Source organism: Cibotium barometz, chromosome 16 (genome assembly GCF_041138505.1).
Source record: "Cibotium barometz isolate CiBa-2024 chromosome 16, ASM4113850v1, whole genome shotgun sequence".
In the NCBI taxonomy this organism is placed as follows: domain Eukaryota; kingdom Viridiplantae; phylum Streptophyta; class Polypodiopsida; order Cyatheales; family Cibotiaceae; genus Cibotium; species Cibotium barometz.
Genome location: NC_141061.1, coordinates 22,573,136 through 22,645,224, shown reverse-complemented (window position 1 = coordinate 22,645,224; position 72,089 = coordinate 22,573,136). Strand labels below are relative to the sequence as shown.

The window sequence follows — 72,089 nt, the reverse complement described above, 5'->3', positions numbered from 1 at the left end:
AACATCAAGACCTTTGATATTTCCATCAAATGGTTTTTTAAAAGAGAAAAAGTAGTAGTATCTTTGTAGAAAGCTAGTAATATTTTGGGGTGTAGCATTATAGATGACATGCAAGGGTGACATACCACATAAAACACTACAAACATAATTTCTTACTGGAGATTTGTAGATGATAGTCCCATTGGCTACTATAGTTTGAAGACCTCCAAAAAAAAACTCTTGCCAAGCAAGAGGGAAACTCTCATGAGACATGAAAAATAGGAAAGAAAATCCTTAGCATTAACAAACAAGAGGGAAATTGTTATGAGACATGAAACCTAGGAGGGGGAATCCTTTAGCATTGACAAGCAAGAGGGAAACTGTCAAAAATGAGACATGAAACCTAGGAGGGAAAATCCTTAGCATTGACCTTAGTGACATGGGTTCCACTTTTGCCAAGCAAGAGGCAAAGACCATAGAGATCCATAAACAATAGCAAAAAAAACTTTAGAAACCTCATGAGTTAGTATACATGAATATCCTTGTCAAGTATAAGCTTAGAATGACCATATTATATTATAAGTATCTTTTAGTTGAAATAAAACATATGTTTGAATATTATAAATGCTCTCAAACATTAAAAAACTAACTTCAAGACTTGAGAAAAACACAAACTTAAATAGTCATGATAGTTTGATGTCTAGTGTGTACCTTCTAGATGAAGAAGATACATGTTGGAACATCATTTGCTATCAAGACCCAAGACACCCGAGCTTTGAAGTGTGATTAGACAATGATGCACATTTCTCATAATTGAAAGATCCATGTCTCCTCCACACAACAAATTCTGGGGTGCTAGCAATGGAAGTAGCACTTCTGGCACGGGGCAGGGTCCCTCACTTGGGGCCTCGCCCACGTATATCCGGACAAGAGACTAATCCCTCGGTTCTTCCAAAACCGAACCCAGAAAAACTTCCCTCGCCCGAAAAGCACGAGCAATCCCTCCAGGATATTTTTACTCTAACGTAGTCAAGAGCCTTAACTAACTGAAATGATCTGACCGAACCCGTAAGTCCCATAGTCAGATCAAGGAAAAGACTTGCACTTGGATCATAGAGACCAATGCTTTTTTCCTCATTGAGAGGCACAATCGTTGATTCTTTTCCATAGAACAATTTTTATCCGGGATTTACTTCATCTATCGTACCATAACAGAATTGAGTCTCATTTTAGGGATCCATCAATCCAGCCGAACCCCATCTAATCCCGTGGGTTAACCGCCCAACCACTGTAGTGATGGGATCCATCTAAGAATTTGGTTAGGTTTTGTCCCGGGTACCAGGGAAAAGAGTTCTTAGGCTCCCTAGCCGAATATTCATGCAAACTTAAAACTAGTCACACCACTTACACACCCAATATGAAATTGCCTTTTTCACAGATTCAACTGACTTTAAAATAATCTTTTAATGAAATTATAGTATCATTGATCATAATCCTCCAAAATATCCGATTGAATCCTAATTTCTAATTTTTCCTTTATCGGTGTACCTATGGCATCTTTGGCAACCAAAACGCTCATCACCATCTATACACTCAGGGGCCTTTTCGATAGTTCCTACCTCATAGTACCCGGCAATATATTCACTTATAAAAATCAAAATGGAATCTTCGTTGAAGATCAGCAAGATCAACCAACAGATCCATATAAAAGAGCCATGGACTCATCCGTTGTTGTTGAGGACCAGCAAGGTCAATCAACCAGATCCATGCCCGAATTCAGAAAACAACTCTTACTCCTTGCTCCAATATCTTCCACAACGTACGTGTGGGTATCTTCGGTAACCCAGATCCCAAGCACCTCTAGGATCCTTCGTAGGTCACCTAGCGCTTCACTCATAGGCCGCTTCCTTAGTCCCTCATCTACCATACCGAAAGCTCACCATTTAAATCGAACCAAGTCTAGTCAAGACCTCGGTCGACCTTGCTACGCAAGACGTCCTTTGTTGACTCTCCATTAATAACAGATAGGTCTCCACGACCTCATTCAGAAGACGGTCAAAATGCTTCCCCAGCATTATTGACATTAAACAATCATTTAAAAAAAACAGGTCATAAATATAGTTTCTATAACGAACTCTCGTCTTTCCACATTGTTCCACATCAATCCACATCCAATTCATATGTATTCCCATTCTCATCCAATCACATCATTTTCCATCTCATCACATCTCATCCACTCGCATCTACCCATATTCACATCTCATCACACCTCATCCATTGACATCACATCTCATTCATTCACATCTATCCTATTTCACATCATATCACATTCAATCACATCACATATCATCCATTCACATCCCATATCGTTCATTTACATCGTGATTCACATGACATCACATCTCATTCATTCACATCCCGTTTCACATCACATTACATCTCATCCATTAATTCACGTCTATCCGATTGACATCACATCTCATCACGTCTATTCACATCACATCCCATCCATCCATTCATTTACATCTATCTGATTCACATGACATCTCATCACATCTATTCACATAACATCCCATCCATCCATTCATTCACATCTATCTGATTCACATGTCATCACATCTCATTCATTCACAACACATTACGTCTCATCCATTCATTCACATCACATCTCATTCATTCACATCCCGATTCACATCACATTACATCTCATCCATTCATTCACATCTATCTAATTCACATCACATCCCATCCATCCATTCATTCACATCTATCTGATTCACATCACATCTCATCACATCTGTTCATATCAAATCTATTCACATCACATCCCATCCATCCATTCATTCACATCTATTTGATTCACATCACATCTCATCACATCTATTCACATCACATCTCATCACATTTATTCACATCACATCCCATCCATCCATTCACTCATGGACCGCTTCGTCGGCCCTCACCCATCGTACCGGAAGCTCACCATTTTTCAACCATACCGAGGCTGGTCAGGACCTGGGCAAGCTTTTCCGCGTGAGCCGTCCTTTAAACACTCCCTGCTAGCTGATTGCAACCGAACTTCCCTTAGAAAAATATATACCAATCTTTTGAATATAAGGATTATTTCTTGAATTAGTATCCCCAAAACTTCTTGATCGAAATTCTGAATTTCATACCAGAATTCCTTGAATTCTATAACCTGATCCACAGAGATCAATTCGAAGGGTCTCAAAGTTAGTTTCAGATTTGGCGAGAGTTTTTAGTGTATTTTTCTAAACTGGTCACACCTTCTTTCCTCAAAACTGACGAAAGAGTTTGGTCTTGGTCATAGTCTGATTCAAGGTTCGAGTTGGATAAGATTTTTCTTGAACTATCTTTCTCAAAAAGATTTGATAATTCAGTTACTATTTTACTGAATTTCTTTCTTTGAATATTCACTTCACTGATTTCTAAATTAGTTACGAATTCCAATGAGGAATAAATTAATCATTTATCTGAATATTTTGATCTCGATAGATTTCTTGAATTTTCTTTTTACAATCTGTGTGAATATAAAATGATAGAAATTTCTCTCTTAGAGTATTTAATTATTCATTTATCAAATACTTATAAAATTTAAACATAGAATTTAAGAGAATTCTAATTTTGATATAAAAATTCTTTATGCATAAAAATCAACTTCAATGAGAATAACACTTTTTTAAAAAATTCTTTTATGCATAAAATCAAATTTAATAGGAATAACACTTTTAAAATAAAAAGAATTTCTTTATGCATCTATTTATGCATAAAAATTAAATTTAATAAGAATAACACTTTTGTAATTTAAAAAAATTTCCATTATGCATCTTTCTATGCATAGAAATCAAATTTAATAAGAACAACACTTTTATAATTAAAAAATTTTCTTTATGCATCTTTCTATGCATAAAAATCAAATTTAATAAGAATAACACTTTTGTAATAAAAAATTCCATTATGCATCTTTCTATGCATAGAAATCAAATTTAATAAGAATAACACTTTTATAATTAAAAAAAATTTCTTTATGCATCTTTCTATGCATAAAAATCAAATTTAATAAGAATAACACTTTTATAATAAAAAAATTTCCTTTATGCATCTTTCTATGTATAGAAATCAAATTTAATAAGAATAACACTTTTGTAATAAAAAAAATTCCTTTATGCATCTTTCTATGCATAAAAATCAAATTTAATAAGAATAACACTTTTGTAATAAAAAAATTTCTTTTATGCATCTTTCTATGCGTAAAAATCAAATTCAATAAGAATAACACTTCTGTAATAAAAAAAATCCTTTATGGATCTTTCTATGCATAGAAATCAAATTCAATAAGAATAACACTTTTGTAATAAAAAGATTTCCTTTATGCATCTTTCTATGCATAAAAATCAAATTTAATAAGAATAACACTTTTGTAATAAAAAATTTTCATTATGCATCTTTTTACGCATAAAAATCAAATTTAATAAGAATAATACTTTTATAGAAAAAAACTTCCATTATGCATCTTTCTATGCATAGAAATCAAATTTAATAAGAATAACACTTTTATAATTAAAAAATTTCCTTTATGCATCTTTCTATGCATAAAAATCAAATTTAATAAAAATAACACTTTTGTAATAAAAAATTCCATGATGCATCTTTCTATGCATAGAAATCAAATTTAATAAGAATAACACTTTTATAATTAAAAAAATTCCATTATACACCTTTCTATGCATAGAAATCAAATTTAATAATTAATATCAGTGATATCCATGCATATTCATAGGTGAATATGTACATGGCGTAATTAGAATATTTCTTTTAGATGCAAAAATAGTGAGAATTACTCTTTTGGAATAACATAAAAACAAACCTTCTTTTTCACAAAATTCTGAAAAAATTTACCATAACCTCCTTTGTATGGCTGACCATTTCTCATTTTTATCTTTCTTTAGTTAACTTAATTAACCTAATTTAGAATTATAGAACTCTAATCTATACAATTTTCTAAATTCAAGAGAGTAAATAATAAGAAGAGTTTAATTAATCACTTAGTTAATCTTTCTAGGATTAAGAAAGGTTGGAATGTAAAGAAGAGAAGGGAGTGGCCTTTTCATCAAAGGCATAGCATTTGAATTTGATTCAATCATTTGCAAAACCAATTAATTTTGGAGAGGATTAGGCCAAAAACAATTGAATTATTAAAACAATTCAATGTAGATGGCTCAGGACAAGAGTAGAGTAACAGTGCATAAACAGCATTAATCTTTTACAAAGGGGGAGGCTTCTATTTATAGGAAAAAGTGAGCCTCTAACCAAGCAAACTGATTCTAGAATTTTTCAGATCAGTTTGGTCAATTTTTGACCATTTTTGGATCAGTTCAGCTTACTTTTTGAATCTAGTTTTGAAATAGGAGAGAGGAGAGATGAAAATATCTCATTTTATTGATTAAAAATTAGGAGTAATGATGAGAAAAAGGCACCTACTTCATGAGGGGAGATCCCCACACTGAGGAGAGATCCCCACACTGAGGTGTCAAAATTCAGTTTTTTTATTCTTTTCTTTGGTCCTTAGTCCACTCTTCATCTTATGTGAGCATTTACTCATTCTTGGGGGGGGGGGGGGGGGGTTCTTTTATTCTTCAATTTATCTCCTCCCTATACTTGGATTGATCCTATTGGCCCATAGGAACCTTAATTGGACCATAATCCAAAAATTTCTAAAAATCTAACCCTTAGGCTAAGGTCCTTTATATCTATTTTCAATTAATTCCAATTGCACATTGGAAAGTTCTTTTTGAATTTCTGTTTCAAGGGAAACCATTTTATGCACTAGAAGGATTTTTATATCCAAAAATATCTCAATTTTGAATTACCTCTCTCTAGACATTTTCTCTCTCTAGGCCAAAACAGGATCTTTCTTTTATTTCAGAGAGGGAAAATAATTATAAGATCAGAAGGGAAGATTCTTACACCAGCATACCTTAAAAGCTGGAGAGAGGAATCTTACAATAATGGATGGCCACTAATGATGAGTATTATCAAGACCCAAGGCACCCGAACTTTGAAGTGTGATTAGATGTGTGCTAAGACATTGATACATATGTCTCGCACTATTGGCCATTGATGAACTTATTTTTCTTTCACATTGAAATAAACTTGTAGAATATTAGACTTCATTTGTTTTTTTCTTGATATCATACTGGTATGGTATGGGACAGTATAAATGGTCCGCGCATGAAAGATTGGATTCTTGGCCAACTATATGCTGCTCATGTTGTCAAAATGAATGACAACCTTGCCATCAATAGGCTCACCCAAATCGGCCAAGAGACTCTTTAACCATACTCCTTCACATGCAACTATGGATGCACCCCTGTATTCAGCCTCTATACTAGATAAAGCAATAGTAGGTTACTTCTTACTACTCCAACTCACCACTGCACTTCCAAATGTAAAGGCATAACCACTACTAGACCTCCTGTCATATGAGCTACCTACCCAATCTGCATCTGTGTAGCCGTGTACATCCAAGCCTTTACCATGCTCATAAAGAAGACCATAATGTGCACTGGTCTTTACATAGTGCATAATGCGTCTCACTGCATCCAAATGAGGTTTTCTGGGGCTTTACATAAATTGGCTTACTAGCCCCACAGCATAACTGAGATCCGGTTGTGTGATAGTCATGTAAATAAGACTACCATCTTTCTATACATAGATGGATCATCCAACTCTTCACCAAAATCAGCCCGCAGCTTCACATTCTGCTCCAAAGGTGTACTCATTGGCTTACACCCTTTCATCCCATATTTTGCCAACATATCCAATGCATATTGGCGTTGCACTAACCATGTCCCTGCATGGTCTTTGATCACTTCAATCCCAAGAAAATATCTCAATTCACCCAGGTCTTTCATATCCAATGCATATTGGCGTTGCACTAACCATGTCCCAGCATGGTCTTTGATCACTTCAAAAAATATCTCAATTCACCCAGGTCTTTCATATCAAACTGCCCACTCAATGCCTTCTACATGCATAACATTTGTAGCATGATCTCCTGTGATGATCAAGTCATCCACATAGATGAAAAGCAAGACAATCCCATGATCTGTTTTCTTCACATAGAGTGAAGAATCTATTGAAGAAACCTAAAATCCAAGGGACATAAGATATCGACTTATCTTATCACTCCAAGCACGAGGTGCTTGCTTCAAACCATATAATGCTTTCTTTAACCTGCATATATGAGTGGAGTACCTCAGATGTACATATTCTTTTGGCTATGCCATATAAACTTCCTTTTGTAAATCACCATTTAGAAATGCATTTTTCACATCCATTTGATGCATTTCCCAACCATTTGCTGCAGCCATAGCAATGACTGCTCTCACTGTTCCCATCTTTGCAACTAGACTAAATGTTTCATCATAGTCCAAGCCTTGGGTTTGTGCATAACCCTTAGCTACCAGCTGCGCTTTATGGCGCTCAATGGAACCATCTGATTTGCATTTCACCTTATAAACCCATTTGCAACCAATGACATTTTTACCTTGTGGTAAGGCAACCAAATCCCAAGTTTCACCAATGCGTCCATCTCAACATCCATTGCCTTCTCCCATACATGCTTCACCAAAGAGGTCATATATGCATAATGCATAGCAAAGTCACGATATGTCAACTTGTCAACTGGATACCTGACCCTTTGGGATCTCCGCAATGCATGTAGATCACTCTGAACACCTGTCACTCTAGCATGTGGAGGCACATATCTATCCTGCCTTGCACCTAGTGTGCGTAAAACTGGTATGCCAAGTTTCTCATCCAAACTTTCTGAACTTGACGACTCATAACCTGTAATTCCAATTCCTTCAACCTTCTTTTTTTCTTTATCCACAACACTACTCCCAGTGCTCACACTCTCATGTCTCAAGCGTCTTGACTATGGATGTATAGTGCTACTCTCAGACTCTGCTGGCCCCCAGACATAGAAATAGAACTTGTTTGTGGCAAGTTAACATGCACATCAGCATCAATGGAATCAATGACACTCTCGTCCTTTGCCTTGTACCAACCAGCAAGTCCATCAAACACCACATCTTGTGAGATAACCACTTGCCTAGCATGTGGATTATAACATTTATATGCCTTGCGATCTTGTGCATACCCAACAAAAATGCACTTTTTTGCCTTAGGATCTAGCTTCTTCCTTCTTTCATCTGGCACATGCACATAAGCTATGCTGCCAAACACTTTGAGGTGTCCAATGTCTGGCCTAAAACCTATAAGACACATCTCTGGCATACTTCCATGTATGGTAGTAGTGGGTGTCTTATTAAGTACATACACCATTGTGGCACACGCTTCTACCCAATAATAGTCTGGCATGCTCTTTTCATTGAGCATTGCCCTAGCCACATCACCAATGACTCTATTTTTCCTCTCAGCAGCAACACCATTTTGCTAAGGTATGTACCTGCAAGTTAGCTACCTTCTTATGCCATTCTTTCTCAAGAAGTTCTCAAAAGCATCTGAGGTGTATTCACCACCTCCATCTATCCTTAAACATTTTATCTAAGAGCCATACTGCTTCAATTGCTTCTCTGCAAAAGCTTTGAAGTCCATAAACTTTCCCAACACTTCACTGTTCTCTTTGAGAAAGTAAATCCAAGTCATTCTGCTGAAATCATCAATGAATGTCACATAATACATGCTGCCTTTAATGGATGGGTTTTGTGCAGGACCCCATGGCCTGCTACTCATGTTGCCTTCTTTAGGAAATGGCAAGCATCACATACATGCATATTCCCATCATACTTGAATCTAGGCAGCCCACCAACAATGCCTCTTGCCTGCATGTTCTTTAACTTTTGTATGTTCACATGTCTAATCCTTTTATGCCACATTTCAATGTCTTGTACCACATTTTGGCTTTTAGAGAACATAACCGATTTCAACTCAGGAATCCCAACATCCAATTTAAATAACCTGCCTTCTTTCTTTCCTTTTTGGCAATGACTCTACATCCATTTTTGAAATCCTTAACAAAGCAACCATGCTCATTGAATGAACCTGTAAACCTTGTTCAACCATTTGACCAACTGAGGCCAACAAACTCTTTGTAATAGAAGACACATATAAGACATCTGACATAGACTTCGTTTCACCATTGTGCATCACCAATGGTACACTCCCAACATGAGTGATAGCATGCTAAGAATCATCACCTGTCTCCACATAGCCTTTCACATCCATTGGCTTCATATGTTCAAACCATTCGCCATGACAAGTCATATGTTTTGATGCTCTAGAGTCCATATACCAAGTGTCATCTCACTGTCACCATGTGGGATCATAGACCTCACGAGACAGCCATTACCACAACCTCGTGATGCAAATCTCCCCTGCCTCTAAATCCCCTTTGTGAATAGAAATCCTGATTCCTGCCATGATCATCATGGCTAGTAGATGCATCATGAAAAGGGCACTGAGTTTGATTTCCTCAACAAGCAAGAGTGAAACCAACTCATCAAAATTTGGTAAACCTGTACTTCAAACAGAGATAGATGTATCAAAAGACTTGTATTCCTTGCCAAGACCATGCAAGGCAATGTCTACCAAATCATCATCAGGCATGGGGACATTGATAGTTGCCAATGCACCTACATACTTCTTAATCTCTTGTACATAATCATGAACACTCCTTCCTTTCCGCTTCACATTGTGAATCTGTTGTCTCACAACTGAGACTTACGAGACGAGCACTAGTATCTGTATCAAACAACTTTACCAAAGTATCCCATGCATCCTTGGGATTCTCAACATCATGTATATGTATGAGTATAGCATCGGAGATACATATAGACAAGTAATGTAAAACTTTGTATGCTCTCTCTAACCATTGTTTATGAGCTACAACTTGTTGTTGTGTAGGTTGTCGGGGTAGATCCGGCTCTGGCTCCGCACGTGTAACAAGATTCCAAAATCCTTTTCCTTTCAAAAAGCTTTTGATCCTGTACTTCCATGCCTGGAAGTTCTTTCTATTATCCAACTTCTCACCCACAATCTGTACTAGGTTGTCTGACATATTTGCTCAATGCAAATGCACCTTCTACACACATCCAATTCTATAAATGAACCTTCCTCAGTTCAACCACACTCTAATAAGTGTCCCAGATACTCCAAAGTACTCAACCAACTTCATTGTTGATGTAGAAAATCACACTGACTGCTTTCAAATTAAACTGGCGTATGCAGTCCAAAGTACCCTATTTTGGGGCACTTTCCAAAGCTTCTAAATGCTTCAAATTGCAACATAGTGGTTCAATCACGTGTGGATAACTTGCATTGACAATGGAACAAGCTAAATGTTGCATATTAACACCAACCAAGGTGCATACATACCAGAAATATCAAATCCCCTTCTCTATTTTGAGAAAAACCAATAAAAACCAGTAGGAAAAGTGCTCTAATTTCTTCAATTCTTGTCCAAATGGAGGGACCAAGCATTCATTAGCTTAGCAATGATGTCTACTAACTCCATGTAAAAGGAATTCGACCAATTGTAAAATTTGAGGGAGTAATTAATCGATTAACAACCCTCTGTTTCACTAATTGCAATTTACAACATTCTTAATCAGCTCGTAATTCGATCCTAAATGCATAATTTCTCCAACAAACCACATAGCATCCTTCTCCTCTGTGTGTATTAGACCTCAACTATGCAAAGTAAGGTAAATTCTGCCTTGTTTTAGCCTCCAGGCTGCGCCGCTTGCTATTAGGGGGATTTGGAGAGTTGTTTGTCGCTAATAATGCTATATGGGAGTTCCGAACACCCCTAGGCATGCACCCAAGCCACCAATCTATTGATTTTTGTTTAAAAACGGCTTTAATTGCATCAAAAATGAACCTCTATATATTCACTATTTTTGTGAGGGCTTCAAAATAGTATTTTTCCAATCACTTCAATGCATCACACTTGCTGCAAATTCACTTTAGGGCTTGCATATGAGTTGCCAACACATTCCCATTGCCAGATACATGAATCTTTGCCAGATTTGCAACCATTTGCATCATACATTCACCACTATCAAGCTTCAATGGAGAGCTTGCAAAACAGAAATTTTTCTTTGCTTTGGGCAACTCAAATCTGATATTGTTTGTGATTTTGCACCTACAATCCACTCAAGGATATTTAGTTTTCCTTACCCGGTAGACCAAGCTCTCATATTTGGTGAAAATCGATGTGCTCCAAGCTTCACAGCTCCAATGGCTAGCTCCACAGCTTCTTCTCCCTCTTCTCTCAACTCTATTTTTGTAAAAGAAGAACCAATGTTGCGCAGGGGAACAAATTAAAATCTAAATAATAAAAATTTTACCAAATAATAATTTACAAGAAAATAAAGCATAGAGACATAAACACCATATTGGGTTCGATTTGCCCCCCCCCCCCCCCATGTGTAAGACTCAACCTCACACATGAGTATTTCAATAATTTATTAAGATAAGAAGTAATTTGGTACAACCAATCTCGTTGGTTGATAGAGAGGAGACATCATCTTGTCAGAGGAGAAAAGATAATATAGAAAGAAAGGAGAACTTCATCCCAGAAACCTGCAATTCTTATAAATCATATTTAATAGAGTTCTCTCTCTCTCTCTCTCTCTCTCTCTCTCTCTCTCTCTCTCTCTCTCTCTCTCTCTCTCTCTCTCTCTCTCTCTCTCATGAAATAATTAAACCATACAAAAAAAATAGTAAAATAAACTGATGCTCTCTATAGATGTTTCAAGCAATGATCGGCATATAGTAATGATATAAGCAATCATGTTGCCTCAAGCGGTGAATCGATACGAAGTAGAAGTGTGTTATCTCAAGTGGTGGATCGGCATATACTAATTATATAAGCAATCATGTTTCCTCAAGTGGTGAATCAACATGAAATAAAAGTGTGATGATGCCTCAAGCGGTGATCTGTACAAATTGTTTAGGTGTTGCCTCAAGTGGCAAATCTACACCATATTGAGGATTGTATGTTGCCTCAAGCAGCGAATCTACACCATATTGAGGATTGTGTGTTGCCTCAAGTGGGGAATCTACACACAGTAATGAGAACTATGTGTTGCCTCATGCAGTGAATCTACACACAATCATGAGAATTGTGTATTGCCTCAAGCGGTGTATCTACACACCATGTAATGTCTCATGCAACAAATTAGTATACAACTAATGAGGTTGTGTGGGCAATTTCTTCAATTATGCTTGAAGTTTATAATGATTTTAAGTGTGTAATATAGAGAACACAAGTAGATGAAAAGAAATCAATAAAATATTTACATGAAAAAAAGAGACCATAACAAAATTGCATTTTAGAAAAAAAAAACTTCTCTGGTAGTTCCTGAAAGTATCTCACCATGCCACTTCTTTAGTCACCTTTGATATACATTATGTAAAAGCGATGCATCCTCTTTTTATACAAGAGTCCTATAAAATATTGATTAAAATATCAAGAAAAATTTAAAATTGAGTGTGCTAATGAAGATTGAATTACTGAGATAATTTTTGTAGTAGGTAATTTTGTATGAAATTCAAGAAGCTGTTTCTCTCTCATACGACGTTAGAAATCAACAAAAGAAGAGTCATTTCTTAGGATTTTCTGGTATGGGGAATCTAAATCTAGCATTAGATCTCTCTAATTATGATTAAAAACTTAATTTTCAAGTAAAAACATAAATCATGCATAAGAAAACTGTTGAAAATCAGTATCTCGTTTCTCCATTTGGGGGCGAGGAATTTAGATTTTGAGTCACACGGATTATATGCACATAACATTTCACTTTTTAAATAATCATTTAAATAATATTATCATCACACCCAAATTTTAATGAAGCAAGCTATTATTGCCTCCACATGTCTACTTTTTGAGTAAAAATATATGGGAGCCACCATCTAGAGGGGAGAGATGGTACCCAATGCTGTGTTTTGAGTTCTCCTTCTTTATTTTTTCTCATTGATTTCTATTGGGGCTGATTATGTTTGCAGGAAGAGATTCATTACAATTTTTATGTGAATGAAAATTAAGAAACAAGGAAGAAGGAGAGTTCTACATTATTAAATAAAGGGAGGTAAAAATAAAAGACACCCACATACACAAGGATTTATGGGGTATTGTGTGCCTGCTAACATGCTCTTGGGATGGTATTATTATGCAAGATAAAACAACCATTATTATTTCTTGCTAGATAACAAGCCTATTGTCTTGATATTTTTGCATCTTATCAAAGCCATAAAGTTTCCAATGGATGTGGAGGCTAAGTTGTATCTCTAAAGTGCATGCTGTAATATACTATGCCTATATATACTATATGTATATATATATACATATATGTCACTGTATGTGTGTGTCACTATCCACAACACAGCTATTTGTTTTCTATATAACATTTATACATTGGCATGCATGGCTAGTATATTACTATAGCCAAGCATAAGTCTATTATTTAATACAATTGCATGATATTTTAAAATTAGTATCTAGTTACTATATAACTACTATATAAAGAAAGTGTGAATACACACAATAGGTTTGAGTAAATAATTGAGTTTTGAAGATTAGTTACACAATTTTTATGATTAAAATTAATAAGCTAGCAAAATTACTTTATGGCCTATGTGTCCCTCCAACACAGAGTTTGGTCATATAAGGGGTTCCTTTAACACTAGTTTGGCAGCTCAGTAGGACATAAATATGTCTTTTTAGGGTTTTCCTAAAAAAATTCATATCTTGTGAATGGGAGTGGCATTTTAGAATTTTCTCTTCTAAGACATGTCTTCATGAATGTGAAAACCTTAGAAAAATATTAAAATGATAAAAATAATCTTAAATATAGTTGATAACAACATAATTAGGGGTATATCCAACATTATAATCCGAATAGGTTACGAATTTACAAAGTAGGTTCCTACATAAAAGGGAAAAAAAGATCTCGACTCATTATAAATTTCTCCTAAACCTTACATATTATTTAAGAGATAGATAGATTTTTCATGACAAAAAAATATTGCATTAATAAATAATTCAACTAAAATTTCTTCTTAGGATCTCTTTTTAGTTGTTAAGTCTTTGATACCCACAACGATAATAGTGTGAGCTTATATGGTGATTTACTTTATTTATACTAATAAATCAATGCCTCCACTAACTGGTCAAGAATTCATATCTAGACATTTTATTTTGGATAGAAAACAAGGTGATGATCTCAACTTCAAAACTGCATTGATAACAAAATAGCATATATGAACCCTTGCTTATATTTGGATCATCTAGTAAGAAACTTATGAAAATAGTGTTTGTTATTATATACAATCACTAGATATTCCACTTAAAGCCTTATGAGATGTTTAAAAATGTGTGAAGTAGTCTCTTATTCTATAGTAATGAATATGGTTCAAAATTTGTAAACTTTCATCTAAAACAAAGTTCCTAAAAGGATAGGTGTATATGTGATTGGCTCTCACAAAATGCACCAGCAAAGCATAACATTGTACAGAACATGTGTGCAAGATTTGATCCTAGTCTATGAGTGTTTGATTATAAAAACCCTCAAGGTTAAATTTCTAAAAGGCCACTAAATATCTTAGAATTTCCATTAAGACCTAAAATTTAAAGTTCTAATTGAGTTTTAGCCTAAGATGGAGTGTATTACACCAAATATATGTTTGTGAAGCAATGTAAATCCAAAAACTTGCATAACATTGTACAGAACATGTGTGTGAGATTTGGTCCTAGTCTATGATTGTTTGATTAGCTATAAAACACCTCAAAGTTTTTTTTTTGAGATAGCTAAATATCTTAGAATTTTCATTAAGATGTAAATTTTAAAGTTTTAATTAATTTTTGAGCCTAAGATGGATTGTATTACACCAAAGATATGTTCATGAAGCAATGCACATCCAAAAACTTTGGAAAGTTTTGGCCTATAAATTATTATGGAATGTAAAAGCCTAGGGGTAACTAATGTGATCCCAAAAAATCCCAATTTTCCTTCACACAAATTAATGATTTTAGCTCTATAACTCTAAAGAGAGCTAAAAATCAGAAAATTGCAATCCATTACATTGTTTGATGCAATGGATGCAAACTGAAACTAACATACTCTACGTGCACACTTAACAAACACTAAAAACTAGATTAAAACTAACAAAACAACACATTTAAGCCAAAAAATCATTCTTTCAAAAGATAAAAAAAGAGAGATATTTCTCACAAAATCACACACAAATCTCCATCAAAACCACATCTTTTTCATGGTAAACCATTAATCAAGACAATGGGCAGTGGGTTTACGCAATCCATTGCATTGTTTGATGTAATGGATGGATGATGCAAACCGAACACATGTTGGAATTAGGGTTAGGGTTGCAACAATGCACACACACAAGATAGAGAAGTTTGAGAGCACACAAACTCACTAGATTAGAATCAACAAATGTGTGCCAGATATAAAAGATAAGTACACACCCCAAAATGAGTAGATCAGAGGGTGTACATACACACAAGGGGAAAAATGTCCTAGTGAGGAAAAAAGTGCCCCGAAGGTCCTAAGTGTGTTCACGCACATCACTACCAGATAATGCTACAAATATCCCCTGGAGTGATGATGTGAACATGTACAGGGTATGGCCGATCAATCCTAAAAAGGAAGTAAGCCCAAAGCTTTACAAAAAGCTTTGAACTTTTCATGAGGAAGATCCTTCGTGAATAAATCTGTCATGTTGTCATGTGTAGGAACATAGACCAAGCTGATCTCTGCTCTGTAGAGAGTCTTTTCCCTGACATAGTGGTAATGCACCTCAATGTGCTTAGTGCGAGCATGAATTATTGGGTTCCTTGCAAACTGCTAATGTGCTCTAGCTGTCAGTGAAAATCATAGTGCTAGACAACTCCCAAATCAGCCATAAGACGTTTGAGCCATACACACAACTGTAGCTGTAAAAGTTGCCCTCATGTACTCAGCTTCACAGATGGAAGTGGATTGCTTCTTGTTACTGAGCCATTATATACATGAATCACCAAGGCGAAAGTAAAACCCACTAGTGGACACTCGTGTCTCATAACATGTAGCCCAATCTGAATCACTGAAAGCATGCAGCTGTGACTCACTCCCCTTTGGATAAAATAATCCAAAATACTGAGTACCTTGTAAATAGTGAAAAACCTGCTTAACAGCCTGTCAATGCTTCGTACCTAGGCTATGCATAAATCTGCTCAATTGTGAGACCACATACTGTATATCTGGCCTCGTGTTGCACACATAAAGAAGGGATCCAACAACCTGCTGATATAAACTAGCATCAAAAGAGTATCCTGCATCTTGAAGACTAAGTCGAGGACTTGTCTCCATAGGTGTAGCCACAAGTTTACAGTCCTCAAGATTAAACCTCTTTAATAGCTTATGTATATATTTAGACTATAGCATAACAATGCCATCATTATGCTGCATAAACTGAATCCCCAAATAGTAATGCAAGGGCCCCAAATCTGACATCTCAAAACGATGACTGCAAATCAGCCTTAAAGGCTGAAATCTAATCTATATTGGGTCCCGTGAAGCATGTTATCAATGTATAGAACGATGACCAAAAATGTGTCCTTACTCCTCTTCACATAGAGGGTACTCTCTGTTGGACTATTGCAAAAATCATTTGCAACCAAATATGCATGAATCTTCTCATACCATGCTCTAGGAGCCTACTTAAGGCCATAAAGAGTCTTTTTCAACCTGCATACTTTAGACTCTTCTCCTTTCATAGCAAAACCAAGAGGCGGCGATACATACACCTCCTCATGTAAATCACCATTCAAGAATGTAGTCTTAATGTCCAACTGATGTACATTCCACCTATGATGTTCTGCCAAAGCAATTAGACATCTAATGGTAGTCATACAAGATGTGGGTGCAAAGGCATATCCCTTTGCAACAAGTCTGGCCTTGTAGCAATCAATGCTACCATCTGCTTTGCGTTTCCACTTATAAACCCACTTAGTCATACAAGATGTGGGTGCAAAGGTCTCATCATAATAATCAATGCCCTTTTGCTAGGCATATCCCTTTGCAACAAGTCTGGCCTTGTAGCAATCAATGCTACCATCTGCTTTGCGTTTCCACTTATAAACCCACTTAGTACCAATGGCCTTCTTGCCATGAGGTAGATCTGTCAAATACCAGGTGTCATTCTTCTCTCTAGAGTTATACTCATCCTGCATAGCATGCATCCAATGATCAACATCCTATGCCTCCTCAAAGGAAACAAGTTCCTCATCATTGCATAAAGTAAAAATGAGAACATGATCCACATAAGAATAATCTGCATGATGAGAACCTGCACGAGTTTTGCTAGGTAAAGAAGCTGCCAACTTGCTATCCCTTAATGTCCGCACAAGCCATTTTGGAATACGCCTAGATTCTTCTATGGCTACTCTCTCCTCATCCACTACATCCTCAATAATTGCCTCATCAAAAGGCTAATATTATGTAGGCTGATTTTGCACATGCAGAGGCTAAATTTCAGCACTTCGTTGAGCATTCAATTGCTCTCCATATGGTTGCCATCCATCAAACAAAGGTAGGAGCGAATCAAACATGTCCTATGAGCATACATTTTGCTATTTTTTGCATGAAAGAATGGGCTAAACTGAGTTTTTGACAAAAACATCACAACTTACCCAAAATCCACTTTGAGGGTAGAGTCTATATCCCTTGCTTTCTGAACTGTACCCCCCCCCCACAAATATGCATTGAACTGCCTTATCATCAAGCTTACTGCATTGTTTCTCATGCACAAGAGCATAAGCAAGACAACCAAAAACACACAAATGAGCCATAGAAGGCTTCCTGCCATGCCAAGCTTCATAAGGAGTTTTAGACTGCAAGGCCTTGGTAGGGCATTTGTTCAACACATAGTTTGCACACATAGTTGCCTCTAACCAAAAACCATGAGGTAAATCTTGGGCTTTCACCATACATTGTGCCAGGTGTGTATGGCACTGTACATTTATGCCTCATGCCTTTTTCAACCATATATGCATGAAATTCCTTGGACATATACTCCCCTCCTCAATCTGAACGAAGGGTGCCAACTTTACATTCACATGCATTTTCAGCCATGGATACAAATTGCCTAAAGCACATAAAAACCTCTGACTTCTCTTTAATGGATACACCCAGCTATATCTTGAGTAATCATCAATAAAAGTGACAAAGTAGAGATATCCCCCAATAGATGGTGTCCTCATAGGACCACATACATCACTATGTATAAGCTATAATTTCTTAACAGCTCTCATAGATCTAGTCTTTGGAAATGATGCCCGATACATTTTACCAAGAATACACCCCTCACATACATGTCTAGCAGGGGTCTCAAGATTTGGCAACTTAGACACCATATCATGCCTTTGAAGGCATAACAAACTTCCATAAATCAGATGGCCAAATCGTGCAGCCATAATCGTGCATGCCATAATTCATAGCACGAGTCATAGAGACTGAGCAAGCATCATGTTGCAACTTCTCAAACACATCCATCTTGTATAGGCCATGAAACAAGATACTTGAGGTAATGATAGAATAACCATCATTTCTATCTTGAACTGTACATCTATCATCCACAAATTTCATCATTTCTATCCTGAATTGTACATCTGTCATTCATAAATTTCACCATCAAGCCTGACAAGGCTAAGGTTGAAACTGACAGCAAGTTCTTCTTAATGTTGCATGGCACATATAAAACTTTAGAAAGAGTAAATGCACCCCCATTTGCAGCAGTGAGCACAACTCTACCAACTCCTTTGACAGGATATAAGAAACCATTTGCACATGTGATGGTTCCCACACTTGGGGGATAGATTCCAAAGATGAGAACAAATTTTTTTATGAAGTAATGTGCTTACTAGCACCACTGTCAAAGTACTGCTGACATGCATACATCATGAACAGAAGGGTCATAACTACAATGTATAGTCCATGCCCAATCATCTTGAGCAAAACTTGCATATTCCTTCTTCTCTGCACTTGGTGCAGATGCATCAGTCTCACAGCCATGCCCGATTCTTTCTTTTTCTCTTTCTCTAGCCTTTTCTTGCACTTATTTATGTAGTGCCCTGGTTTCCTGCAATAGTGACACTTGCCCTTCTTTTTAGGCTTATCACCTTCTTTCTCTACATCCTTACCTAAGGATTCTTATTTTGGCTTATAGCCACCATGCGAAGAAGCTTTACCTTTGCCTTTCTGACTGTGGCAACAAAAGCTTGGTCACGAACTCGCATAACAGATCTGTTTTGCCTAAACTGCTCTTCTTGGAAGAGTACTGAAACCAGCTTATCAAATGTAAGGGCATTTGGATTTCCCTTCATCATGAGTCTAAGGGTAGAGGCAAAACTCTGATAAGAATCCAGCAATACATTGAGAACTATGGACACCAATGTACTATCAAGATATATCACACTAGCGAGCTGCTTCTTAAAATCTTTGATCTTGGTCAAGAAGCTGTCCATTGAGTCTCCTTTATTCATGTGCTCAGGCTCCAACTGTTTGTGCTGCAGATATGCAACACGTGCTTCATTGCGCACCTGGTATAATGCAGCAAGTGTATCCCATGCTTGTTTTGAAGTCTTACATGCCCGAATATGAGGAATAATGCAAGCAATGCATGTGCCTATGCATCTCTTCCATCCCATCTTGTTTGAGCAACAGTGGGAGGTACTAGTGGTGCATGTGGAGGAGCCACATCTGTATCAGATTCTACTTTAGATGTACTTGCAGCACCTGGTAGTTGTGAAACAGGACGCGTTTCACTACCACCGAAGGCCTTTAACAACTAATACAGGCCTCATCATATAGGGCCACAATGGATAGTTATCCCATCAAGTTTGTCCACAGCAGAGCAGACAACATGTTGAATACATCACTACTGCCAGCCACCATGACTATCTACGAAATGCAAAATCTTTCTCAACACACTGCAACAAGTACTAAGTATTCACTGAATGCAACCCCGGATGGCTGCTACCAAACTGACTGAATCACCTCTAAAGTGTATGAAAAATAACACAGAGTAGAGAATAGAGTATTATTAGCAAAAGTATTAAGAGACTAAGGTTAAGTAGAAGGGGAAGAGAAGGGTGTGAGTGTGAATGGACTTAAGGTCCACTAGCTCATCTATTTAAAGGTGGAGCTAGGAGGCATTTTGTATTGAGCAAGGCCTAGTTGTATTCATAAACAACTTAATAAGCAAGATAGTTTTCTTGTATTTTGTGAGTCTCTCACCTCCACACACTTGATCTAGCATGAGCACCACATTGTCTCAACATGGTATCAAAGCTTTGGTTGAGTAGGTCACATTTTTGGTATAAATAGGTCAAAAATCTTCATTTTCTCTTATCTTCTCCTTGTGGAGCTCAACCCTCTGCTGGTGGAGGAGCTCTAGCAGCTCGTGGAGCCCATAACTTGTCGAGATTTCTTCAAGGAACTTGTAGAGGAGGCGTGGGGGTTCACGGACGTACGGCCAATTGACAGAAATGATGCTGCGTTGCTCTGCAGCATTTCTTACTGAGGAGGCCGGTGCCGATTTCCTGCTACACTGCTGGCCATACAGTGATTCGCCGCTTGTAGGCCATCATAAGCCATGGGACTTGAGGGCTTTTGAAGCCCACTCTCTCCGCTATCTACATCCTGAATTTTAGCTTGAATGGTGCATCAACGCGGCTACTACAACAAAAAAAACCACGCGGCTCTCCTCAACTCCATGGAAGCTTTCCATTAAAGCTTCAAGTTATCTTTTGTTCTTGCTCTAATCCTCCCCTCTTTGCTCTAATCACCCAAGTGATAGTGTGTGAGCTTGATGCTGATCTTTCTTTTGATTTTGAAGCGGTGGCCAACCATATGAGGCATCATAAGTCTCATTCATCACGTCATCAAGCTTCCTCTTCATCTTCAAGCTCTCAAATCTCGTCAAAATGTGCTTATGAGCACTAATAGTGTTGATTAACACTAATAAAGCTTCTAATCCAGTAAAGGGGAGTTATTCTAAAGTGTTTTTAAACACTAAGTGTGTTCGTGAATGCCAATGGTGAATCTAATCACCAACACAAGTATCATTAGATAGTAATCATGTGCTTTTAAGCACTAATAGTGTGGCTAAACACTAAAGGTGATTTTAATCACCAAAGAACGTGTTCCTTAACACTAATTAAGCTCTCTAAATCAGTATTCATGGTTGGGCACAAACCCTAAATGCTAAACCATATATATACCATCTTAATCTTCTATTTATGCAACATCCTTGACTTGGTTAGGGTTGTTGCACTCTCATAAGCCTCTCTCTTTCTTATTAAGCCTAAATATTATAAATTTTTGGTTTTTTTCTTCTTCATAAATCAGCCCATTACTTTCTAATAACCTCCTTCAATACCCAATGTCAAAGGAAAACACCCAAATCAAAAAGTTCTCAGGAGAGGGCTTCCACACTTGGCAAGTCCTTGTCAAGTACAAGATGATGTCCAAAGGTTTTTGGCCATTCATCTCCGGCACTAAGGTTATTGCTGAGAAGATATTGAAGATGATGAGAGGGCACAAGCCATCATCATGCTTCATCTTGAGTGATGAGGCTCTCATTCACCATGTGGACCACCGACTGCAAAGGAGAAATGGGATGAGCTTGATAAGCTCTATGGAGCTCATGGTAAGAATTCCAAGATCTCACTTAAAATTGAATTTTTTAGCTTGGAACTCAAAGAGGGAGATGGAATTGAGCCTTCATCTCTCACTTGAAGGGCCTTATGGCTCAACTTGCATCAGTGAATGCGAGAATGGATGAAGATGATGTAGTGGGTGTTTTGCTAAAAGCAGTCAAGAAGGTGTACCCCACCTTGGTCACCACCCTGAAGAACATACCTAATCCCACCCTCAAAGGAGTCATTCAATCTTGTCTTGATGAAGAAAAGAGGCCAAAGGGAGGAGCTGAATCTTCAAATGCAACCACTTCATCGACTATCGAACAAGCTTTGTCACATCAAGTCGTCAAAGTAAGATGTGCCCATTGCAAAAAAGTGGGTCATTTGGCAAATAATTGTTGGATCAAATATCCCAACAAAATGAAATGTAACAAGTGTAAACAAACGGGACATATCACTTCTAAATGTCCTAACAAAGAGTCAGAGGCAAACTTTGTATCAGCCTCTACCTCTGCTAAGAAATTGTTTTGAATCTCAATGTAATCACACCTATATTCCAAACCTTGTACACCTAATGTTATAAAGGCATCCTATGTCCAATACCACCTATTCCATTCTTTCATAGTTGGTATTGACGGGGGGTATTAAGAGACTAAGGTTAAGTAGAAGGGGAAGAGAAGGGTGTGAGTGTGAATGGACTTAAGGTCCACTAGCTCATCTATTTAAAGGTGGAGCTAGGAGGCATTTTGTATTGAGCAAGGCCTAGTTGTATTCATAAACAACTTAATAAGCAAGATAGTTTTCTTGTATTTTGTGAGTCTCTCACCTCCACACACTTGATCTAGCATGAGCACCACGTTTTCTCAACAAAAGTATGATGGTCGATGTTGTTGAAGACATTGTAGATGCTGTTGCACACCAAATCTTTGCCGCTGCACAGCCCAAACACCTAAAATCGAGTAGAACCAATCCAAAATGACACCTCTCCAAAATGTTTGCAAAAACCTTGCAGTGCCCAAAACGCGCTCGAAACTCACCCGAATCGCACTACGGACCCCCAAAATTATGTAGACATCATACTATAGTATATATCTTCTTCATTGTCAGCCTCAGCATTTACTACAAAATTATCCCCAGCACACAAATGTGCACTTAAAACATCATGATAACCTTCATAAGTTGCTTTGTCATATGCATCTTCATCAATTATTTACAGTTCACTTGAATCACTTAAGGACACTAGAATGTGATAATCCCAAGGTTGCACATGCTGTTTGTTTGGCACATTTGTTCCATTGCCCATGCATGCATGCACCACAAAATCATGAAAGTTGTCTAGTTTTGTAAGACCTATAGAATCACATGGGTTGTTACCAATGAGCAATGTGCAGTGATCGTCAATTTGGAACAGCTTCATAGTTCCACTTAACCTCACTTAACCTCCCTATTCACTTCCCCTACTTTGATCTCCCAAAACACACGGGCAACTTCTCTTTCCTTGGAAGGATAGGATGCTTTGGGTACTTTTGAGACAAGTTGGCCTTTAAGAAGGACACACTACATCTGCTGTGCACTTTAGAGTTACGCCATATTTCTTTAATTGTTCATGCTTCAATGTTGTTTTTACAATAGCACTAGCCCCATTATGCTCTCCTTTGCCATGACCACTTGTCGATAAATTCTACATTATCTCTAGCATACCTTGTAACAAAGTAAAAGGGTCTACAAGCCTTGAACTGTGAGGCAATCCCATCTGAACACACCCAATCCATCCCTATAATTTGCACATACCTTGTAACAAAGTAAAAGGGTCTACAAGCCTTGAACTGTGAGGCAATCCCATCTTAACACACCCAATCCATCCCTATGATTTGCACATACCTTGTAATAAAGTGAAAGGGTCTAATACAAACCTTGAATTGTGAGGCAATCCCTTCTAACGCGACACCCAATGCTATTTGGGTGTTTCTTGTAACCACTTTGCATGCAATAAGAAATAGTGCTGGATAAAGAGTGTGATGGACTCTATCGTCCTAAAATGTAGAAGTGATAAGTTTTTATTACCACCTGTGGTGACAATAAGAGATGTGGACCAATATTGTCACATGTGTAGAATGCCAATGCATACTCTAAATCTCATTTTGCTCCTTAAAGGCATAGTGCTCTAGAAAGTCCACTACCGACACAACCACATCAATAGAGGGAACTTGAGAATATACTCCTTGAACCTTGCCAACGTGCAAGGTGTGATGAAAAACTTAATCTTGTTCTTCAACAATAGAATAAACTCGTGACATTGCATTTCTTTACACACAAGATCTTTTCTCTTCTTCTTGTTTCCCTGCTTGTCAAGTGTCTCCACGTATTCAAAAACTTTCACAAGAATACTATTTCCTTCCTTATTCATCTCAAGGGGAAACAACCCAATTTCTTCACACCACACTCTTTGCAAATGCACACTCAAAGCTACAGGTGCTAGTTTCTATATTGGATATCTAAAATCCAATGGTAATAAGATACTCCCCAAGCTTGTTTGACCATGCTCTGGGTGCCAGTTAAGCCATACAAGGCTTTGTGCATAACATGTACACAAAACCTGTTGGCTATATCATGTATATTTCTTCTTATAAATCACCATAAAAGAAAGCATTCTTTACATCCATCTAATTTAAGGACCAACCCTTTGTTGTTGCTATAGCTCTCATGGTTTTCCATTTTTGTAATAACTGGACTAAATGTCTCCTCATAGTAAATGCTATAGGTCTGTGCATAACCCTTGGTAACCAATCTTGCCTTATACTTGCTCTCACAAAAATGATCTATCTGAGTTATGCTTGACCTTATACAATCACTTACATCCAATTTCCTTCTTTTCCTAAGGCAATGATGGCACTAACTCCCATGTTGCAATTTCATAATGCTGCCAAATGTCATCTTCCCAATTTTTATTTCCAAGTCCTTGCTTACAACAATAAGTGGGCTCCAACTATTATATTGCTTTAACCATGTAAGCATAATGATGGGATGTATATCCATCATATCTCAACCTGTCAATAGGTTATCTAACCCTCATAAACTTGTGTACACTTGAATCACTACCATGTGTCCTCTTCAAATCATCCCTAGTTATCCTTACACCAGGTGTAACCACTAACGAAATGCTAAGATCCTCATCAAGGCTCTACTCAAAGCCTCATCAAGGCTTTGCTCAAAGCCACTAAACTCACCATCCACATATGAGAGACCTGTTGAGGATAGCTCACACACAAAAGGTTGATTTATCTTTCCCTTCCCTTTGCATGATACATGTGTACCTACATTTATCCTCAACCTAGTTGACCATGGACTAACACTAGATCCATTGTTAGAGAACTCTCCAAGTCCACTAAACAAAAGTGATTGTTTTACTGCTCTACTACATGTGAGGTAGCATCATTAACATCATTATTTCTTACATCAACATCTTCTGTTTCCTTCACCTGGTTCATACTAGCTACTCGTTTTATCAAAGACATCTCTGGTTACTTTCACATCTCATGGAGTGGTAGGGTTATAACATCCATTACCTATCTTCTCTAAAGCATAATCAATGAAGATGTATTTCTCTACCTTCGGATCCAACTTTCTTCTCACTTCATCAAGAGAAATATCACAAATAGATGCTCACTTCTGTCATCACATTGTTTACTTGATGATGTATAGTTTCCTTGTTGTAACTTTCCACTTATGTCATCACATTGTTGATGATGCATAGTTGCCTTGCTGTAACTTTCCACTTTTGATATCATTCTACTTTTTATAGAAGTTCTTTACCGTTTGCCTTGGTTTGCCACGGTAATAGCACTTTATGGTGCCTGCATTTTGATTTCTTTACCAACCACCTTGGCCCCTCTAGCTCCCCTACCTCTAGAGTGGTCTCTTCCACCTATATGAGATTGATTTTCTTGTTGTTGTTTGCTGGTTTTAACTTTTAAAATGACCACCATCTTTTCCTCTAAATGATGACTTGGCTCTATCCCTACCTATATCTGAGTAGAAGGCCTATTAATTTTTATTTCTAGAGGATGAACCTCCCCCAAATGATGACTTGGCTCTATCCCTACCTATATCTGAGTAGAAGGCCTATTAATTTTTATTTCTAGAGGATGAACCTCCCCCAATATTCATCTCCTCTAGATGATGACTTGCCTCTACCTCTACCTATATATGAGTAAAAAGCCTATTCATTTTTATTTCCAGAGCATAAACCTTCCCCAATATTTATCTCCTCATAGATGAGGGTAGCAATTAGTTTCCTGAAAGTCAAGAAAGTTATTTGTGAACCCTAATGGAGGTCTGAAACTATTTGTATTCTTTTCCCAAGACCATTCAATGTCACAGACACCATATCATCATCATCTAGTGATCTAATAGAAGTAAGAGCCCTTAAATCTTTATCAAGTGATCATTTATACTAAGTTTTCCTCTGGTCACATTATGTAGCTCTTACTTTAACTGCATCTTCTAAGCTTGAGTGTTTATGTTGTACATCTTCACGAAGATGTCCCAAGTCTCCTTCATTTGCATATCCCATATATATACACAATCATAGAATTTTTCACAATTGACAAACAACCAATACAACACCTTTCTAGATCTTTCATGCCATGCTTTATATTCTTACACTTACTGAGGGGTGAGCTCTTTCATGCCATGCTTTATATTCTTACACTTACTGAGGGATGGGGTTTTCTTTTGGCTCCTTTTCATCACCGATGATGAACTCCCAATATTCTTTTCCCATATAAGGAAATTGGTCTTCCATGCTTGGAAGTAATTCTTGTCTAGCTTCTTACTCACAATCTAGGATTGACTGCCAGACATGGTTACATGTGCAACAACTTACCAAATGGTGCTTTCAAAAACTTCTACAATTATAGCAAACTTGTAATCTTTAATATAACAATATTGTACTTCTAGTATAATATAACTATATGTGAATAACTAATCACACTAACATACATCTACCAACACCGGCTATATTATAAACCTATATTCTTCACAATGCAACAATACTATAAACATATTATACTGGAACTAATAAACCAGTCACATAAACATACATCTACCAACACCTATAACACTTAGATTCTCTACACATAACTATCCTACAACCAAATTTATGTTGCAACTTTGCATCCAAATGAGAAATTGGGCATACATAAGCTTAACAATAGCCGAGCTAGAAGCTACACCACTCTCACACACAAACCTACAGTGTCAAGGCTCAAACCCATAACTTCTTGGTTAGGGTGGGTCGTGATGAGCTGAGCCAATCGAGGTAGTGCCCATCATAGTTCATAACATACGCGTTTGCTTGTGGAAGCAAACGTTTGCAAATGTTTGTACCATACACAAGTTTCATACGTGACTTTTTTTTTTGCCGCGCCGAGTCCCGACTTTAATGTTTTTTTAATCAAAATATCGTACGCCTCACGGTTTTGGAAATTCAAAGAGCACCGCCTGGAAGTTCGAGTGCGCGTGCAGAGCAGGAGGCTGTCGTCGCCGAGTCCTGACTGCACTTCGAAGTTCAAAACTTTCAACATTAGCAACTTAACTGCACTGGCCAGCGGGTCCAGCCTTCGAAACCCTAACCCTACAGTGCTGTAAGCCTATACAGTACAGCTTGTACTGTAGAGTCTAGACTATACTATATAGTACTAGTTTGTACTATGTAGTATCTACCACAGTACCTGTATGTTGTACTTCAAAAGTTCAATGCTGTACAGTCACCAGTGTGCTCATGTTGTAGCCTATATAGTGTAGGGACTCGGGAGTACGTAGGTGACAGGCCCCAAGGTGTAGCCTATAGCCTGTATGCACTATCAGCTTTCAAGTATCATCTATGAAGAGAATGCACCAAGCAGTCAAATGGTGGGAGACATTTGGTGCAAGTACTCCCAAATTGCAACAGCTTGCTATTCGTGTGCTTTCTCAAGGGAGTTGTGCCTCTCCATGTGAGAGAAATTGGAGCACTTTCTCTCTCATTCATACTAAGAGAAGAAACAGGTTGAAGCCCTCCAATACAGAAATGTTGGTCTATATACATACTGATCTACGACTCATCACAAAAATTAAGGCTCGAGGATTTGAGAAGATGGAGATAACCTTGGACATGATCAACAAGGAAAAAGATGATGAAAGGTTGATTTCTTTGCAGGAGATGCAAGAGCCTGATGACATTGGGACAACCACAACCACAAATGTTGGAGGCATTGAGGAAAATGTGGATGATGACTCTGATGATGATGATGAGGATTCTTCTTCTTCCTCTCATGAGAATGAAGAGGAAGAAGTAGAAGGGGATGGGAATACAACGGAATAAGCTCTTCCAAAGTTCCAAGTTTCATAAAGTATTTAATCTCTAGAGTAGTATTTAAATTTCTGCTATGGATGTTTGTTTGCTACAAGCTACAACTTGTGCTTTGATTTATCTAGTTTTCACTATTTAGCCTTGAGGCTTGACCCTTGGGTAAGCAATGAGCCTTTATGTAACTTGTAAGTGTTGTAACTTTGGAAGTTTTTATAATAGAACTTGGAGAGCTTGAGTTTACAATGTATATTTGTATCTATTTGTCTACATCTCGTCCTTTCTATGAGGTATTATATGGGTCACGTATGTGACTTGCCTGAAACATTCTTACATACCCGAATGCGTATGCGTTCGCTAAACATATGTTATGAACTATGATGCCCGTTAACATTAACAGCTATTCTTGATAACTATATTGCAAGAATGAAGAAAAAAATTTAGAAAAACTATAAAGACCAACATAAATTTTACAAATCTGTATACATTCAGATAATTGGATTAAAAAAATTGTTGTTTTAGTACAACATGTTTTTTTTATGAAAGAGCGCTCCAAAAAACTGTTGTAAGGTGTTAACAACTTTTTTTTTCAAATGTATACACACAACAAATTTCACAAATTAGTACAGTCTAGAGAGCTAGGCCGATGGGTGCAGTAGAAAATTTGAAGAGAGATGGAAAGGCCCTAGGCATTAATTTGTGTGTAAGGAGGTGAGCCACAATGTGGGGTTTAACCCAACAGGGCCACCTCACCAACTGGCCTATGCCTGTCGATCTTGCATCCCAGTTTGTCTTCATGGCCATGGGTCATCTACTAAGTCATTTATAGAACAGACTTAAATAAAAGCCCATTGATAGGGTGACCATACTCAAGCACTCAAAGGTCTGAAGACTTGTTACTTCATTCAAACACCATTTCATAAATCACGTGCTTATCATATGTGTCATTCATTCACTTGCCAACCATATACTAGAATAGAATCGCGAGGACAAACCATATACTGAACACGGCTCAAAAAAGCACTGGTTGCCGACACTCACTCACTATCCTATGCAAAACCCAGTCCCAAATGCTCTCCTGGGCTGCAAGGGACCTCTCATCACAACTATCCAGCTTACAAAAGTCTTGCCTGGACCTTCACAAGAAGACACAATCAAGTTCAATGACATTGGCCCCTAAACTTGCCTGTCTGAAGCTGAAGGCCTGGTTCACGACATTTCGATACAAAACTAAAATCAGCCTGGTAAGGGAAAAGGGGCTGGAGCCTTGGCAATCTTAACTTATAAAAAGCTGGAAGCAAGCTCAACAGGTATCCCAAACTGGGAAGCAGCAAGGCAAGCATTACGGTCCAACTAGAGCCAAATATGACATGTCATGAACACCAGCTCTGCAAGACACAAGCACAATCAAAACTAAGGTTCACAAGGTCATACCCAGCGCACGAATGAATAAAATCAGCAGTAAGATTATCAAATGTAGCTTCAAGCATAGAAAACGGCAAATTTCTTGGGAATCACATGCAAGACAAGTAAGAATACCATGGTTGACCACCAATCACATACAAGAGCTTGTGGGCAAGCATCCTCAAGAAAACAAGGATTGTACATATCTGCCAACACATCTGTACAATAGAAAACCATGCAGACTATGAATTACCGAAACTACTTGTTCACCCCAAAAATGGCAGAAAACTTTTCTTTGCAGGTGTTTCTTCGACCAAAACTGCTTTCATGCTGTCCTGCTCCACCAGTCTCCATGCAGCCTGCTCAAAGGCAAGCCCGGCCAGTGTTGGTGGTTTATTCAAAACCAAAGGGTACCCTCTGTTTGTGCTTCTGATGACTTCAGCATCTTCTGGGATGACACCCAGTAGTGGCAGCCCTAACATTTCCTGCACGTCAAGCACTGACATCATGTCCTCCCCTTTGATCATGTCACTCCTCACTCTGTTGACAATCATTTTGATGTCCTTGATGCCATCACATTCCAAGAGACCCGTAACACGATCAGCATCCCGCAGGCTCGTGATGTCAGGAGTGGTGACCAAAACAGCTTCATTGGCAGGAGTTATGGCAGTGATGAACCCAGCATCGATGCCAGCCGGGCAGTCAATGAGGATGAAGTCAGGCGACCCTTCTGGTCTCTTCTTGAGGGCATCCACAAGCCAAGTGAGGGCTTTGCCACCAAAGCCAAGGGGCATTTTGTACCGGGGTTTGTTGATGCAGAGGAGCTCGAGGTTGGTCCATCTCTTGTCTCTGATGAGGGCTTGATCAAGGCGGCATTCGCCATTGAGGACCTCCATGGCAGTGTAGTTAACACGATTCTCCAGGCCTAAAAGGAGGTCAAGGTTGCGGAGACCGACGTCCGCATCAATGGCAACCACTTTGAAGTCGAGGCGGGCAAGGCAAAGGCCGATGTTAGCAGTGGTGGTGGTCTTGCCAACACCGCCTTTGCCAGACGTGATGACGACCACTCTGGGGACCTGACCTGCAAGCTGGGGTCTTCTGTTCCATTGCAAAACAGCAAAAATCCTAAAGGGTTTTACCTTGCTGCTGCGCCCAATTGGGGTAAGCCACCTGGTGAGTCCCTTGCCTGCTGCTGTCTTTTCTGAAACCCGAGAATCAGGTGCTCTTTTTGGAGCCTTAGAAAACGATGTTCTTTCTGAAACCCTAGAACACGATGGCCATTCATGAGGAGACGCAGGTGAAGATAAGGAAAGGGTCTGGCTTTGAAGCCTAGCGGTGGAAGGGGGGCCTCCATGTACCGACCACATGCTGGCATCTTAGAGGACCATATCTCTCTCTCTCTCTCTGCCTCCCTCTCTCCCTCTCTCTCTCTCTCTCTCTCTCTCTCTGCCTCCCTCTTTCTCTCTCTCTCTCTCAGAATGTATATCGTTTCCTAACCTCACCACGCTGCCATAGCCTTGCTCTTTGACGAAACTTGAACCTCCCCTGCGTTGCAGAGACTAATGAGCCATGGTCACAACGTCCTCCCGATAGCATTTTGTGTCGGCCCGCAATCGGCCGTTTCAAACTTGGCCGGCATGCCTGATTATAAATAGGCCTTGGATTATCCTTTATATTAATAGTCAATAAAAATCTAAGCTTATAATCTTTCCTAGAGAGAGAGAGAGAGAGAGAGAGAGATGGAATGTATTAACGTGTTCTGAGGTTGTGTATGGCTTATGAGACACATTCAAAATTATGTTGCTTTCCAAATGTCTCAAAAGATTAAAGAAAAAAGGTTAAAATGTCATGAGATAACTGGTACCAATGCCTTGCTTTTGTGTGCGGGAAATTCTCCATGTATTGTTTCCTAACAATGGAGCATCTCCTTGATGAAAGCAATTGTGACCATAGTTTTTCCCATTTGAAAGAGGATTTCTTTCTCAAATGACATGAGAGAAGCATCTATCAATGGGGTATACCGGGAAATTAAGTTGCACGTGCTAAGGGGAGTCCTATGTGAGACTATAGCCCCCCATGCCCAATCTTGCATTTGAGGTGATGAGAACTCAAGCAAAGGTCAACCAATGTACGAATGACACGGTAGCTAGTTATCCTTTGTCCTTTCTCATCAACAACCTTTCTTTCTACAAAAGGTTAATTTGCGATAAAGAGCATGTTTAAAACCATTCAACCTTTCCCACCGAGTGATTGAAGAAAAAACTCACCGTTCTCTAGAGGAGTGGCTGAATTTTAGATATTTGGTAGTACTTCATCGTGAGGTCGTGCACTTATGCCATGGGCACTTTTCTCCCACTGGGATTCTTCCCAGGGCCATCTAGGCGCGAATGGGCCTCTTAGGGTTAGCTAGTATATAAGAAACCTCATTTACAGTTTAGAATTGCTTGCTCATTTGTACTTTCTCTTTGTACTTATAGGGAGATTTCATCTCTCTCCTGTGATATTGCCACTCTCTCACACTCTACACCCTTGTGTTCTTGTCATTAAGCATTGTGTGTGCGTGAGTCTTGCTCTCCATTCTGCAAGATCCAATAGTGGTATCAAAGTGAAGCTTTTCCATAGCTTGCTTTATTGAGAGGCAATGCAACCACCCTTACCTCTATCAGGAGCTTGTAAGGTTATTATTCCACGAGGAACAGTTCGAAAAGAATGTTTCTTAGAGTTCTAGCGTGATCAAGATTTAGCAACCAAGGATAAGGGGAAGAAATTTTAACAGAAGACCAATTCCAACAAAACTTTTGAGGCTAAGGGTGATTCCGAAAATCCAAAGAAGGTGACTTGCCGATATTACAAAAAACCCGGTCATACAATTGAAAATTGTTTTAAACTTCAAAAGAAAGAAAAGAAGAAGAAGAAATTCAATAAGGGTTCCAACAGTTCTACCTCTGACGATAAGAGTTCTAAGAAAGAGGACTCATCCAATGTCGTTGTGTTCATCAACACTTTCACTTATGGCTATTTACAGTTATAATCCTGAACAGGATGCATGTCTTAGCGCAACTATCTCACTGACATTTGGTTTCTTAATATTGGTACTTCTAACTAAGCATATAACTTCTCAAAGAAGTTTGGTCAAACATATAGAGAATACACAAAGTGGTCACACTATTACGTGTGCCAATAATGCATCTTACTCTATTAAAGGTATTGGTGAGATTATTCTCACTACTATTAGTAGGTGAGGATCTTTGTCTTGAAAATGCACTTTTTGTTCCAGGTATTCACAAAAAACTACTTTTCATGCCCGCTCTAGCAAGGGGGGTTCTTAATATTCAATTTCAGATGATAAATGCAACATCCATATGATAGAGAATAGGACAAATAGATCGTGCTTATTGGGTTGTTTTAACATTGGTGGCTTATACAAATTGGACATGTATGACAAGTGTGATTTTCCTTGTCTCCTTGCACTTTTGCAATAACCTTATTGTAATGGGCTTCCTTGACCTGGCAATCTCTACAAAAGGTAACTTGCCTTGCTTGCAGCCCCTCTACCCTAATTTTAGCAGAGTTTCCTTTGTGGGGCTTATCCCTTTTCAATGTAGCATTGAATGAAGGAACTTGCAGAAACCCTAATGTGTCCTGGCACACTCTCCTCCAACCACACTAATAACTGCGGGCGCTACAATGCAAAAATCTGAAAGAAAAATGTCACAAATACCTTTTTTTATTGGAATCGTTCTGTGCTACTGAGATGCGAATTAACAATTAAGAGCAAATCAAACTATCGATTGCATGTTTGGATTGCTGTAGAATACGCCAATGCTTTGTGTAAGCGATTGTCAATTTTGGAAGAGTCTCTGCAGCTATGAAGTCGAGATCATTAGCGAAATAAGATATGGCTAGGTCTTCTACTTTATATAGAATTCTTCTCAAGCGAGATCAGCCACATGGCAATTGGCTCAGTCTGACAATCCAAAATTGGATGATCCAAACATGAGGTGATCTGGTTGTTGATGATCTGCCAATGAGAAATCGAGACTTAAGGTGATCCAAAAAATATAATAATCTGATCCAAAGGTCTGGATGATCAGAAAGTGACCAGATAATCCAAGGATTAGGATCGACAATCAAAAGTTAGGGTGATATGAGATTTTGGGATCAGCGTTTTGAATGGTAGATTTTAGAATCAGTGATATGAGAGGATGGCGATATGGAAAGAGGCAATCTAAAGTTAGGATCAGATTAAGTTAAGATCGTTTCAGATCATGTGATCAAGGAATTGAGATCAATAATCGCAAGTGAAGATTTTAGGATCAGTGATTTGAATGGTAGAATTGGGATCAAGGCGATGCAGACTTTGATGCGATCCAAAATTTGGGATCACTAGAGGGATTCAAATTGGTGATCCAAAACTTAGCAGTTATATTTTTCCTTTTTATTTCTTTGGGATTTCTTCATCTTTGGTTAGGTGCTAACGCAAGGGTCTCAACAAAATCAAGGTGCCTAATACATGAGTTTGTGTAATATAGACACACCTAGGGGTGTAATTGAATGCATGAAATATGCGGTGCAAAAATGTTGAAATATATAATGTACAAGTGATAAAGGGTGAGAAAAAGAGGTCATGTAGGTGTGAACACACCCCAAATAAAGTGGGCGTGTGGGCAGAAAAGGGATCTAGGGTTGGCCCAACGCTAGCCCTTGAGATGAACCCTATATAAACCTCACTTTTTGAAACAACACGACACAACCAACACATGAAGGTGAAGGTTAAGCCAACTTTGGAGTGGTTAAAATAGAAGGTAATATAGAAGCCTTCTATACATCTTTTGTTCTTGCTCTCTCTCATATATGTTGCTCTATTCAACTATTTCTTACGTTGTGCATACTCCCCATAATTTTGACATGGTATCAGAGCCTTGTGAAGGCCAAGTTCCCCTTCAATCCCCTTTCCTCTCTCTCTCTCACTATCATAAGCCATTCACATCCTCATCGAGAAGGACTCCAAGTTCCCCTTCAATCCCCTTTCCTCTCTCTCTCTCACTATCATAAGCCATCCACATCCTCATCAAGAAGGACCCTGGTAGAAAGAAGGTGAGAAGCAAAAAGGCATCGTGAAGGAAGGCAACAAAAGAGCTTCATCAAGGAGAGATTCCGTCATCATCATCAACAAGTTCTTGAAGCTTGGAAGAAGAGAAGACAACGATCCTCATCACCGAGACGACAAGACGAAGGAGGAGGAGGAAAAACGCAACAGTTCCGTCTATTTTTTCCGTTAAAATAATTACATATGCGTTTTTTCGTCAACATCTCTCTTTGGGTCTTGGAGATTTGAAGAAGAAGCGTTGGAGCTTCTTTGAAGCCTTAATGATTTGACGAAAATCTTGGTGAGTCGAAGAAGAAGTGAAGATCTTCTTGTGGGGTGCATCAACGCTGGCTGCAACGCACTGCCGTCCATTGACGTATGTAGCGTCGTCCGTCAATGGCGACGGCAGCACCGTCTGGCTAACGGCAACGCCTACCTGGCCCCTCTACACAGCGAGCAACGCCTTCAACTGTACACTACAAAGTCTTGCAACAGTAACTTACAACAACAATGGAAGGACCTGCAGAATCAACGGATCGTCCGGCAGCCAGCAGGCTGCGTTTTTTTTTTACAAAAATTTTTAAAAAATCAACCTTGATTTGAAAGGTTTCTAAGGTTCTTTTGAACCTCTTCTAAGGTTTCTTTTAAAACCTTTATCTTCCAAGGTTTTTCTTTAAACCTTTTTTCTCTCAAGTTTTTCAACTCTTTTTTCTTCCAAGGCTTACAAAGCCAAAGGATTCAAGAGGATTCTTCTTTATCAAAATCAAGAAGTGTTCTTTGTTCATCAAATCAGTAATAACAGAGTTACACACTGCCCTTGTTTTTGCAAGTGATAAGACCTCTCCTACCCCTATCAATCATGTCGAAGGAGATTGGAGCCTCGATTGAGAAGTTTGATTGGCCAGGGTTTTCATGCTTGGCAAGGTCAAGTAAGATATATACTAATGCTCAAATGTTTATGGCCTTTGGTAAAAGGCACAAAGAAGGTGAACCTTGAAGATTCGGAGGTGGTAGAACATGACGAGCGGGCTCATTCTATCATTGCACTTCACATGCATACAAAACTTATCCATCTTGTGAAATCAGCAAAAGAGGCTTGGGATGAGCTTGAGAAGATTTATGGAGCCAGGAAAAAGCACTCAAAGATTGCACTTAAGGTGAAGTTTTTTGGCTCTTAAGATGTAGGAGGGTGGCTCTCTTGGAGACTTCATCAGCGAGAAGAATAGCATTATGGGACAACTTGCAAGCATTGATGCCAAAGTTGAAGAAGATTATGCTATTATCGTGCTCTTGAAGACCGTGCCTCTATCGTTTGATAGCCTTGTCACCACATTGAAGCACCTTCCAGATCTAACACTTAAAAGTATTGTTGCAGCATTTCTTGAAGAAGATGTAAGAGTCCACGCAAAGGGTGGATCTACATCCACATTGAAAACTCAAGCCTTTGTGATGAGACATGGTACATCTAAATCTAACTTAAAATGTACTTTTTTTAAAAGAGGCGAAGCTCAATGCTTCAAGAAAGATCCGTCAAAGCAAAATTGTAACAAGTGTGGTGAAATAGGCCATTTTGGAAGAGATTATACCTACCAAAGATGTCACTAAGGTTAAGGGGAATTTTGTAAGTTCTTCACATGCTAAGCAACTCTTCTAGTTGAGGAGTGAAGCATGCTTACTAGAATTGGGAGTGAACCACGTTTCTCTATAACTCACCACTTTTGTAAAACCCTAATTTATAAAGGCTATCTATCCTATGGCTGAGAGGGGGGTCGTTTTGTTATTATATGTCCAATACTCACCTTGCTCCATGTATTGTCCCATGGTGGCATTGAGAGGGGGTGTTGAAAAATATGATGTACAAGTGATGAAGGGTGAGAGAAAGAGATTATATAGGTGTGAACACATCCCAAATAAAGCGAGCATGTGGGTAGAAAAGGGATCCAGGGTTGGCCTAACCCTAGCCCTTAGTGAACCCTATATAAAGGTCAGGAGGCCTAACTTTTTGAAACACAACACAACACAACACAACCAACACGTGAAGGTGAAGGTTAAACCAGCTTTGGAGTGGCTAAAATAGAAGGTAATATAGAGGCTTTCTATACATCTTGTGTTCTTTACGTCTCTCATATATGTTGCTATATCTTGCCATTAACGATTGCTTATGTTATGCATACTCCCCATAATTTTGACAAAAAACACTTAGCGGGGGTCTATGGGCTTGTCAACAACTAGGTTTTTACCCTGGAGATTTTATCACAATGGAAGGAGGAAGTTCATCATATGGAGTTCTCAAGAGATGGGTCATACACTAGGCCAAGGAGAGAAAAGTTTCCCTTCCATCCTCTCGCTTAGTGCATCCAGAAATGTACCTAAGAGAATCTTGGAGTCATGTGAGAGCTTGTAGGTTATTGTCTCATACTCCATGGCGTCTTGCTGTGAAGGGTTTGTTCTTGGAACAGTACCACGGCGGGGTGACAACACTGTTTGCATGCCCCAAGGGCTCCCATTTGATTAGGCGGCACCCTGGCCATTGTACAATCCTATGTGTTTCGAAATGATATGGGGTTTCATCTGGGAAGGTCGGGGTTCTAGAGTAGAGCCTAGTTCCCTGACCATCCCCCTACCCATCCCTGCTGCCATATTTAACAAGTCTGCCCTTGTGGGGCCACATTAAGGTCCATGGCTGGATCGTTTCTAGGTCTCTGGGGAATTGCTCCCCCCTTCCTAGACCTCATCCCCTACCTGTGTTGGCTCTTCTAGGTATCTCGGGTTCATGGATTGGTCTAGTTGTGGTACCCTGGTAGGATTCCCCAATAGTAGCCTCTGTACGCCTTTGTGTAATTAAGAGCTCCATGTCTTGTAAGAATGTAGGGTGATTGATCATTAACTCAATATCCTTCTTGGTAGAGTCGGTCCTCTACTTCTACAGCCAAGTTAGCTATGTTACCCTCTTCTTCTCCGATTGTAAACCCTTCCTCCATTTTGGATTCCTCATTGATGGGTTCCAGGTTGTAAACCCTTCCTCCATTCTGGATTCCTCATTGATGCCCATGCCAAACACATTTGGTCGTGAGGGTGAAACAAGCTATAGCACAAGATAACTACTTTAACAAGTGGTTGGAGAGCCTCCCTTGGGAAGCTCTAAAGGGGTACTCTCATCCCCACCACAATAAACAAGTAAGTACTCTCACTGGTTTTGGTTGTTTTGACAGGCTTCACTGTGGGTATAATGGTTTAGCTTATCCCTTAGTCCTTTGGTGCCACCTACTATTGGCTCTGCTGGGGAGTAGAGTGACCTCATTAACCTATGTGGTAGCTTTTGTACTTTCCAAGTCCCATTTTCTACCATTTCTTTCTCTCTGTAATTTTGTGTAGAGAAGGAAAAGAGAGGTGTGGATAAGGTGAAGGGAAATGGGTTTTCAATTATGGATTTAACTAGGTTTTTGGTTTGTTTTTTCATTTTTTTTGGAGTCAATGTGTTGCTTGTGTGTGTTAGATTAGGATTATGTGGATTGATTAGAGGTTAATTACTTCACTTTTTTGCTCTTTGTAAAAACTTGCACAGTAGTTTAGTTTAGATTAACTAGTAGTTAATAATTAAATTAATTAAACATTAAATATAAGCATTAAATTTATAGCATAATTAGGTCTCGATTATTGTATTCCATTTGCTAGTTAAGCAATAATTAGTGATTAATTAATCACCAATCTCAACGTCGTCAGTTTTTTTTGGCTATTTTTTAGCAAACACTAAAATGCTCGTAACTTGAGATTCTAGACTTCAATTGAAAATCCGAGTCCACCATGGGAATTGGGAGATCAACATCTTCAATGCTATAATCTCAATTTGGGCTGATCAGCTCTTTAGTAATTTTTTTTATTTTTGGACTTCTAATCAAGATTAGTGCAAGAGGGCATGTTAAATAGGTTGCTTGTGCTTTCTTTTTGTGTGATTAGATTAAATTTTTGATTAAGAATTTTCATTGTAGGATTAATTCAAGTTCTTTGTATACTTTGCATAGTTTTACATGGAACAAAAAGAAAGGTTAATCTCTTTGGTTCTAGCCCATATTCAATTCAAGGGGATTAATGGCTAGAACTAGTTCATAGTTTTGTTTTCCAAGCATTTTCAAGCACACATTCTTTGTTGTTCAATCAACGGGTTGCTTTTGGGTCATAAGAAAACTTAAAGACAGACTAGGAAGCATATGTGAAGAGTTTCTCAAGCAAAGTGAAGGCATCTTCTAGTTTGGTAGAGTGGTAAGTAATGGTAAGTTCTCCATCCTACCAACACCTCCAAGCAAAGTAAAGGCATCTTCTAGTTTGGTAGAGTGGTAAGTAATGGTAAGTTCTCCATCCTACCAACACCTCCAAGCAAAGTAAAGGCATCTTCTAGTTTGGTAGAGTGGTAAGTAATGGTAAGTTCTCCATCCTACCAACACCTCCAAGCATGAACTAATCATGGTTGCATACATGAGTGGAGACCAGTGAGCCATTCTATACTGTGGGACTTTTCACCTTTATGTGGTTTTGGAGTTTTTCCATCTAGATTCAACTCTCAAGACGAGTTAATTTAGCTCAAGGATTGCAAGATCCTATTGTTTGGATCTTGGATGAGATTAAAAGGGAGACCTCAAGTTGAAACAAAGGGTAGCCATAGTACCAAAGAATGGCCACCTTAGTTGACATCATTCTTGGCATCCATGACTACTACACCACATCCACACGAACTCCAAGTAAGAATCTTAACTATTTCTCTGCTACTTGACGGATCATTCACATTCTTCTTGCATCCATTTGGTCTAGTTATAGAGAAAGCATGCATAAAGATAAGCTCTTGGCTGGTGACCATCATTTTACATCCAACTACTGGATTTAGCTTGTCAGCTCAATCTAGTTTGCTAGTATTTTAAGTTGAGGCCATCACATAGAATTTTGAGCTTGAATGAGACATTTTTACCCCTTTTTAGAGGGATTTTTCAGCTGTACTTCTAGGGAACACGTGATTTGACCTTTGTTCTCACGGGGCTTTGCACAATGATACTCTAAATTAGTGTTTACCAAACCATCAACTTACATCTTGGATTGGGGACTCCGTGTGTATATGATAGGCCTGAACAAGAGAGGTTGGTTTTCCACACTCATCTCTAGATCTCTCCCCATTTACTCTTTTTCTATTTTGACTTTTGGGTAATGCTTACATTTGATGGTCCTAGCATCCTATTAAGTTTGGCCTAAAATGGACAAACATGGCAATTTGATATTTTTGGTGACCTCACTTGTGTAAAGTTTTTCCACCTGGCTAAAAATAGTAGGTGGCTTTGCAAGAGATGCAAGTGAGTAGCCAAGAGTGATCTCCATGGTACCGGCTAGGCCACTTTTAAGTTTAGTGCCAAGCTAAAATAGTCTAGCCCAAGAACAAACTTGACCAAGATCTATCAACAATAATGCTCAAGTGTGTTGGCTGAAAATTAAGTCAACTTAAAAAAGTTTTTGGGTTGGTTTAGGGCCCACTTTCACCTAGCTCTAGTGCTTTGGCCTTATATCTACCGATCTAGATGAGACATTGCACCTTCTTATACACTTATAAGGTCTACTCAGCTATCAACTCATAACTTGGAATGGAGACCCCGTACATCTGAGAAGCCTCGACCAAGAAACTATCCTTGGTGGCCACTTTTCCACGTGTGCTTCTATCTCTTTCCCCGGTGATCCTATTTCAGAACATGTAATTGCACTTTGCTATACTTGTCACTTGCGACTTGCACTCGACCATGCCAAGTTTAGTCCCATTCTGACAAGTTTGGATTTTGGCCTATGCTATCAACTAATATCAAGGTTACATCATCTTGATCCCACCTATGCTCCACCAAGAGTACATGCTATTCTAGTTGGAGGAGTTGGAGCTATAGGAGATCTAGCTTTTGCACCATTAGAGAGACCCATTCCAGTTCAACCACATGTTCACCAGTTGGAATGGTGTCAGTAGAGGTGATGTCATTAGAAAATGGCTGAAGCTATCGCCAAAGCGATTACTACCAGGGAACATGCTATTCCTATAGTTGCTGCACCACCCCATGATCCTCTCTCTCTCTCTCTCTTGAGAATGATAAAGATAAAACTCTAGAGTCTAGAGTGTGTCTAAGGCAATGCAAAAGTTTAGTAGGATTGGTGATGTTCATGACCATTTGGAAACCTTTGGGCAAGTCTCTTAAGCTTTGGAAGTGAATGATGACATCATTGAGGTGGGAGCATTCGGATATACCCTAGAGCAGCACGAGGCTGCCAAATGGTTTAGAACCTCAAGGAAAAGAAAATTTTAAAGTTTTGAAACAATCCTTTTTGATTGCTTATTCTAAGGATGGGGCAAAATGCAGTTTAGTAATTCAATTAAACACTCTAAGCAAAAAAAAAATAACCGAGACGATCAACTTATACTTTGAGAGGCACAAGTATCTCTATAGCAGATGTGAACCTGACAAGAGACCTCTCTAAACTCCATTGGTCTCTCTTTTCTTGGAAGTACTACAAAGCAAGAAGCTCCATGATGCACTTAATGCTCAAAGGCACAAAATCTTCTCAATGAATGTGCATTGGAAGAGAGATTATGTTGACAATTTCATGAGACCACCCAAAGAAATACATGGGTTAGAAGTATGATTCAAGACTTGATCATGAAGTGAATGATTTGAAGGAGAAAGTTCGAAGGGAAGAAAATCTCATTAATCCACTGACAGAACAATTGAAAGACAAATTTAAAATCACCCCAAAAGAGAGGAGAAATTCTCACCTCTACCCAAAGAGAGATATGGTTGGGTGTGCATGCTATAAATTAAATCATACGACAAGAGAGTGTTCACACCTTAAACCAAGGCCTTATCTATGGTGTGGTTATTATGTTCATATGGGAAATTGTGACACTAACTGATGTTATAGATTTAATCCTACACTGAAAGCTAATCTGAAAAATGGAGTCTTGGCTTTACTTGCTCCTCAAAAGCCACTTGCCTTACTAGCACCACCACTGACTAAAACTCTAAACCCAAAAACTATGGAAGGAGGTGCAAGACTACCTTAGATGCCTCCACTTGTTTTACTACCTCAACCTACTTCACTAAGGGTCACTCCTATGCATCAAGTTGGAGCAAAAGAGGAGAATGCTCTAGAGAGCCTTGTGATTGATTATGATTATGAGGCACATTTGGAAAGTCTAGACACACCTGAGTACTTTGCTACACCTCCAAGTTTTACTATGGTTGCATCCAACAAGTACACATCTTTGATGAGAATTATGACTTCGACATGTGGAAAGGACATGAACTCTTTGACTAGAAGAGCCCACTATCTTTCTACACACGTGGTGGGCCTCACATTAAGTCTGAGTGTCCTAAGAGTATTTATAAGGCAGTGGCTAAAAACCCTATTCCTTTGGATAGATGTTATAGTGGGTGGTGTGGTATTAAGCATTTGCTCAAAGACTGTCACTATCATTCTACTTCGCCGCCGATAGTAGTGGGGCTTTGGGACCAACTACAATTGGGGACCACCAACTATGGCTTTAAACATGTTGAGTGTCTTACAAGGACAAAAATTACTTCTATCCTTATACCTATTCAATACAAGCTAAGTTGGCTAAAGGGAAGCGGGGTAGAACCACTAGATGATCACTTCCAAGAGTGCAAAACAGAGAAAGAAGAGTATCCAAATAGGAAAAGGGGGTGACAAAATAAAAATCTTGGATAGAATGGATTCCTCTTTTGCAGGTTCTTTGCTTTCTATCCCTGAATCCGAAACATTGTGCTACACAAAGAAAGCAATTGAAGGAAGTCTTGAGGTAAACCCTCAAGCTCTTGACAAAAAGTTGGCACAATATCCTAACCCTATTGAGGAGAAAAGGATAACCTTTGGCACCTCAAGGGTTGGCTAGGTAAATATAATAAGAGATAGAGGGAGTGTTAGGACCACTAAAAACTCTCAACCCTGTCCACCAACTTTTTTATCTACCATACTAGAGTCCGACAATGAAGTATTGATTTTACCTGACTCTAAGAATGTATTTATTGCTAAGGGAAAATATGAAAAAAGGGACTTTATCAAAAATGAAGAGTTGATTGAGAATCTTTCTAATAACACCAAAGGGAAAACTCCGCCTACAAATCAAGAGTCTCTTTCCTTTGAATAACTAGAAGATCTAAACCCAAGAAACCTTTGGCAACATTTGACTCCTTGATCTGCACTGATATTTGAAGTTCCATCTATTATTAGTGTCACTTCACTTCTAGGATCTTTTAAAAATGAATTGGAATTAGATTCCCTAGTGGGGTCTTTAAAAACTCTTGCATGATATCTAGGAAGTGAGAGTGAGAAAAACAACATGCTAGAAAACCTTGGACCATTAGTAAGATCTACACGATTTCCCAAGGAATATTCGATACAAGAAAGAGATAAGCAACCTAGGGATGTGGAGTTGTTGTAGATAATCTTGTTTGCTCCAGTCACATTCCCTTGGGGCAACTTTTATAGGGCAAGCTTGCGGCGATGTAGGATGATGTGTATGAGATTGGTTAGGAGGTAAGCTAAAAGCCAAATATGAAGAGTCAAATGATGAAGAAGGAGATTCTAAAATCGATAGAGTGACATGAGTATTCTAGAAGTTCCAATTAACAAGCTTGGAGAATACCAATACTATGAGGTGAGGATATGAATGCAACCATTCCCATCTCATACAAGGGGCATCAAATTCCAACCATCCTCGATGGTAGAGCAGGAGAGTAAGTATTGCAACTAAAGCTTGTTGGTTAAAGTGGGGAACCCCAAAGAGTCTTTATTAAAATGGCTAACAGATCGCTAGAAAGACCATTTGGAAAAGCTAGCAAAATGTGCATGAAAACATGTGGAATTACCTTTGGACATACCTTTGTTATTATGGGTTTCGATAGGCCTACAAACTATATGGCGATGTTATCCTAGGTAGGCCATTCATGAGACAGTTGACTGATGATCCTGACTGGGGGGAACAAATAAATTTATCTGAGAAATAATGAGAAAATGATAAAGGTCAACTTGGCTAATCATAGTGCTCTCACTAGATCTACTATAGATCTAGAATCCGACATAACATCCTATTCACGGAAGTTCATTGGAAACAACTATATGTTTAATGTGTAAGGGAAAGATCTCAAATCTTTCTTGAGAATCATGGATCAAGCTCTCCTAATGATAAGACATCTACCTAATCAGATATTATTTCAACTCTCATGACAACACAATTAACATGATTAATCTAAGGTGGGGTTGATACCTAAGTGAACTCATGATGATGATGAGTGTGTAATAATTAAATTGCACTCAAGTTAATTAGACTCCAAGATAGATTAACTTGGGCACATAAAGAAACTTGAGATAACTGCAAGTGATATGTTCATTTCTTGAAATGGCCCACTTTTATATAAAGAGGTACACCCTTAGGCATGTACATCAATGTGGGATAATTCCCCTGCTCATGTGGTCTCATGCTAGGCTTTGTTCTTGCTTGGCTTACTCAACTCACTCCCTATCTTTTCCTTGTACTGCTCAATGACACCACATTTCTCAACACCCCCCTTGGTGCCAAATCTTTGGGCTACTCAAGGTGGTTAGACCCAAGTTTTATAACATATTTTCACCCCTCCTCTTTTTTTCTAACTTGGTTGGGTAACTTAGAGGCTCTTTTGCTTGGTTCCTCTCTAGCTCACAGGTCATTTTGAGATGGTTGGGTTGATTTTCACTTCCCCAAGGTACTACTTTGGCTACTCTCTAGTGGTTGAGTCTTTTACATTTGCATATCAATTTGCCTACTCATTTGGTGGCTTTTACAAAATATAGGCTTGGGTAGTGAGATTTGTTGTTGTAGTTTGTCGTCCTGATTGGGTCCTGTCTTTTCTCTTATTGACTGCTTCTTCTTAGCTCTTGGTGTTTGCTCCTTGGATTGACTCTTGGCACTTGTGTGTTCCTCAATAATTCGTCCATGTGCATTATAATTGTGCTCGTAGCCATTCGCAAAGGTCTTACCATGAGCTTTTTGAATCTCTATGGTAGCGTCTATTCCCTTACAAGATTTTGGCGTGCTTCGTTATGCAATGATTTGTTCAAAGTTGATTGTAAGTTTTTGATGCAAAAAATAGGATGCAATTAAAGGTGATAAGTGCCAAATAATTTGTACCAAAACCAAGTAAATTTTTTGAAATACCCCAAATTTTAAACTCTAGGCCCCTTATCTAAGAGGCTTCACACACAAAAAAAAACCCTTAGGGTTTATTTGAGGTCCACAAAAAACTGAAAGGTACTTCTTTGTGGTGGCGGCCGCTGCACTTGAAATGTGCCGACTTGCACCTGTTGTGCTCATGGTTACTTGAGTTGCTGGTCACCATCACACCCCTGTAGAATGAGCTAGAAGCCCTCATCTTTCTTCTCCTTTGGTGGGCAAGTAGAGCTCTGCTTAACAAAGCATGTAGGTATGTGCACTGGGCATTGTTGATTGTGAAGGTGAGCTGCTGTCTAGCATCAGTTTATAGTCTTTAATGTGAGCTCTTGTTGAGATTAGTACATATTTACAGATAGCTATGAATCTTGCCCATAGAGGATGTGCACAACTTGCAACCATAGAGCAACTTCTCTCTGTTTGGTTTTACAACAACACTATGAGTCCAAGAGGACTATTATGGGATTGAGTCCTTCACCTTACTCCTGTTGCGAGTTGATAGTGGAAGTTGCTATTGAAAAGGGGCCCTTATTAAAGGTCTATGCCTACTCATAAGAAAAATTATTATTACTTGTTATCTACCAAGCTTGGGAGCAAACCCTAAATATAAATGATAATCACTCTAATCACTAACTATGGAGGAAAATGTACCTTATCCTTAATTAGCTTAAAAAACTATCACATCATACGTATAATGCACTACCATGGGTCTGATACCATGTTGAGAATCATGGATCAAGCTCTCCTAATGAGAAGGCATCTACCTAATCAGATACTAATCCTACTCTAATGACAACACAATCAACATAATTAATCTAAGGTGGGGGTGATACTTAAGTGAACTCATGATGATGAGTGTGTGCTAATTAAATTGCACTCAAGTTAATTAGACTTCAAGATAGATTAACTTGGACACATAAAGAAACTTGGGATAAGTGCAAGCGATATGTTCATTACTTGAAATGGCCCCCTTTTATATGAGGAGGTACACCCTTGGGCTTGTACATCAATGTGGGATAATTCCCTTTGCTCATGTGCCCGCATGCTAGGCTTTGTTCTTGCTTAGCTTACTCAACTAACGCCCTATCTCTTCCTTCTGCTTAATGGTACCACATTTCTCAACAATATTGAACATCAAATCTTTGCTAAAAAGGAAATGAAGGTCTTAATGTGGATCTTAAAAAGATTGGAGCCGACATTAAGGGTAAAGAAAGAGAAATAGATCCAATTCTAAACCTGTCTTATTATGAAAATTGGATGCAAATATTGGCTACCTTGGATGTGGTCCATTAGATGTGGTCCAACACAAAATTGGGTCTATATTCAAGAATGTAAATGGAAAGGAGATTTCTCTATACATGATAAATGCATCTTGCATCTTCTTTTGTAGATGTGGCACAGGCTAAATTATAAGGATGAGTATTAAGCAAAATAAGCTTGCCCAAGTATCTATGAGTAAGAGGGTACCAAGGCTCGGCTCCCTTTGTATTCTTCTTTCTCATCAAAGTAATTAACTTTCTATCTCTCTTTGGCAAATCTTTCATGTAATCATCATGATTGGTAGCACTAATGTTGGCACAATTTCCAATTTCATCCTGCAAGGTTGTGGTTACCAAAGCATGAGTATTCAAGCTTTAAAAAACGAAGACAAAAAATTACAATTTGCCCAAGCAAAACACCACATGATCAAGATCTAAAACATAAATTTATAAGAAACTTACTAATTCATCCTTTGCAAGCTTTCCAAGAGAGCGATCTCACTCACACGTGTAGGATCAATGATCGTATACAATACACGATGGTGCTTTGCTCTTGTTTGAGAAAATCTTTCTTTGATAGCTTGTGTCCAAGCCATCGTACGATGGTTTCCCTCCCACACATAAAACATCCTACCCTCAAGGATTTGCAACTCTGGTCTGATTCTAACCTCCCCCTCAAACTCCCTATTAATGTCATGCCAAATAGCATCCCATCCACTAGTAATCTCATCATTCACATAGGTAGTCTCTTTTTCACATGTCCAAGGAGAAACTATAAATGCTACCTTTTCTGGTACATATCCCTCTTTGCCAAATGCAATCTTTAGACTAGAAACATCTTCCCTTAAACCCCTAACACAGGCATAAGGATCATAGGACATTGTTTAGTTGTTTTCAATGTCCTATGATCCCTTTGTGCATGATGTCCTCACCTTTGTCAATGTAAATCTTATTCTCATCTTTGTTGTGCTCCAGTGGAGGAACTTCCAATCTCATCACATAAGGCACAATTTGTAAGAAAGATTCTTTTCCATTTCACTCATTCATTGTATTAAGAGAGGTACCTGGTAAAGTGCTACCATCCTTTTCTTGAGTGTTGCCTACGATATATCATCAGCAACCACATGTGAGCTATCCGGTAAAGAGTCAGTCACAATGTCTGATTGTCAACCTCCTCTCCAACATCTTGAACACCCTCAAAGTTAATCTTCACCACTCGACTAATTTGATCCAAGCTAACCGTTGCCTCTGAGACTCCCCTTCCTTTTCAATTGCTTGTGCCCTTTCAATCTTGGTATGCTTTCCCTCGCCATCAGTGGGGGAGACACAAACATTAATTATTCTAAACACAACCATCAGTGGACACAACCATTAATCATTCCAGACACGAGACACTTTGAATAGAGACAAACATCACTCCTTGAACTCATGAGAGGAGTCTCAAACATCACCTCCATATCCCTTCAACTTCATCTTAAACCTGCCTTGCATCCTTAATGCTCACACATGTTCCCTAATCATGCTTTTTTTTTTTCACTTTGAAGAAAGACCCTCCCCTTGAATCTGGCCTTGGCCACAGTCAAACATAAATTAAAAAAAGCCTTGATGCATCTCGGCCTCAGCCACAACTTTGAGATACCCAAACACCCTCAACATATGCCCCAAAAGTTCCCTAAGCATGCCCATCCATAGCCCTTATCATACCCAAACATATAAAAAAATAGCCCAAAGACACAGCCTTTTTAAAAGAGGTTTGATGCCTCTCAATCTCAGCCACAACACTAAGAGACCAAAACAAAAAAAACCTATGCCCAACATGTGCCCCAATTATGGCCATCCATAGCCCTTATCATAAGCCCCCCATTTCTTTCGAGAGAGACCAACACATATAAAAAAGAATGCCCAGAAAAAGGCTGTGCCGACACGGCTTGTTTTTGGGTTTTTTTAAAAATCTCTTTGAGCACACAAGGCTCACCATGCCTTTGGAGAGAGACCAACAAATATTAAAAAGAAGCCCAAAAACAGGCCGCGTCAGCACGGCATGCTTCTGGGCTTTTAAAAAAATCTCTTTGAACACATGACCACTTGACTCCTTGAACTCACAAGGCCCCCCATTTCTTTGGAGCGAGACCAAAACATATAAACCCCAGCTCATGAAGTGCCACTTCCTAATGCCCATTCAAGGCCAGCACTATATAAGAGCCCTCTACATAGTGAAACATTAAAATCATAGTATTTAGTAACCTATGAGTGAGTTGTGGCCTTTCTCATTTTCTATTGTTTCTTAAAAAATCCACCTCTAAGTAAATATTAATACAAAATTAGGGAGGTGGAAAAATGGCCAATACCTCTTCTATCAATCCCTAGAAAGAGGGTTCCATGTCTCCTTTAGTAGAGAGCTTACATTAAAGAGCAAGATCCTACTATAACAGGCAGTCGCATATTTCACTAATTGTAACCTTGATTATGAGAACTTAATCATGACATAAGCACAACCACAAATAGAAATATGCCCAGTACACCACAATAGGTGCCGAAGATGCCCCCCACCCCTCGACTGCCTTAGCTTAGATTACCAAAAGGAGTCTACTTCTTCCAAATACAAGATCATGTGTGCCCGGGAATTCACCACCGGCCTACACCTAACTTGTCCAAGTACAACCAAGGGTGAAAACAAAACAAATAAGTTCCTACCAGGTGTACCTTGTGAGCCAAGTGGTCATGTGTTCAAAGAGATAAAAAAAGCCCAAAAACAGACCGCGTCGGCGTGGCCTGTTTCTGGGCTTTTTTAAAAATCTCTTTCAACACATGAGGCTCACAATGTCTTTGGAGAGAGACCAAAACATACAAAAAAAATGCCTAGAAATAGGCCGAACCAAGGATTTTTTTAAATCTCTTTGAACACATAAGCAATGACTCCTTCCACTCACAAGGCTCACCATGAAATTACAGAGAGACCAACACATATAAAAAAAAATCCCAGAAATAGGCCGCACCGACTCGGCCTATTTCTTGGCTTTTTTAAAATCTGTTTGAACACATGAGCACTTGACTCCTTCAACTTAAAAGGCTCACCATGAAATTGCAGAGACTAGCACAGAAATAGGCCACGTCGATGCAGCCTCTTTCTAGGCTTTTTTCATAACTCTTTAAAGACACAACCACTTGAGTCCTTGAACATCTATGGCTCACCATGTCTTTGGAGAGAGCAACACACCGTGTCTTTGGAGAGAGCAACACATATAAAAAAATATGCCTAGAAACAGGCCGTGCCGTTAGCCTTTTTTTTTAAATCTCTTTGAAGATAACAAAGTAGGCTAAGGTAGCCCAAAGAAATCAACACATGAGCATCGTAGACCTACCTTGGCATTGGAGGCTTCCTTAGGTGCATATTGGCGTTGCTATTCATCGACCTTCGCTTCCTCCCATGTCTTCCTCAAACAGCCTCAAACTCTTGCTTCCACAAACCCTACTCCTAAAAAATAATATGTTTAAATTAAAAATATCCTTTTTAACTTCTAAACGCTATTGAAACATTTTTTTAAGCTTAGCAAAGTTATTTTAAGCTTGAAAATTTTAAGGGGAGAAATACCATGTTTAGAAATTCAAATGGTATGTTTAAAAAATTAAATAATATGTTTAAAAATATAAATATAGTATGTTTTAAAAAATTTTAAGGTTCAAAATAGTATGTTTAAATAAACTATTGAATTCTTTGAAAAATTATTTTGAGCTTGTAAATTACAAGGTATAAAAATAGTATGTTTAAAAAATTAAATAGTATGTTTAAATATATAAAGTATGTTTAAAAAATTTATAAGGTTCAAAATAGTATGTTTAAATAAACTATTGAATTCTTAGAAAATTTATTTTAAGCTTGTAAAATATAAGGTATAAAATAGTATGTTTAAAAATTTAAATAGTATGTTTAGAAAATTAAATAGTATGTTTGAAAATATAAATAGTATGTTTTAAAAAAATTATAAGTTTCAAAATAGTATGTTCTAGAAAAGAAAAGATACCAATTCAAGGGGGATCTTTGATATGCTTGGACACATTATGAGATAAGTCACATCTCCCAAGATATGACCTAACACTTCAACGGGGCCATGAAGAGCAAGACAATGTACTACTAGCTAGCTAACTAGTAGCTACTAACGTTACTCCCTTTAGTGTTAAATGAGAAATAAATGGTCCTAGTATGCAAATATAAAGTGTCTTCAGAGCCGTCATAATCATTAACGGTGACTACTTTGAAGACACCACTATAAACGGTCCTAGTAAGCAAATATAAAGTGTCTTCAGGGCCGTCATAATCATTAACGGTGACTACTTTGAAGGTGACTACTTTGAAGGCACCACTATAAACGGTCCTAGGTAAGCAAATATAAAGTGTCTTCAGAGCCGTCATAATCATTAACGGTGACTACTTTGAAGGCACCACTAGGTGTTCATAAATAAAAGAATATTTAGAGATTTCTTGAAATCGACTGTTTGGAAAAAGAATGGATGTTTTATTAAAAATTATTTTTTCTATTAGTGGTAATACAAGGAGAGACTCAGCCTAGTTCAAAAATCAAGGAACCCGAAGGTTGAAACTGCATAGAGTTAAACTTCTGTTGGTCTGTTGTGTACCATTTTTCTCCTTCTATTTGATGGAACCATGAAGGATATAATGAGCAGTAATAGATACAATGAGCATGAATATTACTGCTAGTCCAAGACAAAAACCATGCCTATTCTCTAATGAGAGATTTTATGAGCTAAAATTATCTACAGTCTGTGATTATTTTGATCTAGCCGGACTTCCAATTGCATTGAAGCCCCTTTCTCTAATCTCTAAGCATTTGAAACTAGACCCTGTTCGGCTGAATATAGGTGAAATGGGTTTTGAGCTTGATGCAGCTATATATCAATTTTGTAAGATTTTTATTGACATGGATAAAAATAATCTTCAAAAGATAATGTTTTGAGTGTGTTAGATGCTATTAGGGCACTTCCTCTCAATATAAGTTTGCATGTTGCATTACATAGTGCCATCAATATACATAGAGTGGATAAGTTGCCCTCCTCATATGATGGATATGTTGCTTATAAACTACCGCCATCATGTGGGACTACTTCTGCAATGTATGGTATAGAATAGAGGCAGGATGGTCATGCATGGGTTGAGTATGTAATAAGCAGTTCTAGTTGTTTTGACAGTACTATTCGATTCAGTAGATGCTCAGGCCATTTGAGGTGTGTGAATGTATATTGTCCTTATTACGCCAAGATGCACTTGCATAATGAGACACAATGGAAAGGCTGATTGAAAAGAAGTTGTCCAGAGGGAATCGTTGGTTCAGAGTTTGATAATATTTCCTATAAACATTGTGATCAAATGCTTGAATGTGTGAAAACATGCCCAACTGTTATTTATTACTGTCTACCAAGAGATCATCAGAATACAAGTAGATGTGCTATAGATATGGGTAATCATGCGCATCCTTTACAAAGAAGGCATAAGTACATGCATTGGGAAAAATTTGGAAGAGAAGGTGAACAGTAGGGTCACCTTAATCCTTTCACTATAGCAAAGCAGTTGCAAACAACAGTGTCCAAGATGTTATATTTGACATGCTAATGAAGGATGATGTCTTCACATTTCACCTTCTATGAAATAGGTGCGAGCCTCCTCTTTGGCATTGAAGCAGAAGCATGCAATACTACATCTACTGATTGTTTTTACTATGCTACACCTTATAAAAAGGATGGAGCCGCCTCCTCCACCTGATGTGGGGTTGTTTTGATGGGGCTATTTCACACACTACATCATGGCTAATATCAATCTTCCTTCCCTCAAAGGGTTGAACTATACCCTAGGAAGCTATATCTTTGTTAATGGATAAAGTGGACAAATCCTCCTTGTCCACCTAATGGGCTATTTTGATGGGGTTGTTCCACAAACACCAAATCATGGCTAACAACAATCTTCCTTGCCTCAAAGGATTATATAGTTGATAACCCTTTGACTCCATAATATGCCCTAGGAAGATACACTTTCTACTTTTGGAATCCCACTTCATCCTTGATGAGTTTGGAACATGCAGATATAACAATAGCACCCAAATAATCTAAATATGACAATGAAGGCTTCTTGCCAGATTAAGCATGTTAAGGAGTCATCCTCTTCACTCGTGGCCTTGATGTAGCTCATGTATATGCATTGTAATGTTTACAACCTTGGCCCAAAAGTTGTGTCCCCTTAGAATACTCCATGCTTTCTGCACAACTATAATCATTTTTTTAATAAAGACTATCTGGTTGTCTAGCCAACTAGCTCTCATAAAATAAATCCAATCAAGTTGCCACATCAAGCATCTCCATATATAAACCTCAAACTCCATCATATATTTGCTACAATCTCTATCTAGGTCAAGCATATAATCACAATTTGAATGATTAGAAAATTCATATAACAAGTATCTGGATAACATAAAATTTAAATCATACCACACTTCAAGTAAGCATGTTCAAACTAGATGACCTAGGAGGCTATCTTCCTTGTCTTAGATTTCTCATCTTCTCTCTGGCTTGTTTCTTCTTCTTCTTTGTCATCATGGATACATACATTGTACTACCTTTTTGGCCTCATAGAACCTCTTAGTCTTTTGAAGACGAAATATATTTCTTTCTTTCCCACTATATTTTTTGTTGTACAAAAAAGCAGGTCACATATATAGGGAAGAGCTCCTCCAAAATAACTAAAGAAATCTAATCACATAACTCAAATCCAAAACACACACACACACACACACAAAAGTAGTGCAAGGTTGCAAAATTTTGACGTTGGGAGAGTTAAGTAAGAAATATAGAGACCAGACTTCCTCTCTACAAAGGACTAAAATAAATGTCTCTAATGAAGTAGAGTCCCTTGAGAAACTTTTGAAGTCTAGCAATGATGCCTTCTAGCATATATGTGTTTTATATAGTCCCTGAAGGCAAAGCTGTTTGGTTTACAAACTTGCAAACTTTAGAGTAAGCTGTCCTTTCAAGCACTTAGTCACCTTGTAAATTTGTTTAGAAATTTAGCACTACTTGCCTTATGAATTGTCTACTAACCGACGGGAGGAAGGGCTGTAAAGCCTTTTTGAACCTTACACATCATTACTGGTCCTTTTTAACAGATTTTGTCCTAGACACGCATAAATCTGTACCTGCATGCTTTCAGTAACATTTTGAGCCACCTGGAGGTCCTATGTGATTGAGGTGTGTAAAACTGCTAGCTTATTCACAAAAAATTGTCGGAAGTGTTGCCAGCTATTTGAGCTTTGGCTGTAAATTGCCTGTAAAAATCACAAATTAGATTTTCAGCATTTGACAACAATTTATTCAAGCTTTAAAAAATAAATGCCAGTTGAGTCATTTTACTTTGGTCCGAACATCAAAAGGTTCACTTCAGTGATGGGAATATCTGAAATCGGATCAATTGGTCTTTCATTTTGAGATAAGTCATTTGCACAGAAAGTTACTGGGGCTCTTGTAAATTCATCTGCAAAAAATTCTACCATAAGCTACATACACCAACAGAAAGTTATATACCTAAGAACATGCCCAAATTCACCTTTTAGGAACGTGCATGTTATATACTCATGGTAGTCAACCCACAAGACTATATAACTATCAACTCCATTATGCATAGTATGGACTAGATACTACGACATCCCCACTAACGTCATCAGTGCCCAAGAGTGGGTGTAGAACTCTATATCAAGATATGCTCTCACACACACACGCACACACATACACATAAGAGCATATATTCACACAAAGCCCTTCGTACAAAATTTCTGTCAAACCTCCGGAGATGCAGGGCAAACTCAGCCATAATGAAGCCTAGCACTAAGGGAAGTAACAAATAGAAAGAATTAGTACAGCAAATAAGTAGTTGATAGGGCAAATGCACCACTAAAGATAGAAAGAATAAGCACAACATCAATTGGCCGCAACTCAGACGAAAACTTCACAATGTGAAATCTGCATGTCCGCTAATACGGCTTAATTATATACCTAGATGAATCCAGGAACATGCCCAAATTCACCTTTTATACGGCTTAATTATATACCTAGATGAATCTATGAACATGCCCGAATTCACCTTTTAGGAACGTGCATGTTATATACAACAGAAAGTTATGATGATCGAACATCCCTACTCACATTATCAGCACTCCAGTAAGTGCAGGTTCAATATCTTTCTCTTGTTCCCGCAAGGCTAATGAGTCAATAAGTTTTCATGGGCATTGGGCACCCATTATACTTAGTTTCTACCAAAAGCTCTCTCTCTCTCTCTCCACATTTCAATACAGCCTAGACTCCCCACACCTCGACCTCTCACAACAGGAGATCAACAGGATCATCCGGTTGGATCTACTCAGCCTACACATACATTAGACTTGGGTGTCATCATCAGAGATAGGGACAAGACATGAGGTCTACAGGGAGCATTTTTTTAGACTCGCCAAGGATGGATTCTTTGGGATCCCGAGGTACATGCAGATCCACATGTCACTTGCTATGCGCATCGCAATTGGTCAGCTCTGAGTATCGTCCCATTGACTCTGAATAGAGACTTGGAGAGTCGAGAACATCCCACGGATATGCAGAGGATCCAAACGATAAGATGCTAAATAATCCAAACATGAATGTGGCAACAGAGCATGAGCACCCCCCCCCCTGGTCTGTACGTCAGCTGCCCTCAACATCACCCTGTTCCTCTCAGCCCTCCGCCTCCCAGCTGCTCGATTCGCCCCCAGCTCCCACCAGCCCTGTTGAGCCCCACCGCACCCCACCCCCCCACCCCCCCCCCCCCCCCCCCCCCCCGGCGAGCGCGCGCCGAGTAGACACTCGGAGAGCCAAGAACATCCCACAAGAGCGGATATGCAGAGGATCCGAACGATAAGATGCTAAATAATCCAAAAGTTGATGTGGCAATAGAGCGTGAGTGCTGGAGCTCCCCCGTCTGTGCGTCAGCTGCCCGATTCGCCCCCAGCTCCCGCCTGCCCTGTTGAGCCCTCACCTCTCCCTTCCTGCACCATCTGCCTTCGCCCATATTCGCCCCCTTCCCACCCCCCCCCCCCCCCGGCGCCGCCGCGCGCGCGCCGGAGCCCTTCATCGCCCAACCCTATCCTCTTCTTTGGCAGGTGTCTTCAGCTGTCTGGTTGTTGTTTCTCTTCGGCAAGTGTCGGCATCTTCTGGTCTTCTCACCTCCACAAGAACTCCATGGCGGCCACTCCGTCATCCCCAACCAAGGCTGCCGTCCCTTGCCTTTCCTTTGGGGATACTACCAGGTCGAGCTCAAGCTGAGCCCCGTCGCACTACGGACGGCCCAAGCCTTCTTTGCGAGGTGGCAGCACGGCTTCGACCCAGCAGCGGCTAGCGTCTCAGGCTTTCCCCTCATAGTTTGCGTTCCTGGCCTCAAGAAGGAATACCTTCTACTCCTCTCAGTGATAGGAGGTGTCATTGGGAGAGTGATGGAATCCCCCCCAGCCGCCGCTTCAGTTCTAGTTCAGATGGCCAGGATTCCGTCTCTTTGTATTTGCATAGCCTCTCTGGAGTCAGTTCCTCATGTCATATCACTTCCTTGCCTCCAAGGAGGTCCTATTCTGCAAAGAGTTGAGTACTCTAGCCTTCCAAGCCAATGCTTCATTTGTCGGCAGATGGGACACCCTGCTAGAGATTGTCACCGTCAGTCCAGGAGGGTGCACCACTCGTCCCCCCTCCCATCCCCAGTTGAGATCCTCATCAAGGGGGAGGGGGGGATACAAGCCCCAGGCGTCAGAGCACCAAGGCCCGGCCTCGGAGGATCCCAATGCACGAGAGTGGCAGACCACTAATCCAAGACGGAAACACCATCGTACTTCCAAAGCAAAGCAACGCCACTAGGCGCGCCAGGGCCACAGGAGGATACATTTTCGTCAAATGATGTTCCACCACTCCAACCTGGTACGAACCTTCTAGAGAACTCGCTTTCTACTCCACACACCGGTTCAAACTCCAATAGCATGGCTATTGGACGTGCTCTCTCCAATGATGTCTCCACTACTACCTCCTTGAGAACTGCAGGCACTGGAACTAGCCAGATGCTCAACTAGCATGGCAAACACAACTGCGGAATTGATCATTTCATCCTCCTCCATAATGGATTTTGAGAGAAAAGTCTGAAACTCACTTGATGACTCCTCATTGTCCTCGAAAATTGGAATTGCCTCTAGGATGGGTCCATCCCTCCATCTGTCTGGATCACCTCAAAGCTTGATGGTATCTAGTTCTTGGGCTCATCCTCCATCATCTACTCTTTTTTTGGGGACTCTGACACCGATACCACTTCCTCTCTTGAAAGCTTTCCGACATCCTCAGACACTCCCTCCAGTTGAGTTTCATCTATGGATGGACTTACCACTGAATGTGCTACCTTTCTTGCTTGGATCTGCAAGCTGCCAACTGGCTCTCCAACTATTGGATAATCTCCTCACTCTTCTCAATCCTATATGGTGCCACTATGCTCTTGTAGAGATCAATGTTCGTGGACCATGCTTTCTCCCAAGAGCTCTCTGACATCTACCAAAACTCCATATTCTACACACACGTACTTGCCACAGAAAAACAAACACACCTTTGTGGTCAAGGACTGGGCAAAGATTTCATCCTTGCGCAATAGAGGAAGGGTGGGTGTAGCCAATTGGCTCGGGCAGTGAAGCCGGTAGCCAATTGGCATAAAATGTTGCCCTATCTGCCCCGTCTATCCACAAACTAGCCGGCCTATTGCACCCCCTTGCAAGAGCTCTTTTGAGTGCCCACCACTGGACTCCCCTAATGTGCCTTTTTCTTACCCATGTCTAGTTGTGTTTGAAGCACCAACAAGCTGCCTCGCTTGTTTGCTCTGTCTTCCCTCTACTTGGTGCATTTGTCCCTTTTTCTTGCCCTTAAGCTCAGCCTCCCATGCACACACGAGCTATCTCGTACAGAATTTGCAAAACACAGCCTTGATGAAAAAAAACGCAACCCTAAGTGAAAACGCTAACAATGATGGGGTTCTTCGTGATGGATCTCCACGCCCTTGTGAGAGAAACCTTTCTTTCGTCAAAACCTAGCGCTCGGATACCAATGTCACATGTGTGCTTGCGGAAGCATGTTTGTGAATTGCTTGATTGCGATTAGCACCTAATCAAAGACTTAAACCAATGCACAAGCTGCTACTTCTTAATGCTCAACACATAGTAGAGAGAGAGATGACCTAATCTACCATGTATTACTAACATGAAATATGTACAATGTTGAATAGAGATGCTCATTGGTAGCACCTCTCATGAGCTCTCAATGACTCAATGACAATCAATGAATGAATATGGCTAAAGCCTAGACTCCTATTTATAGTGTCTAATGTTGGTGAGTTGGCTACCAACTCTACAAACCATTGGATAGCAAACCGAGGACACATTGTTCTCAGGCTGTTGCGGGTCTGGTTTGAGGGTCCACATGGTCTCGGATGACCATGGGAGCCGCACAACTTCCCTACATAACTTTGTTGTAGTCTAATTGGTCCCAATCAGATGATATGGTAGGTTGGTCATTTTGGACCAAGTCCTGCATTGGTTGGCATGGCTGACCTACATCCATGGTTCATTGTGTTCAAGTGCCCTTGTAAGAAAACATCCTCCCTCCAAAGTCTGTCTAGATAGTTATCACAGCTCCTTACCCAAAGCACACGGGGGTGGGCGGACAGCCATTAGTTTATACTCAAAGTTTAAATGCAGTATTGTTGTTTACTCTCCACTTCTTTCTGCAATTCAATGCTTTGTATTGTGAAGATTTTGCTTCCGCTATTGTGTTTTCTTACATCTTGTGTGTGTTGTATGTGTGATTCCGCTGCACTCTTTTCTATCTCTAAAACCCCTAGCACATAGACACAAGTGTTCTACACTTGCCCCCCAAACAAAATACGAGAGTATGGTGACCTTAGGGCTGGTGGACCAGGCTATTTCAAGTCAAGGGCTGCCACAACCTCTCGTCCTTTGTGCTTAGTTGAATTTGAATTAAGGCAAGCTGAGCTCTGGCCAAGCCTAATGAGACAGGTGGCAAAGCGAGATGTTGAAGAGCTTGGTTGCTGCGACTTAGTGATGTGAAGATACGTAAATGTAACTAGAGGTCTCCAAGTTTCAGCATACCTCCTCCAATCTTAGCACTAAGGAAGTGATAAAGTTGCACAATGCAAAAGCAAAACACAGGAGAGAGGGAGAGAGGCAGAGAGAGAGAGATATCAGACAATGAACATCTTTATTATGTTGCAAGAGGCTTTACAGTGGCAATACCAGACAACAGATGGGGGTAGAGCATATGCCTCTGAATTGGAATAGATACAAGTGATGAGAGGAAGAGGCCTTATATATGAACAATGTAGTTGGCCGATTGCTCCATGAACTCGCTCAGAGCAACCCATGACTTGCATAAATCCCCACGACTAGGCAAAGATGAGAAAAATACATGAGTCAATAATAAGGTCCAGATCTCACAACACATGAGATGCACGAATTCTAACACCCCCTCTGCAGCTCATAGTGTGCAAAAGTTTGAAGAAGATAAGCTGATGAAGATGCAACCATGGACACAGTTACCGGATACACCTCGAAAAAAGCGCCTGCCAACTTGACTCCTCGAAACAAAATGCCACCCTGAACAACAAAGAAATCTGCTTAGCTCCAGGTATAGAATTATGAGTCTGCGGAAAAGCATTGCGCCCATCATCCCCCAACAGTAGACGGTGAGCACATCACGTCTAAAAACCTCAAACAATGAACTTAGAACTCATCCAGTCCATAATCGTTGCTACACCAAGCAATAGACTTAGAACAATCCAGTCAATAGCTCCAGCTATCAAAATGAACTTGTCTCGCCAAATATTTTACCTACTTGGAACTCCAACATACTGGTCCCATGCACAAAAAAGTCAGAGCTTATGATAGCCCCCCCTCCCACCTACAAGCCTCCTCTGGCTGGAAGCTCACGGGGGAAAACTTTCTGTATAATTATAGAAGCTGACCATCCATGTCCTCCCTAGCTTTTGCACCTTTGGGGACACTAGAAGTATCATAGTCATCATCCTGTATATGATCATTGAGCTTCTTTGAAAACTTGGTCCTGGTATGGGCTTTACTTGTGGTCTTGCAATCCTTGGCAAAGAGACCATGCTTTCCACAAGAGTAGCAACAATATCGTCCTGTCTTTTGCATTGTAGCAAGTGCTTGATCCTGTCCACTAGGAGGGAACCTTACCTTCCCTGTAGAAACAAGGGCAGATTCTTCCTCCAAGAGGGAACCCATATCCACGGCAATAGCAAACCTCCGCAAGCAAGCCTTTGTGCCACCGATGATCTCGGCACTCTACCACCAATCTCCAAAACTTCTCGAGCAGCAAGAACCACAAGGACCAATCAGCCCCTTCAAAAATCTCAGATAGAGAGCGGCTGGACAGCAGCAAAACAGTCCACAAAAATCCTCTGAGAAACACCCACTGGGAGGGGAGGGAAGCCGAGGAAGAAGATGAACGGCAAGAGCCACTTGTCAGGCTGCACCACAAGCAAGAAACATACCTCCGGCTGCAATCCAAGCTGTAAAAACAGCCCACCGATCACCAACGCAGCCCACCCTAGATTTCACCTGGACTCCGCAAGGAAAACGCAGGGTAGGAGCACCAGGAGATGAAAAAACGCTGATGAAGAAGGAAAACACAGCCACCTTCAAGCTCCAAAAACCGAGCACCACAAGGTAGAAAACGCATATATGGGCAGCCAGGTACCTAGGCGTCACATACCAGCCACAAAGAGGAAAGCACCCGGAAAAACGCTGAAGGAGGAGGCCCTAAACTCGTAAAAACGCTGCTGTAAACACAGCAACCAGCCATCTCACCTACTCCAAACTCCACCAGAAAACGCAGATGCAAAAAAACTCCACCAGAAAAGGCACAAGTGCTGGACAGCCACTTGAAGCCTCCAGGATGGGCGATTTGCAAAAAAAACGTAGATGGAGGAGAGAGGACAGCAGCAAGGTGTCAACAAGAAGCGAGAAGGAGGGCCGGATCAGCAAGAAACCTGGGCAATGATATCATGATAAAGTTGGACAATGCGGAAGCAAAACATAGGAGAGAGGGAGAGAAGCAGAGAGAGAAAGATATCAGACAAGGAACATCTTTATTATGTAGCAAGAGGCTTTACAATGGAAATACCAGCCAGCAGATGGGTGTAGAGCATATGCCTGTGAATTGGAATAGATACAAGTAACGAGAGGAAGAGACGTTATATATGAACAATGTAGCTGGCCAACTGCCCCATGAACTGGCTGGGAGCCCACGACATGCATAAATCCCCACGACTAGGCAAACATGAGAAAAATACATATGAGTCAATAATAAGGTCCAGATCCCACAGCACATGAGATGCCCTTTGATGGCTCCAAATTCTAACAGGAAGCCCTTTGATTGCTCCCCTCCTGGCTGTGAAGTGTGGACAATCAGCTAACATAGCAGCCCTGCTCTGAAATTCCAGATCCACAATGCCAAGCCCCCTTCCTGAGGGGGGTAAGATGAGGGTATCCCAGACTAACCCTCCCACGTTTTGGTTGCTGCCTTTCCCAAACCGGAGATGATTCCGGATCAACAGAATCTGTCCAATGCGAGATGGAGAGAAAGACGAGCACAAAGCAATGTACCACATTGTTGTTGCCAGAGTACAAAAAACAAAACAACCAATGACCATCCTTTCTAGAAACTACCCTCGAGGGAGTGCTTGGAGTGCTTCTTTAGTACTTTGGCTGTGAAAGGTGACTGAAACAACTCCCAGAAGAACAGAATGGAGCTCCAAATATGTCATTGTTAAAACCACTGAGAATGTTTTGGACCCCAAACGTATGGAGCTCCAAATATGTCATTGTAAAACCGCTGAGATTGAAACACATTCCAAAATGACCCTGATGTAGACACTAGCTCTAAACCATTTGGACAGATAAATTTGCAAGTCCCATCAAAATCGGAGTCAAAGTTTTCCAAGGCAAAAATAACCGCCCACCTCCTTGGTGGACAGGTGATCTCCCCCATGCCTGCCAGATGGGCAGGTGTCATGTGAAACTTGAACCTGCACACATGAGTTGATTATGCATTTTTCAGAATGCTAAGAAGCTTACCACATAGAGAGTTCCAAGAGTCGGGAGGAATAGTAGCGATGTAATTCAAACTTGTGTACACGACACAAACAAAAACAATCAACATCATAGCATATGCTGGGAATGCCACTGCCCAGTACCTGTTGAGCAAGAGAGGCACCAATGTATGAATCAAGCACATCTAATTCAAACAGCTAATTTGCTCTTTCAGATATTACATTAAGTTCTAGCATAAACAGGTAAGAGTCTGAGACATCTTCTTTTGCAGACTTTTGCTACATCTGGACTCTGGAGATCTAGAGCTAGACAAAAGATTACCGACTAGGATAATACGTGATGCCCATGGAGTAGAGCCATGATTTAGGCAGATAAGCCCATCCAAAGAAAAGAACTGCAGTGAAAAGCTCACAACACTTAGCGCTCTCTCTCTCTCTCTCTCTCTCTCTCTCTCTCTCTCTCTCTCTCTCTCTCTCCTGGATCACCAACATCATCGTTCCCATTCATAAAGCAGGGGATCCCATGGATCCCAATAACTAGTTACTACAGGACTATTATGATTGGTCATAGTATGGCCAAGATCTATGGGATAGTGCTTGAGGACATAATCAGCTCTGTGGCAGAGTATTTGGGTCAAAGGGCACTTGGTCAAGCAGGTTTCAGGAGAAATTTCTCCGCATCAGACCATATATTCACTCTAAGGGCTCTCGCGTAGAGAAAGTGCGATCACGACAGAAGCATGTGTATTGCTGCTTTTGTCAGAGGGCAACGGAAAGATGTAGACGAATGACAAAAACGCTGAAGCTCCAAGAGAGAGATGAGAGAAAACAACAAAACGCTGATGCACTAATCTCACGAAAAGAGTGGATACAACTAGGTATTGCTTTACTCTTGGATCTAGAGGTATTTCATGGACGAGTAAAAAGCAGCCTACAGTGGCACTTTCATCGATTGAGGCAGAGTATCGAGCAGCTTGTTCGCTGCTTGTGAGGTGATTTGGTTGCGGCGGCTACTTGAGGAGATCGGTTTTCAACAGTAGCATCCTACCCTTATCTCATGTGACAGCCAAAGTTGCTTGGCTATTGCTATTTCATGCACGGACCAAGCATATAGAGGTCCAGTACCACGTTGTGCAGGAGCAGATCTTGGAGGGAGACATTATCCTTGAATATTGTCCTACCCAAGATAACGCTGCAAACTTATTCACCAAAGGATATCTCAGTCACCTATCGGCGTTTGTGGCAGCTCCTTGGGTCTTGGGCCACCCCCAAGACCTGAGAGGGGGTGTTAGCCTATATCATCTCCTATTGTTGGCTTTTCTGGTGTTTATGGGGGTCATTTCTATGCTCAAGAATTCCCCATATTTCCCATATTTTTCCCCTATTTTATCTTTTGATGTGGGTTGCCCACCCATTTTATGGAGTTTATCACCTATTTTGAGGTCGTGTAGGCCACTAGGAGGCAGTCGGCCAGCTCATATTGTAGTATATATATGGGCTGCCCTTTCCCTCATTTCATCATTCATTTCTTGATCGTTCTTGTTGATCACTTTGGTGAGCACCTTCAGCCCCCCCCCCCTACGGAGTCCACTCCTCGCCTACGTGTAGTAGATCGTCAGGAATCTGCATCTCCAGCTCAATCGGAGTCCTTCCAGGCACGTAAAGTGGACCCCTCTCCATAGAAAATGCCAAAATCCTTGGTACCTTTCAAGTACCTCAACATGCAGAGTGCTGCCTGCCAATGAGTTCCCAATGGCGCCTGCATGAAAGCACTGAGAGTTCCCACCACAAATGCACAATCAGGCCATGTGTTGAGCAACGAAATCAAGGAACAAACCAATTTCCTGTAAAGAAGTGTATCTGTCATCACTGGATCGGATTCAAAACAGGAGAGTTTGATGCTTGGATCCATGGGCCAATGGGCGTGTGCAGCAAGAGCAACAACAATCCGTATGGTCGCCATCCAAGCAGTCGGTGTGCAAAGGTATCATCAAAATCCACGCCAACTTTCTGAGAATAGCCTTTGGCCACAAGCCTGTCCTTGTGCTTATCCAGAGTCCCATCCGATTTGTACTTGGCCTTATAGACCCACTTGACACCAATCACCTGCTACTTTGTCTGTCTAGGAACTAGCTCCCAAGTCTAATTCTGCTCAAAGGAGTCAAGCTCTGCTTCCATGGCCCGCTTCCAAGTCGGTTTGGAAAGTGTCCCCCCAATATGAGTAGGTTACGAGTCCTTCTAGATGCGTAACAGCAGAGCATAATTGATGCACAGGTTCTCCTGAGATGATGTCATGGTACGCAACCGCTTCGATCGATGAGGACCCCCTGCTGGAGGTGAAGGCAACCATGTTCCCCCTGAGTCCGTGTCTGGCACAACCAATTGGGAATCCGAGATCCTCCCTCAAAAGTCGAACCCTACTCTTGAGATGAAGCCTGTTGTCGAGCATCTACCAAAATCTCCTCCTCTTGATCAATGTCGGATGATTCCTCCGCCTGAGGTGCTCGAGGACGTGCCGGACCAAGTCCAGGAAGAGGAATAGGAGGATCTAGCGAGGAACCAAGGAGAGGTTAAGTCGAATCAGTCCCTGCCCCCTCTACAATGAAAGATGAAGTCTCATCAACCACCACATCTCTGCTAACGATGATCTTCCACGTTGCAAGGTTGTAGAGCCGATAACCTTTGGATTTTGAACTAATAACAACAAAAATATGATATACTGTCATAAGGCCAAATGAATCTGAACTTACAAAAAATTTTAAAAGAAAGAAGAGAATCACCAAAAACAAACAAAATTTTTAAAAATAAAAAATACAATTTTAAAAAATAATTAAAAGCTTAATAGAGACACCCGAGAAAAAATAGTAGTAATAATAACTTGCAAAAATAGACAAATACATAACTAAATCACACACGCCCACATACACACAAACAAATTCTTTATTGAACCACAACAAAAGAATTTCTAACAATTTAATAACTAATTAGCAAAAACAAACTTTAAATAACTAATTCACTAAAACAAAAGAAGTAAAGACAAGAATACAAAAAGTGTGAACTTTACCTCAAAGATCGTTCAATCATGAAGTATAAGATCATCAACTTCATCATGCATAGCATGGACTAGGTTCTACGACATCCCTACTCACGTCATCAGCGCCCCAGAGTAGGTGCAGGTTTACATATATATAAAAATTTGTCCCAACCAAGAGGACACAATTTTTATACAAAGACCAACCAAAATATCATGCTTGGACTTAGCGTTCAGCTTCTTCCTGTCACCATCAAGTACATGAACAAATGCATCAAACCCAAAAACCCGAAAATGAGAAACTATGGGTATTCTACCAAGGTAGGCCTGAAAGGGGGTCTGTCCTAGAACAGCAATAGTAGGGGACCAATTAAGAATATAAACAACAGTAGCAACTGCCTCCGCTCAAAGCTTTTGAGGAAGGCTCCGATGTTCCAACACAGTCCGAGCCATCTCAATCAGCGTTCGGTTCTTCTGCTCCACCACACCGTTCTCTGAAGGAGTACCTGTGTTAGCAAACTCTCGTTGAATGCCATGTAGCTCACAATACTGGTTAAATTGACGAGAAGTACAGTTGCCTCCTTTGTCGGCTCGTAATGTCAACCCAGAGTGTCCCAGCTGTTTCTCCACCAAGGTTCTCCATGTTTAGAATTTGTCAAAAGTTTCATCTTTGGACTTAAGGAAATAGGCCCAGGTATACCGGCTAAAATCATCAACCAAGAGAAAAACATAACTGGTAGAACCAAGAGACGGAGTGCGCATCGGGCCACACAAATCCGCATGAAACAACTCCAAAGGTACCGTAGCTCGCCGTGTAGCCTTAGGGCCCTCACGTATACCAACATCTGGTAATCCATCCACCAACTGTTCCAGAAAAGCCTTTCGCAAGCCTACAAATGAAGATGTTCAAATCTAGCATGCCAAAGATCACCTATGAGGGTATCTATGTGAGAGTAAAGAGCCATGAGTTTGTAGAGGCCATGGTCCTCAATACCTTGCCAAAGGATCTTGTTAGTGAGAGGGTCCCGAATGATCACTGAGTCCTCCAGAAATTCCACCTTAGTGCCTACTTTACAAATCTCGTGTACAAAAAGGAGATGAAATCCTAAATTTGGCACATATAGCACTCTCGAGGTGTACTTCCCTCCATTGCCATCTCCAATGAGGGGCATCGTCCCTTCGCCATTAATAGGGATAGTAGAGTTATCTCCAATGGCAACTCTACTGCAGCGTTGTTGCAGTTCATCAAGCCAATGCTGCGTAGCACCGCTGTCCAAAATCCACTAAGGAAAGAAGGAAGACCCTGCTCAACCACTAGAGGGGGAGTCTCAAACTCGAGATCAATCAAGGTGACGAAAGCTAACTCCTCCACAGCTTTAGCGGGTGAGCTTGCCCCTTTGTCCTTTGATTTCCCTGTCAGAATACGCAACGGAGATGATGACAAAATCTGGAAACACTTGAGCAAGACCAATGCAGAAAAACAGCACAAGAGACACACCTCAGCCCACGATCCTTTGGCCTCATGCACTCAACGAACCACTAGAGAAAGGATGCGCTCTCCAAAGACCTAGACATCCCCACACCCCGGAGATCCAAACCCTCCATCTTCGAGCTGCAGATCTTAGACATAGCAGCGGTTTGGGCACCAGGGCTTGCAGCCTCCACATGGGTACAACTGGAGAGACCACAGATCTTGATGCTCTCGAAGATGATACGCAGCAAACCATCCGTCCCGCACGACATTGTTCGAGCTGAGTTTGCTGCACCACCTATGGCAGTGGAGGCATTGTTCCAGACGATCTCCTTTATATACAGGATGAGGGAGATGCCCACGGAGAGATTATCCCGCTGAGCTTTTGAGGCATCCAGACAGCTGGCCGAGGCTCGACACACTGGATCTTGGTATGCACAGATGCTACAGTGGTTCTCACATCATGGGATAGACATTGAGCGGTTGCCACCTTTTCAGTATGATCAGTCTGCTCCACGGGGTTACCTCTCTCTCAATGAGAGGAACAGAGTGATGAGACAGGATATATGGCAGCACTACATACAAGAGACATGGACAGCACCAGAGAGCCCACTACCACCGAAGATGCTGTATTACAGAGACCACTTTATGAGCATCTCAGGGGATGGGTTTATACATCGACCGCGGTACATGGATGTATACATGCCACACAGCTCTCACGTTGCTATTGGACAGCTACGAGTCTCATCACATCAGCTAGAGATAGAGGCTGGGACAGCGGCACGTGTAACATGCGGAAGCTCTGGATAGTCTTCTTTCAGCCCTAAACACTCTTGGAAACCTTCTGATGCAAAAACGCACCATCTGATGCAAAAACGCAGGTAGAGAGAGAGTAGAGAGAGAGAGAGTGAGAAGTGCTGGAATTTCAGTATATACTATGGTACAAAAAGGGTACATATCTTGCAGCCCTTGGCTGCCTTCATAAAAAGGTGGTTAACCTAAAATCTGTCCCCTATGGGACCTCTAAGGATCCAAACCCCTAGTGGGATTGAATGAATAAAACCTTGAGCATGTGGACCTATTTATATGGGTCTTTGGACACTTTATGCTGGCCGACTGCTGGTCGGCCAGTTCCATGTCCATACAAGCCCTTTTAGCCCTGCCCGACTGCTGCTGGTCCTTGTCCTTGATGCGCATGCTGCCCACCCTCTGCTGACGTAAGCCGACATCTCTTCTGGCAGCCAGCATCCACTGTCCTGCAGCCGACAGCCATCTGATCCATGCTTTGCTCCAAGTCCACTTCAGATGCTACACTTGAAGCTCCTACATTCTGGTTCTACCTATCTTCTACTGGTTCATGGTCTTTATCTGTTTGCCTCTTCTGGATCTAGCCCTGAGAATGTCCATGGCATCTGTGATGCACATGACATCCCCCTCTGCTAAACTTGATGACGGGAATCCAACCTGCTCTTGGATGACTGTCATCATCCCAATCCTGTCCTGAAGTCCCTCTGTCATCATCCATCCCTGGCAAACCTTTTTCTCTGAAAACCCGGCTTGTTCTCCAAACCACTCTGTCTCTGATGAAGATCTATGCATCTGGTCTTCCTCTTGTCCACAATTCATTCCTGCCCTGACTCTGAACACCGTCTTGGTCTTCATTCCTGGAACTGAGTCTGGCACTCTCACATCACCCTTGGAGGATCAACCTCCCTTGGGACCTACAAGCACACACAAGTTCACAACTCTCAAGGCTCAAGCTTCTTCTCTCTTCCAACTTCCAAGTTCCAAGCTCTAGGGCCTAGGCTCTCACCTCTCCCTCAAGCCTCTTGAGTCTTGACTCTTCCAACTTCCAAGCCTCTAGGCTCTCTCTCTCTCGCTCTCTCTCTCTCTCTCTCATTCCTCAAGGCTCTCTCTCTCTCTCTCTCTCTCTCTCTCTCTCTCTCTCTCTCTCTCTCTCTCTCTCTCTGTCTCTCTCATTCCTCAAGGCTCAAGAGTCGAGCCATCTTCAACCATGGCATCCTCCTCACGTGCCGGGGCTTCTCGTAGAAGGACAACGGGATGGACATGGTGGAAGGATGTTAACTACACCACATCCGTTCATGGAGGCGGTTCTCGGCCATGGGTATGCAAGCTTTGCCCGTACCAGCGAACGGGTGGCGCCGACAAAGTGCGAGCCCACCTCTTGCATGACAGTGGGCATGAGGTGAGGTTTTGCACGAATGTCACGCCCGAGAAGAGACGGGAACTTCATGACAAGCTTAGCGTCTACGAAGCGGTCGAAGCGACAAGGACACCACGAGTGGCCGTGGATCCCGCGACGATGGGGAGAGGAACTCAAGCCTCTACAATGGAGTCGTGTGGTGGATCGGGATCATGCACACCATCACCTTCACCATCAAGTTGGAATGTTACTCCATCCATGACACCGGCACCCTCCATCTCCACGGCCTCTCAATCATTACGTGGCCCACGGCGACAATCTACACTTGGGGAGAATTGGAACCCCAAGTTGAAGGAGGAGGTGGATATGGCGGTGGCCCGCTTCTTCTTCCACGACCACATTGCCTTTCAAGCGGCTAGGTAAGTGCAATCGATCATTGCCAATTCATCATTCATGTTTTCATCATCCTAGTCCCCTTCTCATTAGTAAATTACTTTCTTGAATAGGTCGGAATACTTCAAGGTCATGGTTAAGAAGATTGGGGAGTATGGCTCAAGTTTCAACCTATACGCCCCCCTCATCCGAGAGCTTGCGCACTACATTGCTCGAGAAGGAGAAGCGCATTGTAGAGCAAGCGGCCGACAACACAACGCGGCAATGGGAGAGGAACGGAGTCTCCCTCATTGTGGATGGATGGAGTGACACCCGCAAGAGGAGTATTCACGGCATGGTTGCATATTCCCGCGGAGAGATGTACTTCATCTCATCTCATGATGCATCCGGCACTGGGAAGAGCGCGAATGTGCTTGCGGCGGAGTGGGCTACCACCATGGAGATCGTTGGCCCCGAGCATGTAGTGGGCTTTGTTGCGGATGGGGAGCCTTCCAATAGGGCGGCGTCTTCAGGAGGTTTCCAGGACTTACCTGTGCACTGTAATAGGTGTTGATCCTTGTGAGCAGTGTAATGCCTTTTTGACTCAGAAGCTGTATGGTTCATTGATCTGGTTGATGGACACCAGATTGGACGGGAGCTTCTTGATGAGGCAGTTGAGCTCATGGTTGCGGATGACTCTTTGGAAGGCAGGATTGCGTTTCCTGTGGTTTCTGCGGCATGCGAAGGATCATGGACTCTTGTACACAGGAGGGGGATTGTTGGATGGAGTCCGACTCCACGGTTGGAGTGACTCAGTTTGCGGAGGAGATCCGGACACGAGGAGATCTACTTCAGGCCCAGGAGCAGTTTTAAGGAGCAGTAAGCAGCAGTCATCTTTTGCCTTGTCGAGCACAGAGGCAGAGTACCGAGCTGTTTGTGATGCTGCTTGTGAGGTGGTGAGGATGCAGAGGTTGCATGGCAGGTTTGGACTTCCACCGGAGGAACCCATGGTCATCCAAAGGCACTTTGTTCGTGAATAGATCGTTGCTGATGACATCTTGCTAGAGTTCTGTTCGACGGAGGACAGTACGGTGGACCTCTTCACGAAGTCGCTATCTCAGGATTTGCTCAGGCGGCAAACCAGCTCACTATGGTTGGTTTCACAGCCAGGAGCTAAGAGGGGGTGTTAGAAGTCATCTCCTGTCTAGTTTTATACACCAGGGCCTTTGTTGTCGGTGTGCCCGCCCTTATGAGGTGTTTCATCATTTTTCCCCACTCTCCGCATTTTTTCCTTATTTTTCCCATTTTTTCTGTGGCTTGGGAGGCAGTTCTGAGTTGGCACGAGCACTGAGTGGCTGGCCGACTGACCCATCAGCAGACAGGTGACTGGCCGACTGCCCAACAACAGTCGTGGACCTCTGTACTGCTGGCCGACTGGATGCATGCAGTCATGGGCTTCATTTAGTGCTGGCCGACTGATGATGCAGTCCTTTTTAGCAGGCCGACTGCTCATATGGGGGCATATAAATAGGCCCCCAGTCCCCTTGCCACTTGTGTACCATACCCGGGATCTTCTTGTGTATATAGAGCAGAGTTACACGCCTACTTCTCTCTCTCTCTTGTGCTGTATTTTTCTGCATGCGTTTTTGCTCGTGTTCCCAGATCTGGTCATCATCTCCGCTGCGTATTCTGACAGTGCATGCTCCAGGCTTTGTGGTTCTGAATTCAGAGGGGGTGGTTGATAGGTTTCAGAAGGCCTTGCGTGGTCTTCAGCAGATTTCCAGGACTAGGCTAGCAGGTCGACTGGATTATACAGGTCGTGGACCTCTCTGATGATGGCCGACTGGATGACACCAGTCGTGAGGCAGTCGGCTACCTTTAGCACAAGCCGTGTAAAGCTTTTATAGCTTTATTAACATGATTAAGACTTAATTAATAAACATAAGACAAATGCTGCAAGAAAGATTGAGAGTTGTTTGCATTGAGACAGGGGCCTTTCTTAAATAGAGGCTGAAAGGGTACAAGTGAAGAGACACATCCCTGGGAAGGGGTGTGGCTCTTGAGTCAACGGTTATGTCCTTTGGACTTAGGGGTGTGTCTTTTAATGAATAGACATGTCCTTTGATAGTGACCCATGTGTAAGAGTGTGACCCTTCACAGGTGTCCTTTCAGTTAATAAGGGATTAAGGAGTAATTAAGGAGAGATTAAGAGAGTTAGTCACAATCGTGACAAGCCGACTGGGTATTTGGGGCCATATAAAATGACCCCATGGCTCCCATTCCATTTTGTACCATTCCAGGATTCTTCTTGTGTATATAGCATAATGGTGATTAGTATGCCATGTGGCACCCAAGTGCGAGGTGTACGTGATAGAGACAGGGTAGATCACGATCACGGATATGACATGGAGTGTTCACCAGCTCGGCCATCAAAAGATGAGATTCCTCTGCCTTGTAACCCAATTCCTTTCGTGGATCCTATTCTTTGGCACAACCTTGGCAAAGGAGCATATGTCCTGAACCCACTAGTAGATCACATTCCTTGTTGCACTAGTAGATCACATTCTTTGTTGCAACCAATAAGGGATGTTGTAGGCATCTTCTATTACGGAATGTAAGTTTTTGGTCTTACAGAGAAAATCATGGCCTTCATAAATCTTTCTTGCATGTGGCTAAGTATTTGAAACTAGATGAGCAATGTGGATGCAAACAACCCCGAAAGAACACCACAGAAGGGAAACAGAGACTTGGGCACCTGCGCCAACAATGGTGGAGATGGAGCCCACGAAGCCGTACACTTCAGCCGGCTTGGCGCCTTGCTTGCTGCGGTCGCCTTCCCCTTCGCCCAAGATGAAGACGGAGGCCCTCTCCCTTGACACGGAGAGGGTCCGCCGGGGGCTCGCAACAGAAGAAGACGATTCCGCAGCCATTCGATTTGATGGATATGTCTCAACTGCGGCTACACAGTGCACTCGTAAGAGCTACGTTCATTGCTTAGCCTTCCAAGCTTGGGTGAGAAGAAAACATACAAGAGTTAGTTCCCCCCCTTTGGTGGTAGAGAGAGTAAGAGGGAACGGAGGAAGAGTGCACACATGAAGTAAATGCAATCTCCACAAGGATTGTTGTGATGAGAAGCTTAATGATTAGGGCAATAGATGCTTGATGGAATATCACTAGGGGAATGATGTTTTGATGAGAAAGCTTAGTGATTGAGTCAACGTTGCTTAATGGAATGTTTTTTTTCCCATAGACAAATGAACCTCTCACGAAAAACTACTGAAGAATGGTGCTAGGAAGGATACCTCTAGGTTCTTATTAAAAGAGCATGGGAGCTTTGCATGGTTTAACTGAATCGTTGTTACATTTAGATCTATCCGCACACATGGGCTATGGAAATTCACAACCTTTCTCCTTGCCGCCGTGGCTACAAACTAGCAATGTGCTTCATGAAATAACATTTATAGTATGTAGTTGAAAAACCCCTATATTGCAGTGTGGATTTTGAAGGGAATCAATATGCAAAGCCTAAAGGCACCATACCAAAGCCTATATTATAGGGTGGATTTTGAAGGGGATCAATATGCAAAACTTGAAGGCACCATACCAAATGTTAAAATTTATTTCATGATATGTTAATTCTTTACCAATTTGAGTTCATTACATGGTTGACTCACACAACTTGGGATATAATTTACTCTTCTTGGGGAAAAATAGTGATGAATACAGTGTCCTTATTGAGGGTACAAGCATAATCACAATTTCGGGGTGCTAAAAGCAAATCATATGATGA

The 72,089-nt window shown here is 40.6% G+C and overlaps 2 protein-coding genes across 2 annotated transcripts; both read right to left on the bottom strand.

Annotated features, from left to right (window-relative positions):
* Positions 1-29,528: 29,528 nt before the first annotated feature.
* Positions 29,529-31,102, bottom strand: MIND (septum site-determining protein (MIND)). The gene has a single exon (XM_086810323.1). The coding sequence runs from the start codon at positions 30,848-30,850 to the stop codon at positions 29,750-29,752; it is 1,101 nt and encodes a 366-aa protein (XP_086666449.1). The 5' UTR covers positions 30,851-31,102; the 3' UTR covers positions 29,529-29,749.
* A 21,894-nt stretch (positions 31,103-52,996) lies between these two features.
* On the bottom strand, positions 52,997-71,373 carry LOC147630453 (phosphatidylinositol N-acetylglucosaminyltransferase subunit P-like). The gene is made up of 5 exons (XM_086810322.1): positions 71,055-71,373; positions 61,584-61,656; positions 61,287-61,405; positions 53,485-53,605; positions 52,997-53,399 (listed from the first exon to the last, which is right to left on the bottom strand). Exons 1-5 carry the CDS (start codon positions 71,227-71,229, stop codon positions 53,345-53,347), a joined length of 543 nt encoding a protein of 180 aa, XP_086666448.1. The 5' UTR covers positions 71,230-71,373; the 3' UTR covers positions 52,997-53,344.
* Between the last annotated feature and the right edge of the window lie 716 nt (positions 71,374-72,089).

Coding starts and splice junctions, on each gene's coding strand:
- MIND (XM_086810323.1), bottom strand. CDS start 30,850: ATGTGGTCGGTACATGGAGGCCCCCCTTCCACCGCTAGGCTTCAAAGC.
- LOC147630453 (XM_086810322.1), bottom strand. CDS start 71,229: ATGGCTGCGGAATCGTCTTCTTCTGTTGCGAGCCCCCGGCGGACCCTC. Junction 61,406..61,583: donor ATCACGTATTATCCTAGTCG/GTAATCTTTTGT, acceptor CTTGCTCAACAG/GTACTGGGCAGTGGCATTCC. Junction 53,400..53,484: donor CTTTTGATGTTCGGACCAAA/GTAAAATGACTC, acceptor TGATTTTTACAG/GCAATTTACAGCCAAAGCTC.